At 35.5% G+C, this 72,089-nt stretch overlaps 1 protein-coding gene across 4 annotated transcripts; it reads right to left on the minus strand.

Moving 5' to 3' along the window:
- Positions 1-4,465: 4,465 nt before the first annotated feature.
- LOC145690415 (uncharacterized) lies at positions 4,466-36,330 on the minus strand. 4 transcript variants are annotated; one of them, XM_081765263.1, is made up of 3 exons: positions 35,617-36,297; positions 28,292-28,859; positions 4,473-10,333 (listed from the first exon to the last, which is right to left on the minus strand). In XM_081765263.1, the coding sequence occupies exons 2-3, from the start codon at positions 28,708-28,710 to the stop codon at positions 8,815-8,817; spliced, it is 1,938 nt and encodes a 645-aa protein (XP_081621389.1). In that variant the 5' UTR covers positions 28,711-28,859; positions 35,617-36,297; the 3' UTR covers positions 4,473-8,814. The 4 variants fall into 4 exon arrangements, with proteins under 4 accessions (XP_081621392.1, XP_081621389.1, XP_081621390.1 ...); XM_081765264.1 differs by having other exon boundaries at positions 35,350-36,297; XM_081765267.1 differs by lacking the exon at positions 4,473-10,333 and adding an exon at positions 23,445-23,912 and having other exon boundaries at positions 35,617-36,277.
- Positions 36,331-72,089: the final 35,759 nt, after the last annotated feature.

Consider the following 72,089-nt stretch of genomic DNA (forward strand, 5'->3'; position numbering starts at 1 on the left):
ACCGTGTTGCATCTAGCAATGTTCCTAATTTCGTCCCGTGTGATGTTCCTTATTCCGTCCCGTTGACGAAATATAGCACTCATTTTCTGCTTGCTTTTGTCGTTTCAGATGTCGCCAAGAAAACAATGGGACAAGGATTCAATGAAGAGGGCAATTAATGCAGTGCGCAAGAGGGACATGGGTTATAAAGCTACTTGTAAAGCCGTGCTATGTAAAGCTGCTTGTAAAGTTTTCCCGTGCTATGTTAAAAGACTATTGCAAGAAAAGAGGACATTTAGGTACAGACGAGCTAGTGGATACCAAAATAGGGCTTAAACCAGTAATAAGGGCAAGAATAAAAGAGGATTTAGTCTCATATTGTCGCACAATGGAGGAAAGTTTTTACTGTCTAACTATGAAGGATCTACACCGAATGGCATATCAGCTTGCCTTACGAAATAACGTTACAAATCCGTTTTGAAAAGTTGAAGGTGCTGCAGGCCGCAAATGGATGCGTGGTTGTTCTTCAAGCGACATCCCCAGTTATCAATAAGAAAACCACAGTCCCTTTCTCTTGCTAAAATTGCAGGATTATCCCCTCAAAATGTTGAACATTTCCTAATTTTAAGACAAGAACTAGACAAAATAAATCATAACCCTATGCGATTGTACAATGTCGATGAGACAGGAATATCGGTTGTACAGCATAAGTCGTTGAAAATCGTTGCCCTAAAAGGCAAAAAAGCGGTGCAGAGAATGTCCCCTGCAGAGAGAGGAGCTTTGGTTACCCTCGTCATGTGCATGTCTGCTGATGGCCACTATGTGCCACCCATGATGATATTTCCAAGCGAATTAATGAAGGCTTAACTACTCGACGGTGCCCCTGGAACCATAGGTGCTGTTCACGAATCAGGTTGGGTAACTGCTGCCTTGTTCGAAAAATGGTTTCAGCACTTCATATCTATTGTAAAACCTACTAAACAAAATACCGTGTGCTTATCTTAGATGGGCACTATTCCCATACGCGCAATCTCAATGTGATTGACACGGGAAGAGACAATGGAGTGTTCGTCGTATGTCTACCACCCCTTTTACTTCAAAATTGCAACCACTAGATGTAGCCTTCATGTTCCCCTTCAAGACGTTCTAGGCACAAGCAGTAGAGAAGTGGCTAAGCAGACATTCTGGACACGTAGTTACAAATCTGCAGCAGGCAAGATTATTTAACGAAACCTTACGTGCAGCTACTGTGCAAACTGCAGTGAATGGTTTTCGCAGAACAGGCATCATGCCACTCAACTCCGAGGCAGACTTCGTTGAACACAGACTGAATCAGAGTAACAACGAAAATCAACCCTTAGCACCACAGGATGAGATCGCACCTAGCACGTCAGGAATTAGTCAGTGACATCAAATCAGAGAAGTTCCTGCAGTGAAGGCATCAGCGTCAGCTCGCAGGTGCTCTGCTGTTTTGGTGACCAGCTCTCCACATAAAGCAAAAGTTAAAGACTCCATTGTCAGAAAGAATAATAAACTTAAGTCTTCACAAAAGAAAATCGCTAAAGAACCCCCCATCCACAAAACAAAGCTGAAAGACAAATATGTTGACGCGTAAAGGTAAAATGATGACAGTGATGATAATGTCGACTTGTCTACAGACAACGAAGAAACTGATGATGATGATGCAGTGTGCCCTACTTGTGGTAAGTTGTACTCGCAAGACAAACGTGGCAAGAAATGGATTCCTTGTTCAATATGTTTCCACTGGTTCCATGAACTTTGCTGCACCTCACCTACTCCCAACTCATTTGTGATTTTTGCTATGATGGGTGTAGTGCTTTCATTGCTAAAGCTGAGTTTTTTCTATTTTCTATTTTTTTTTTGCTAAATTCAGTTGAAGTTGGGTTAAGTTGAGCTTTCATTGCTAAATTTGAGTTTTTTTCTATGTTTTATTTTACCTGTGTTCATCATTACATTGTATGTATTGTACACCAATCATTTCATGTTGATACAGTAACATAGATTTCTGTAACTACAGTGTTGTTTCTCTTTTCATTTACTAACACCCAGCGGACGAAATTAGGAACCACTTTAGATGTAACTGCTATTCTGTTTGTTGTTAGAATTTATGTTTCCTCTCTTTAACCTTTTGCTCTACATAGATATAATTGTTATCAATATGTACTAGCATAACGACAGATTGTGTGTAATTTTTTTTGCTACCCATGCTACTTCACAAAACTTCTTTAGAAGACAAAATGCAACTGGGGGACGAAATTTGGGCCAATTACCTTATAAGTATTCAAAAATATCCTCTTTAGTCCTACTCCAAGAGTATTGTATTATATGTATTGTATTTCAGGTACTTTTTCTTTTTAAAGTTTTGTCTTAATTCTGTTCATTTATCAGGTAAGAGTACAGCCAAAAACTTAGATACGAAATTTTGAGCAAGAAAAAAAAAAAAAAAAAAAGATGCGACTATAAATGACTATACAGCTACTATCACTGTAAATTTCTGTTTCCTTCGGAGTTGCTATAATCGGTTTCGGCTGTAAATTATTATTTTAACGCAGACACACATACTGTTAACAGTAAACAAAAACATTTTTCGCTAGGATGTTATACATGTTTCTAGCAGTGAAACGCTTAAACGTAAGAGTGGCATTGTATCACTTGTAAGAAGTCTGCACATCGGTGCTTTCAGTAATTTGTTCGCACATGCGTTATGTTGACGAAATTATATTTTAAACGCACCTTAGCAATGATTGTAATTACAAACAAAATAAAGAGGGGAAAAACCATAGTGACTATAATAGAAAGAAGAAATTTACATAAACTTACTCTCTTGTACAAAATATTTACTACGTCAGAACCAACATATCTAAAACATAGATTAATATATTTATCAGAATTTTGCGACAAAAGTACTAGATCAACTTATGATTTTTGCTCTTCATACTTAGGCATGCTTGGAGTTCTTATTCAAGATTTTTGTTGGTAAGCAGTACATGAGCCTAGAAAATTTTACCTCATGTATAATGTTTCAATAGTTTGTACATTAAAATGAGAAGCTGCTAATTGGTTTCCCTTAAACAAGAATAAATATATCAGTACCCATGAGGCATTTTCACTTGACGTAATTATTGATACACATGAATAAATACACAATTACTAACTCTATTGATGTAATTATTTTATATGATTATTCATTCATTGAGGAATAAATCATTAAATGTCGGTAAATTCTACATGAAAACGGTTCGATCTCCCGACCATAGGAGCAGAAGTACCGTGATTTACCACTGATCTAACAAGAATATCCCTGCCAACATCCTTCCCAAGAAATATAACGGAATTTTGAACACAATGAAATTTATAACCTTTGCAATGCTTTCCCTTTATCCTGCTTTGTCCTTTCCATTCTACTATGCATGGAAGAACGTTCGCTGTTTTCTTTTGTTGAAAATGTCCTAGGTGGAAAAACTAGCATGTGTTGACATACACACTCAGTTTTAAATACTGTATCATTACGCATTTTATTGAATGATACTTTCCACACTTAATAAATTTAAACATGGCTTATTAAACTTGAAAGAAGAAGAGCATATCTGCACATTTTCTCCCGAATGTGATGGATCGCACGGAGGCCCCAACCGGTTATCTTTTGTTTAGTGTTTCCGAATACAGCCGAAATTGGACTTGGAAAGTTTTCGTGTCAAAACAACCATAATCAATGTGGTCATCCATTTTGGAATAAGGTGTATGAGAATACTATTTCTTAAATCAAATTTGGTGAATAAATATTAAAAACGGATTATTTTACACAATATAATTCTTCTGAAGGAATCACATTTAGATATATTTCAGGGGGAAATCTGTAAAATAAAAATATGCGGTTTGAAAGTAGTTCGTTAAGTTATATATGACTTTGATTTGCACTTTTGAAGGTTTAAATGATTCTCTAAGACATTATATGTCGTTCTTCGATTAGTATATCCTCGAATATTTGCGCCGAAATTGACATTGTGTTTGTACATTGATTTGACATTGGAACCATTAATTATGTATAAACAGACACCAATGTGTTCTATAGTACAGTAGTATAGTGTAAAACATAATAAAGTAGCGATGTTAAAGTTTAGGTTAGGCTAAGGAGCTTTAAATTGTGTTAGTAGAGTTCTATAGTTTAGAAAGTTTTGTGCTAATACGATAGGATATGTTTTGGGTAGGTCATGTTAGGTTATTACTGAAGGTATATGAGATCGAATTAGAAGGATGGATTGTAATAGTGGAGTACGTCATTTCGGGTTGGTTGAATAGGCTAGATTAAGCTACACAAGTACGTAGGTTGGGTCAGTATGTATTATGCCAGCTACAAGTGAAACATCGCCTAAGAAGAGGACCAGTTGCCAACACACAAGCGCAAAAGAAACAAGTATATGGATTCTGATTTTTTTAAATAAACTTCGATTCTACATAAGTATGTTAAAAATGAAATATACAGTATATAGTCTTATCGGGAGTAGCAATAATATCTACTAACCTTAACACATATTCACTCATTATTGTAATAATCAATAAGAATGCACGTATATGACTTATTTCATTTTAAAAAAATCTTTTCTGTGTCTTTCTTTATTTATTGGAAAATTTACATTCGGTCACAAGTTACAAAGAAATATTATCATATAAAGTTCACAAATTCCTCATCCCCGAGTAAATAGGCAGAAGTACAACTAGATTATTACAGGTTTGAATTCTTATCAGACAAAATGTCAACACATACATAACATATTTTTACTCCATTTACAAACTGTACGTTTGATCTATTTATCTCTCAGTTCAGGTAAATGATATCATTTAGTCGGTATCATTCTTCTTTCTAGGTTGAATTTTAAGATTTTTCAGAATGATGTCATTCGGTCTCCACATTGCCTTGAAATACATATTTAATAAAGACTAGAAAAAACAAGATTTCGTTACCAAATGGATTTTCCAAAAATCACTTTGCACTAATCTGTTATCAGTAACAGACACACACACACACACACATACAAAAAAAATACAAACATTACCAGCTACAACGTCAGATATTAATATTTCGCTCATTCTTCTATTCAAAAATTACAATCCAGATCGAACACGGACTTGGGCAGTATTTCTTTAACGAAGCACGTTTTAAACTACACAGAATTATGCATTTGTTTATGCTTCTTAATATTGTCATTCTTCAATAACTTCTATTCGAGTCATCTACATAACAGATCAAGACAAAAAAAAAAAGAAAGAAAAAAAAGATCATCTTCGATGAACTATTAGCAGCATTGATATCTTTATAGCAATAATCAAAATCCACCTCGGGCAGTAAAGAGAAGGAATATCCGATCAGTCACTATTTTGTCGCAGACGACTTGAATACAAACTTTCAATTTCCTGTGTAATTTAAAATTGTACATAAAATAAGTAACTGTACACACAATATCATCCCAAAGTTATTGACAAAATATAACCTCAGCGGTAAGTAGATCTATTAATTTTAATATTTACAGATTATAGTTACTGAACTACTCAACGAATACAAAAACATATGCTCTTAATGTATATGTAGCTTCGCTTTATATATACATATTTATATGACTACTGAATTGGAATATTGATACACAGAGTAACTAGTTAAGTGATATAATTTAAATTGACAATGATATTACTGTATACGTATACAGCAAGTTCAGTCGAATCTCATGCCACTTACCTAGGAATTGGTTTGTTTTAAAACAATTCTATCTGCAATTCACCCGCAACTACTATTTCCTCGCATCTAAGCTTCCATTCTCTGAGAATGCGTTGGATCATGTGTATGGTATACCACTTTCCTTTGCACATTTTCAGATGCCGATGACATTGCGTACTGGACGATAAGACAGTTTCGCTTGAACAGTCCCTAAACACAATGTCCATTGAGCTTCTATTTGAACATTTGAGCAATGTCAGAAGGTAATTGCCGTAATTTCAGTTTTATGTTCCGTACGGCAGTAGAATTTCAGAGATACTTTTGCCTTGTATCGATGCAGTAAAATTGGCTCAAAATACTCGAATCTCGTCTAGCATATAAACTTTTTACTAACCACTTATCACCGTCTTTTATCTTACATGGCATATTGTGAAAACTAAAAGAAAAAAGACAAGTCTTTTTCAACCTAATGTGTAGGTAACTACTACTCCTTTCATTTCATTTCATTGCCTATTTAATTCTCAGTGAAGGCACATAACTTCAGTGTTAGGATAGCAATACTAACATTTGTATTATTATTTGAAGAGATAACGTATTAAAGAATAACAGAAAGCAAGAATAAAGAGCGAAGTGTTTTGTCACTCGTAGTCATGTGGTGAGAGTATGCATGTTGTATCTATCTCACATAAAGCTGTAAATCCACGTCCCATAGAGCATCGATGCTTCGAAGAACTTTAAAATCCAATTCAGAAACCAGAAGACAATGAAATTATTTAACAAACTTATAAAGTATGCTGGAGACTTTACAGATTCAGGGGATATTACTAACAGCTTTTAAGTATTATGATAATTAGAGAAACATAGGATAAAATATATTTACTTAAAAGCAATGCATTTGATTCCCTATATTACATTATTCAATACAATATCTCATGATGAGCTTTATTGTGGAAAGCGGTAAAGTACTTTATTTAGATTTGTTTTCAAAAACTTTCTCAGTCTAATACATGCAGCAATTTTTTCCTCAGGTTTGTAATACAAGTTTTCCAAGATTTCCTGATTCACATTAGCCAACCGGAGGAATGATACATACCAGAGAAACAATATATATCATAGAACTTTAAATCCTATTTGGAAAAATACGCGGTAATATGAAAAGAAATATATTCTTTAGTGTAACTGTTAACAATTTCCTCCAGAATCATAATACAGACCCGGAAAATATTTAAATGTACTCAAAAAAAAAAAAAAAAAAAAAAAAAAAAAAAAAAAAAATTGGTGGGATGAACAGTTTCTCCCAAAATTTTGACTGGTTAAGTTAAATTAAAAAAATGAAAGGAAATAGAAGTAATTCAACACATACTATGAGGGATCCGTATTTTAAAATCATGCTCTTGTGAACAACATCATTTTTACATATCAGTAAAAGCATTTTATATTCCAAGGAAAGCGTCAATTATATCTCGATATCATAACGAGAATATACTGTTTTCAACACTTTATAAAAATTTTATATGTTGTCAACAATCAAACTATGAATTTTCTCCGTAAGAATTATCTTGAATTGAAAGCAATCCTTCAGACTAGTAGTGATTCAATTTTAAATGCTTAAAGATTGCCCAGTTTCATTTCTAAAGTTTTCTTTCTCCTCCAGTCACCCTCTTGCAAAACACTAACGCAAGATTCTTCCCACCGTGTGTCTTTAACTTTCTATCATACATTTTCCAGTTTCAGAGATATAACTAAATACTTTTCTTCACACATTCTGAACATAAAAGATAGATCATGTGATAATTTACCATTGGCTTTTAAGTGGCGGTGCTTTTAGAAAAAGGATACATAGACTGAGTACACACAATATCATTTCCGCGTTGCTCTTCTTGGAATAATTAATATGCTGCTAATACAATACCATTTCTAGGTACATCACTTTTTGTGTGCGATGGGCTTATAATCTTTGAACAATAAGGACGATGCGGTTTTATATTTACATCGTAAGACAATGTAAGTATGTAATTAAATGCTAGTTTACATGATAGCTAATAAAAATAGGGTGGTTCAAGTTTTTTTTTCTCGATTTCCACTGTAGAAGATATCAGTGCACATCCAGTGCAGATATATAACTTACGTTGTAAATGTATTTTTATTCTAAAGACAAACTATAACAGCACATTGGTTGCAAGCCTATAAGTACAATATCACACGAGTGGTGTAACCTGAGCCATATTAAAAGACGCATAGGCACAGAAGCATACATAATATATAAAAGCTCAAAAAATGCCGAAAGAAAATATTAGCGTTACTAATAGTTAATCTACGCCCGAAATTTTCAGAGTGTGTGGAGAATTGGTTATATACCCAATAGGTTTGAGAAAATCTTTTGAATCATTTAAAACTCTGCGAGGTTATATGGCGTCCAAACGGCCCAGTATAGAAAGTATTTTCAGAAATTTCAAATTCTTCCTTTATTATGCAATAAAATGTCCTCTAAATAACATTAAAGATATGGTTTGTAAGGAGTAGATTATGAAGTCAACATGTGTATTACATTTGAATTGGATCAGATCTTTTCTTGCACTCCTGGCTTCTATGGTGTTCTCTCTTTCAATACATTAAATTTTGCTTTGTAATATTTGGACTTCGACAAAATTCTCTGTCACACTTTCAGCACTGAGGTTTATAACAATGTATTCATCATGTCCATTGCGAAAAGTGTTTCTGTAATAATTGATCTACATGTTTGGCATATATAATAATCATAGCATGCGTTATGGAACTGCAGGTAATAAAGTGTCTTGCAAAATGACATTTAAACAAAAAAAATCCATTTCACACCCTTGGCACCTGTGAAATTTATCACGTTAATATATAAGCACATATTTTTTTTATGTGAATTTAGAATAAATAAGGTTGCACATTATTGGCATACGTGTGTTTTAGTACCGCTATGTGTCAAAATCTGTGCTGCATATTAATCTTTTGAGGGAACCTACCCTCACACGCTTTTTACGTGCAAGGTAGCGTATTGCTATGTACTAATATACGTTACCAAATTAGACTTTTAATTTTTTTTTATACTTCCAACCAAATTTCTCGTTAAATTGTTAGCGAGTGTGAAGCTTTACCTTTGTGTGTGTTAACATGTGATTTGCCAAATTAATCTTTTGACGAAATTCCTTTTTACACTCTTGGCACGTGTAAGGTTTTACACCTTTATGTATTAACAGATGTGTAAGCAAAGCAGACTTTTGAGTAAAAGACTTGCAACAGTGTTCGCACACGTATGACTTTTCCCTCGTGTGTGTCAACATGTGTTTCGACAAGCTACACTTATAACTAAACAATTTTCCACACTTTTCACATATGTTAGTTATTTCCCTTGTGTGTGTTTGCTCATTTACTGTTAAATTTGATTTTACAATAAACCCCGTGTTATACGCCTGACCCGTTGCAGGAAATTCATCTGTATGAGTTAACATGTGTCTTCTAAAATAAGAATCTGTAGTAAACCCCTTACCACACTTTTGACACGCATGAGGTATTTTACCTGTATGAATTAACATGTGTCTCTTAAAATATGATTTTGAAATAAACCCCTTTCCACACTCTTCGCACACATGAGGTTTCTTGCCTATATGAATGAACGTGTGGTTTTTCAAATGTGATTTTTCAAAAAATTCCTTTCCACACTCTTCGCACGTATAAGCCTTCTCACCTATATGTAGTAAGTTGTGTGTTGCCAAGGTAGACTTCCGACTAAATTGTTTGCCACACTCTTCGCATATGAAAGGTCTATCCCCTGTATGCTCAACCAAGTGTCTTCTTAACTGTGATTTCTCAATAAATCCCTTTCCACACTCCTCGCACGTGTAAGGCCTTTCACCTGTATGTAGTAAGTTGTGTGTTGCCAAGGTTGACTTCCGCCTAAATTCCTTTCCACACTCCCTACACGTATACAATTTTCTATCTGTGTGCACTGACATATGTCTCACTAAATATGACCTCTGTATAAACCGTTTCCCACATTCCTGGCATGTGTGTGGGTTTTCACCTGTATGTACCAACATATGCCTTGCCAAAAGTGACCTGAGACAGAATCCACTTCCACAGACTTCACATATGTAAGGTTTTTCATCGTTATGTATTAACAAGTGTGATACCAAGTGTGACCTCTGACGAAATCCCTTTCCGCATTTTTGGCACGTGTGAGGTTTCTCTCCTGTATGTATTAGCGTGTGCTTCGCCAAATCAGACTTCTCGAAAAATGCTTTTCCACACTCATTGCATTTGTGAGACTTAGTACCTGTATGTATCAAGATGTGTCTTGCCAAATGCCTCTTTAGTTTAAATTCCTTTCCACACTCCTGACAGGTGTGAGGTTTTCCATTTGTATGTATTAACACGTGTTTTCCCAAATGTGAGCTACGACTAAACTCCTTTCCACACACTTTGCATCTGTGGGAATTCTGACTTAAAGGTGTTTGCATATTTCTTCCCAAATATGATCGAGTAAATTGTTTGCAAAACACCTCGAAAGCATGAGTTCTCTCATCTGAGGGAGAAATTATTTCGTTTCGATTAATAGACGTGTCTCCTTTTCTGGAAACCGTATATTTATGGAAGCTGTAAAGAAAACAAATAAACAAGAAAATAGAACTGGAAGTAAACCGTATGAAACACCAAAAGAATCTTACACTTGTGCGCAAAATAAAGCAAGAAAATTACGGTACTTTTCTTTTTTTAGTGTATATTTAATGTTCTGAGTTCCCCGTCCCCGTAATTTATATTACCTGATAAACGAAATCGAGATCTGACGAGAATTCTCCGTATCATTCCTTTTTATCAAAAAAGAAAATGTACTATTTATAAATCTCAAATCATATCTACATACACTTACACAATATTAGAATTAAGTATATATCAAGGTTCATACGTAACCCGAACATATCATTCTTTATTAAATTGAAGATACAATGTCACTGAAAAAGTCCATGTGTAACATCGGTAATTTTGCTGTTAGAACATTCAGTACTCGCGAGAAATTTTTGAAATTCGAACTACCAGAAACTGTTTATACAATGACAAATGAAGACTAACAATATCTAAAATCTTCCTCAATATATATCATTTCAAGCATTACACTCAATAGCCACTACTGTTCTTAATATCCTCGCAGTGCTTTGGGATATTAAATTTTGATCCACCTAAAGGTTTTTACGTCTACTGTAATATACCTATCGTTCTTCCTAATTTTATTTAAGTAACGAGAGAAGTGAAGAGAAAACCAATGAGACACGAATAGGATAAACATGTGACAATCTGATATAAGATCACAATATATTAAAATTAACTTTATGTTTGGTGGATACTCTTTCAAAACGGAAGAGAACCTGGACAGAGACAAGAAAAGGTTGCCTAGTTTAAGACGAGACAGCTTAGATATCGTGAAAATAATTTTAAGGCAGAAAAATGAAACTCTTTTCAGAAGGAATTGAAGTCTGCTTTTCTTTAAATAAAATTCTTCTTTTATTTTAAAATTGTCCTGACATTCTGTAATTTTGATACAGTAACCCGAGGAATCTGAAATTTCGGTTACCGATTTTTGTTTTGTATACCCATCTTAAAGTTTCTTTCTATACATTTCGACATGCATTCACCAATGTAAATTTTGACATTGCAAGGAACAAATTGGTTCTTCTAATTCTTTATTACTTGAACGCTGAAAAATCTTTGGTCATATAGCGCAAACAATTGAAAATAAATCAATAAAATAAAATAAGAAATAACCAACATGCTCTCCAGAGGTTTTATGATGTAAAACTTCCCCGCTGATAGCTGAGTATCGTTTTGGGTATTTTTCCTTCCTCAGAGAATGTCGTTTGGAAACCAGAAAGCAGCTCCGCATCCGTCTGTCATTCTTGCGTTCCGTTCAATAAACTATTATTCATATGTGTTTCACCAGAGTTTCCTATTTTGTAAAATTCTAAAGCTTAATACCAATGATGTCGCGTTGTAGGAGAAATTTGCATTGGATGTATAAATTTGCGACTGAATGCTGTTGCTACAATCATGGCAATAACTGAAGTATTTCAGTAGGCCTATCATGCAACAACATTTGCAATGATTTGAGAGGAAATTGTCTGTTGACCAGGTTGACATGATATTTTGTCAAAGTAACAATTCTCATGCAAGACCACACATAGGAAACGAAGATTCCTTAAACTCCTGTGTCGCTTTCAACTAAGCTGTATTAAAGACCATTGTCACATATTCAAGCTGTCGTATTATATATTTTGTTATTAACAGGTAGGAAAGGTGTCTGGAGAATTTTCAACCAAAACTTTTTGAGTAAGTTACTTAGCGTGAGCTGAAGTAAAAGGAAATTTAATTCGCTTTATGTATCGTTATTCTTTACAGTAGGAAGAGATCTAAGAGAGTTGCAGAAATAAGTTCTGTAAGATAGGTGGTTCAGGTCACTTCCGATAGTAATACGCAAGGAGATCGTAAAATTCTTGCTAAAATCCCATATAGTAAGTTTCGTGCGTGAAGAAACGGTAAGAGAATATTACACATTTGAATCGTATGAATGTGAGTGAGAAAAACCCAAGGTGGCTTGGTTCTATAAGGATGAAATCCAGTAAAAATTTTTTATTTCTGAGGCAATGAACCATTGAGTTCGGTTCATCACAGGGTGAAAAAATTTCGTGTATTACCGGATGTGTGCTAATGTTTAATGGTAAAATTTATATTCTACTTTCTTTAGTGTTTAACATTTGATCGCAAAATTTCATTGTGTAAATTACTAACAAATCTTCAAATGGAGCTCAGAACTCTTGCAAATACGTTTCTCTTTCGGTCTTATGTGTTTGTGACCAGCGAAACACTGGAAGGATCATGATGGTGCGATCTCTGCAATAGAACGACCAGTTCAAAATTTCAACTTTTGAATTCGAAAAGTTTTCCGGTAAATACAAGCCGGGGTAACCGTATGCGTATTGTCCTCCTGTTCAGAATCTGTGAGGTTCTCGATCTCATTTCGTAGTTGGAATGAAATGTTGACCAGTTTCAGGACATATATATATATATATATGAAAAAATATATATAAAAATGGGAGAAAAAAGTTTTTTTCGTAAATTTTACTCTCCAAATGTGTCTTTAAATAGTTATATCATGCATGGAGGCCATTAAAGTAGGGTAATATATTTAGTAAAAGCTACTCAGGAAGAAAGTGTTATTCGTTGACGTATTCTCCCCAAAAAGTAGAATACTCCGCGTCACGTAAGGAAGAGGAAAATTGCCTTATTTGGAAGTAGAATGAACATTTTTTTTTATTTACCTCAAAACGTTTCTAAAGCCCTATGCCACGAGTCATGAAGATTTAGACATTTCGCATGTTAAAAATCAAACCGGTGTACATTTTGTGTTTTAGATGTATGAGTTTACATCTGAATAAGATTTCATAAGACTTGAGTATTACATCCATATATACATATACATGCATACAATCATTTCAGAACATAAGTACTTATTATCCCTAAGATATTATATTTAAAACGAAATATATGTAAGTGAACTATACGTTAGTGATTCTAGATAAGGAAGATTAGATTGGTTATAATAAGTCAAATTTAGGGATTGCGTAAGGAGTGATATTGATTTGCTTCTGTTGGTTTCCTATCAGAACTAGCGTGTAGATGCTTCTAAGTTTTAATCCAAAATATTTATCTATAAGTATAAAGGGAGCATAACGATTCAATTTCTAAAACAGCTTCTTTTTATGTATTAATATCCATTTGTGAAAAATTTTGTGTTATTATATTATTATTAGTACTATAATCCTTGCGCCATTTTAAGATTCGTTTCCCAAATTGTTGACTAACTTGTTAATCTAAACTGGCAAGTTCTGCAAATAAGTTATCATATGGCATTTACTAATTGTTACTTCTTGTATGCTGCTTACAGTTGAGAAAGTTGCTCGTCATGAACAGATGCCGAGCAGGTGTTAAAAGGGTACACTGCAACTGCAGCTGATAGCAGTACTGGTATCCCGGCATGTTTACCTAAGGGATCGACTTTGCAATATTGTACTACATGTCAGACTAATAATTTACGGTCTCCTGGTTGTCCTCATGTGTCTACCGAAGCGAAAGGTGCGAGATCTAATACACGATTCTCAGTAAGACCAACTAAGAACGTCTAGACAGCTAAGGAAAACTTAACGCTTTCGTAGAACGCAGGCAATAATCCGAAGGATTCGTCATGCTGGGTTATGTGGCAATGTTGCTGCCGTTAAGGAAATCCTCTGACACAAAAACAAATTTATTTGGTTTTCCATACTTTTGATAGTCCCGTTATAATTTTCTTTACCGACATTAGCCAAACAAGCAAGACTTATACTATCCTCAGGAAAATAATTGAAGTCAGTTCATTTATATAACTATACGACCTATTGGTGCCCATTCGATAAGATTCGTACGAAAAAAAAATGTGTGAAGGGAATGCTATAAGTTGTAAACTAATTTTTTGTTCCGTGTTTTGTTAAGGCCGACAATTGCTATTTACAGATATAAGTGGTAGCAAGTTACGGTGTTCGTAGCTGTATACAATAACTGGTATATGAATTTCCTAAAGATTTACATATATTAATTTTGCTTTCAATTCGTTGTAGCAACTCTATTAATAAGTTATTGAAGTTAGTATATTATCCTAAGTCCCTATGCCAATAATATTCTAATAATTTTATATTACATTATTCAGTCCTAATATTTTTTTGGATATAATTGTTTTTTGATAAACTTGTTATTTTATCAAATAAGGCATAAAAAGTTGAAAAGAAAACTAATAAATAGTGCTAAAAGCAAGCCAACAAGGGACCTTTCACCAGTAAATCCATCAGTGTGAGCACAAAGGTTCGAGAACACCGAAATGAGAAAAAGAGAAAAGGAAGAAACATCACCCCAAGATAGATCCTCGAAAAAGACAACAATTCATGAAGAAAATTCAGAAATTTTTAAGACTATGGAACAATATTGCAAAGAAATGGCCTTTCTTGAAGAATTACTTTGCTGGAAAAAGATAGGAAGAGTACATCTGAATAAACTTTTAAAAAGAATTGTATTATGGATTAAAGATAACTCAATTCTTACAGGAAATGTTAAGCAGCTTGAAAAGATCGTACAGAGATTCCAAACAAAAACCAAGACATTCTGCAAGAGAAACTGCAGTTCAAGATGAATGTGAAGGAAGGAAAAAGAGGCCCGAAGAAACATGATCAAAGAATAATAGAAGGGCAGACAGAAGACGTCAAGGGACTGGAAAAAGAAATAGAAAACTCGAATGAGGGAAAACGAGATCTCAGTCAGTCTAGAGATAATCAAATTAAGCATATGGAAGAAGAAATAATTAAACTGATAGAAAACAAAAATGAGCTAGAAAAGGAGGTACATGAAAGGGCAAAGGCACAAAGGAAACTAGAATATGAATATAGTCAATTGGAAAAAACGTAAAGATAAAAGAGGAACTAATTCAAAACCAACACTGTTAGGAAGAAGAAAATTGCGAAAGAAAGTGAATGTGTATTGTTGAGAGAGAAAATTAGAGAACTCCAAACCCACAGAGACCCAAAAGGAGAATATGATACAAGAGATTCATAGACGAGTGACAAAGAACGAGAAAATCACAACGGAAAAAATGGATACAGAAGATAAGACGGCATCATGGACGGATGTTGTAAGAAGAATAAAACCGATTGAAAAAGAAGGTAAGTTCCAGGAAGTGACAGAAAAAACAAACCTGTCATATTCATTAAACCAAACCCAAGCGAAACATCGAAGCAAACTGTAGAAAGGCTCACACAAATGATCGTCCCGCAGAAGGACAGATTAAAGATTGGATTGAGAACCAAAAGGGATATGGTATGAAAGAGGATATGAAGAAGAGCTTCAGAAAGAGCTATGAAAGACGATATCTCGAAGATAATGGCAAAAGAAAAGATAAAAAGAACTGCGAAGAAACACGAAAACGAAATCCATTAATGATAATCTATGTTGTTCCATCAGACTTTAAGAACGAGGAGTTATTGCAAGCTTATATAGAACTAAATTCTTGAAGAAGTGGAAATCGACGAGGCAAAAAAGAGTAAGTTAAGATTTAGAGCATGCAAAGGCAACAAAGAAAATATCACTTGGTAATTGAAGTGGAACCTAGAATAAGGAAAATATTAGTAGAAAAAGAAAAAAATTATATTGACTACGAGGCGCACCGAACTAAGGACTTTTTGGGCGTTCCGAAATGTTATATATATCAAGAGTTTGGTCATGTAAATAAACATTGCGAGAACAAGGAAAAAGTAAGATGTAGATAATGTGGTTCGTTACGATACGAAAGTGAAGAATGCGAGGACAAATGAAAACAATATGCTTGCCATGCAAACTAAGGCATAAAATGTGCCAGGGCCAACAAACAGAAGAATGTTTTGCTTTTATATAGGAATGCATGCAAACGGATAATTTGTAATATCAATTACGGAGAGAATTTAATGAAAATTAAGATTAAAAAGAAGAGCCCACGGAAAAAACGAAGGGACCAAGAAAGATTGAAAATTTTCTTCAAAGAAAAAGAAAAGAATTGATCATTAAAAGACATGGGGATACAAACAGAATGTAGATAACATAATATTAGAGGATGGTATTGAAGAGAAAACAACTACAAACTGAAATAAATACAGAAAGGATAAACTTACAAACTAGCTTAAGAGGAAAAGGAGAATTGGAAACACTACTGAGAAAGACAAAAAATAATAGTAAAAAACTATTTAAAGAGGAAACTTGTAAGTATATGGAAAAGATCCCTATTCTATATGAATTTTTCGTCAATGGTGAGGAAAGATATCTTTTTCCAACACAAGAAGAAACTCAGTTAAAGTCTAAGAAACTTAGTTAAGATGAAACTCCGTAAATCAAAACATAAATTGATATATCTTTAAAATTAGTAAAAAACATAGTTACTTCTAATGGACAAAAGAAAATAAGATTAAATTTTTCTAAAAAAAAAAATACTTAATATGAGTCCATCTCTTATAGTTATCAAAATTTGAAAATGAAAATGAGTCCGTTTGTCACTTTTGGGTAACATAAAATTTAAAAGAAAGAAAGAAAGCAAAATGAAGATGAGTCTATTTCTCATCATTTCATAAAAAAAAAAATTAAATTAGAGTTCAATTCTCTTCGTTTATTACTATCACTTGAAAATGGTTGCGTTTCACTGCACCATGTTAGGTGTCTATACGCAGAATTGTTAATTTTCAGCTGCAAAATTCAAAACTAGTTTTTATTTTGTATTCGATCAAGTGTCACTTACCTGCCGAGAAAGTTTGGGAAAATTCTTTACTATATATCTGGGACTTAGCGATATGTCGATTGTGCCTTGGTATTTTTGGTATTGTGATGCATAACTACGTAACTGCGTGATTAGTTGAATGTATGTGAATTAAATATTTTGTTACATATGGTAGAAATTGTTTATGAGAAGCATTGTTGAAGTATTAAACGTCGTTAGAGATAATATAATAAGAAGTATGTGTGAATATGAAAGATGTAAACTAATGCTTTGAAGGTTTACCTCCAACTCCGTGTTCGTCATATATTTCATAGAATATAAATATTGCACGTAGTTTGAGCAATCACTTTAATTATAATTGCACTATGTAACATCGCTTGTAAATCCTGCAAAATACAGCAAACTTTATGTATAAACCCCTCTGTAAAACTAATGGCATGAAAGGGCAAGTTATTGGACCTTCACTGCTCTTACTGACAACCTGTACTATAAAACATCATTAGTTTGAATTTCCAAAGCGGAACCATACTTGCACTTCACAAATCGAAAATATCGTCATTCTACCTAGGATACGAAAACATGACAAAATAACGTTTATTCAGTATTAAAGTTTAATTGCAAAAATGAACATAATCACATTCATAGTCAAAATCGGGATTTGTGTTGAACAGTCAAAATCAAGATATAATGTGAAATAGTGGTATCCGTGGAAGTTTAACCCGTTCAAATGAAAACAAACTGCTTGAAACATTGGAGGGAGCTTATATCAGTTATATTAGAATTCAACTTAGATTAAAAGAAAAAAGAAGAAAAAAGTCACTTTGATAAAATTTTTAAACCATTCCAATCATTATGTCACTATCGCATCTTCTGAATATAACTTTCATAGCACTGTTGACTGAGGTACACATTAAGGACCAGGGAGATTTGGTAATTCACACTGATGACGTTTTATAGTACAGGTTGTCAGTAAGACTAGTAAAGGCCCAATACCTTGCCCTTTCATGTCATTAGTTTTACAGAGGGGTTTATACATAAAGTTTACAGTATTTTGCAGGATTTACAAGCGATGCTACACAGTGCAATTATAATTAAAGTGATTGCTCGTACTACATGCAATATTTATATTCTATGAAATATATGACGAACACGGAGTTGGAGGTAAACCTTCAAAGAATTAGTTTACATCTTTTATATTCAGACATACTTCTTATCACATTATCTCTAACGACGTTTAATTCTTCAACAATGCTTCTCATAAACAACTTCTACCCTGTGTAACAAAATATTTAATTCACATGCATTCAACTAATCACGCAGATACGTAGTTATTTATCACAATACCAAAATTATCAAGGCATAATCGACATATCGCTAAATCCCAGATATATAATAAACAATTTTCCCAAAATTTCTCGGCTGGTGACACTTGGTGGAATACAAAATAAAAACTAGTTTTGAATTTACAAAGAATCCTAATTTAACCCTACACACTAATAAGAACCTAAAGTTAATCTCATGTTCCTAATCTCATGTAACTCTGTAGAAATAGTATTGAAAATTTGAACTATAAAGCATACGAGAAGTCAATTAGTCGTCATTAGAATAATGTCAGAATAAAGTAACCGCTGTGCGATCGCTAGCGCATCCAATCGCCAAAACTACCGATGTAGAATTTTGTTACTACTTAGCAAGAGCGAATAGTCTTACTAATCCCAGTCATCAAACTCTCAATAGAATGCTCCAATCTAACTACGTATATCGAACGGTATAAAAAAATAAAAATAAATTAAAGAAGGAAATTGGGAGGTGGAAAGTTTAAAAGAAAAAACAAATCTTGGACAAGAAAGAGGGTAGAAAGAAGATAATAGTGGCGCCCAAGAATATAGATATACTAACTATACTAAAGAAGTGGTCGAATTTATTCACATGTCAAACCGTCACTTCTGTCAAATATTCTTTCGTACGCCGAAACAGATGGCCTATTAAAATATATAGCCTAAGATAAATATCTTCAAGCCTAGAAGCCACCCCAGTCAGCTGAGACCTTGGAGAGCCCGGAACTACCGGAAGGATGGTGTGGTCTCTAATTTAGAATTTCCAAATAAAAAGAAAATTATCCGATTCCTCAGAAACTGAGAAGACTCTAGAGGAAAGTGTAAAAAATTGGAATAAGAGTTAGTAAAATTTTAAAATTCCTTAACTAATGTTAGCCAAATTAAAAAAAAAAAATAATAATTTAGTACCAGCGAGTATTAATTAGACCAAAGACCCACAGGTCGCATAAAAATCGCAGGGACGCGAATCCCTGGGCACCGATTAATTTCCACTGCTACTATAATTATAAACAAAACAGGGAACGGGCACTTTAGTGCCTGTTACGATACCAGTCACCTGGGGAAAGGACTTCGGTGCCTAGTACGATACCAGTTATATAGAAAGAGAAACAAAATCCTTGCAAATTAATCACTCTTGTACCGTTCATTCCGTCTGAGTACTATATTGCTTAATTTTTAACAAATAATGAAAAGGTCAAGAAGAAAAAGATTTCGTCAGGAGCCACTAGTACGATTTACATTTTCACATTAGTCACATCGCAAGTATAAACTTCCTGATTTCACCTACAATCAGATTTATGTAATATTTTCCTTCACTTAACCGATCCTCGCCGAAGAAGTCATCTCATAACCACTTGGCCTTACATTCATTTCTACCCACTTACTATTAGTTTCTTTCTTTTTTTCTTTATGTTTAAGTATCATGTATAAATGTGAATGGCGTACCTCCTCCAATTTATCTGAAAGAGTAGACATAACAACTTTACTTAACCCAACAGACCGTATTGTGGAAGTTCACAGAGTAAAAACTATTTTCTGAGTGTTTTCTGCATTGAGGAATATTTTGTTAGGAGAACGTAGCATGATTTATTTGGTGCGGCTAAAGTCTTATGTCGTAAATATACTTCAGGGTTGTCTCTATACATATGACAAATTACATATATAAATATTATTTACATATTTATTTATTTCTACGATACTACGTCCTCATTTATAGCACACCCAATTTTTAAAACTATATCTATCATACTACAAAACACACAGTACGCAAACGACGTTCTCTTCTTTAAATGACTTAATAATCCCGTTACTCAACATTATTTCTGAAAATACAGTCAGCAGATAGTTAGTCCTAAGCAAACTTTCACTAACCTTAATATTTTGTAACGAATCTGAATAATGTTTTCAGAAAATCATTTTTACCAAAGTTTTACATTTATACAGATATTTTGAAATAATTTAACTTAAATTAGTTTTCGACGCGTGAGTGAAACAACGAAACTATAGTACAGCAATTTTACTGATTTGATATTAATTTACCTAATTTTGTCTAACGGTGCACAAATTCAGCTACGGAATCCTTTATATCCTAAATTACCGACCTGTTATATCACTGTCACACGGAAACTCTTATTTTTTTTAATAATACGTCTAAAGATAGTCGTTTGGAGCTTCGGTTAACCTTACTTGAAACAAGAACAGTTGACTAACGCAATCCAAAGATTGTTTACATTTATGTAGCGCTGTGATTTGGAAATATACTTTGCACTGAGGAAGAAGAGAGACAGAGAGAGGGAGAGAGAGAGAGAGAGAGTCTAGTATAAACATTTGAACATAGTTCCATATTTCAACAAAACGATGAAAATCTAAAAATAAGTTATCGTTAAGAAAATAAAATACATAAACGAAATACACGGAAATATTAAATCGTCCAGCACACACATAGAAACCATCAGCTAAACCTAACCAAAGCAAACAAAACAGTAATACACATCAAATAATACTTACACATACACATAAATATACATAAATGAAAACTATTAATTGCTAACTTTGTTTAATATTCAAATGAAACTGGCTCTAAATGTACTTACGGATTTTTTTAAATAAATAAAAAAATAAATATAGGAAGGAGGAATTCGATTGGGCCAATGTGGCCCTAAGTTTCTGACTAACTCGTCTCTAATTTCTAGTGTTGGTTAGGCCTACAATTATTTTTTCTTTTCGGTAATTCCTTCCTAATGGGAAGGAATTCCTACTAACTGACCCTACGTGGGGAAATAATAACTCCAGATGAATAGAAAGCCCGGAAAATTTAAGCTATAATCTTGTTAATTCTTCTTTCATAGATTACAACACTTTAACTCATGGTCTTCAAACACAAATAATGAGAGGAAACTGACAAGAATCTTTAGAATGATTTTGCATAAACTTAAATAAGGGACAGGCTATTCCGGTTGAGAAATTTTTAAAAAATCGAAATTTTGGGGAGAAAAAAAAAACTGAAATTTCGACTCACTAAAATTTCCTATAGCGTTCCGGATAGAAAACCACTCATACTCACTCTTCGTTGACTTGATGTTACCAGGTCCCGGTCGTATCTTGACGAATATCTTACAATGGTTACTAATCCAACTGCTTCGTAAAGTATCCCATGGAAATTTCCGCAGGATGTTATACAGGAACGTGTTATGATATTAAACTGCTTACCAAAGTCTCACGGTTTCTGAAAGCGGTTCACCTAATTTTCCTTAATCGGGTTATCTGACGTTGCGTTCAGTGGCAAAGTTAATATCTTCCTTCCTTAGACTCGAACTATCTTATAAGTATCGCAAAATGGAATATTCAGTTCAGCTCTGCTGTGCAGCTAATATCTTATTTCAGAATCACTGGGTAATAATTAGTATACTTAATATCAATGACAAAGTCGAACAAAGCAATGATGACAAGAGAGTACCGTGGCTTCTCCGAAAGCCAAACGCGAACACCACCATTGCTTCTTCAAGAGCCGGAAAAGAACTAACTCGCTTGGCGATGGACCTAACAACGATGAAAATCCTGTAATCAATTATGATCAAAAGTGAAGTCACATGACTTTCTTCTGTGTAAAGCACCATGACGCTTTTAACATCTGGCAATTTTTCGGAACATTGGAATCTCAGAAGTGTGAGGGGAGCTCTAAATTATTTTACTAAAAGTCTGATTGAAGGAGAGTTTGAAAACACTTGTAAAGGTGTTTTGACAGATGGTTTGCGAAAGGAAAAGGAAAAATGTGTATCCCAGATATTTACCAGACGTTATGCCCAAATATGAAAACAGACGCCGAAATATTTTATTAAATTTTAAGAACAAAGAGAAATATTTCTGAAATTATAAGTTTTCTCTTTTCACCTAAATATTATTAAATTATATAAAATAAAAATTAATTCGGGACGTAAAATAAATAGATTTAATAAATAAAGAGGACATTTTTAAATTTTCAGAGCAATTTTCATATAGGGTGTTAAATTTCTACTGCTAATCCTAAAACTTTAAAACCAAATTTTCGTGTACACAACTGTAATAGACATATTAGAAGTAGTTCATCTGTTTTTTGTTCTCTAATTATTTACATGTATTTCCAGGATCGTATATCCATCAGATGGTCAAACGTGTTTTACTCGCATTTGTTTTGCCGACATACAAATATTTCGATAGCACTTTTGACCTCATCGAAAATAGATGAAGAATTCTTTAAAGATCCAAACGCTATTGAAACGTTATCGGCAGTTAGTAGAAGTTTAAGATGATGTATTTTTTCCTTTCGTGTGAGGGATACTGTGTAATTACTCCAGGTGAATTCACTACAGGTGAAACAGGAACAGGAAATAAATTTACATAACGCTTTTTAGCCTGTATTAAACATAGATTCACATTTTAGTTTTATTGCTGACAGTATGCAAATTACTGCTGAAATAATATACACTTCAGCACTGGTATGGTTGGTATATTTCTGACGTAAATTCTGGTCAAAATAGGGCGTAGACGATGTGTGTCTTACTCAAACACGCTTTCCATTATTTTGCCATATTTGTTACTGTAGAAATCGACAACAATTTCAGCATCCAATCCTTAAAATCCAGTCATACATCTTATGTTACAATCTTCAGCAGAATTGGGCATGAAAGGTCTCCACTTGTTTGTTTTAAATTTCCAGTATAATATGACAAGTTTCTTTCCTTACTTTTGTATGTTGGCTTAATTGCTAAATGAGTTAAGAATTTTTATGGTTATGACGAGAGAAACTTCGTCCTAGCTCCGCGTTTAAGAGTATCAACACAGAAATGTCAAACATTTGCGTGGTGGCATGTAAAGAAATTGATAGTAGTGTACAATAAGTACACGGTAACGATTCCAAACCATTATCAATAAGTATCAATGTAGATAATAATTATAATAATAATATTTTTAATAATAATAATAATGATATTTGGCTAAGAAGAAATGTTTGGCATATGGCTAAAAGAAATGAAATGAATGAGAACAGAGCCAGATTAATGGAGAAAAATGCATATAGTGCTATTAACCTTTTTTTATTGTAAGATGCAATATTGAAGAATTTAAACATTTGAAAACCCATAAATCTTCAGTAATAAATATATTACAAGAATTGAGATTCACAGAAATAAACATTACATATCTTGAGTACACAACAATTTATATTATTTCTGTGTAATGTGAGTATTGTGCGTAAAATTGCACAAAAGGTAAATCTTTCAACTATACAAAACTTTTGCTGTAAATAAAACAACAACTAGATAGTATAACACGTTCTAAATTTGGCAAAACATTGGCAGCATTGTTCGTAGGAAGAACAATTGGAATGGGATCATTTTACGATAGAATTATTCTTCATACCGCCATAGAAGGATAGATGGAAGGAAAGTCAGGAGTGAGGAAGCTCAAGATCGACAAACGTGGAAAAACCCATTCTATTTCCGAACCAAAATGAAAAAAAAGAAAAAAAACACCTCATTCGACCCAGGACCTGCAAAAAGGGAGAATACTTATTATTATAGTATTATAATACTTAATAATAGTAACAATAGTAATATCAATAATAACAAACCATTCCTCGGTTAAAGTTTAATACATATTCTCAGCAGTAATTACTCATCAGGGCTGGGACATTTGAAGTTAGTATTGCGTTAAATTTAGATATCTTAGCGTTGAATTAACAACTAAAACTCACCAGAGTGACGTCTACAAATTACATATAACACCGTTTGGGATTAACTTAATACATCCTGATGAAAAAAGTTCGAGATTTTTAACCTTAAGTATCAATTGAAAATTTGCAATAGCTATAACTCATCACGTCTGGATCGTCTAAGGTTAACCCTTTATTGAGCTGTGTTGCTCTGAAGCAACATCGCATTCTCTTGCCTTATCCGCAAGAATTATAAATTCAGTGATCATTTAATTGGCATTATTGCTCTTATATAACATTCATTTACATGATTTGCGGAACGCTTTTTTAGATACTTCTAATCTTCGTCAACAGGGGACAGTCAAATTTAGTACTCTGGCAACTTTATCTCCTACGTTCCGCGGGAGTTTTTCTATTTGTTTTTATTTGTGGTTTCTTGCTCTGTAGCAAAATATTTCAACGAAACTGTTGGAAATTACTGAGAGTATTCTTAGGATATTATACCATAATAGGGCAATGTTGATCAGTAGCTACACATAAGACATATTTTATAGCAATGTTGCTTTGAAATAAACACCCTGTATTTTGTAACCAAAGTACAAAAATACTTTAAAAATTGCGAAATTATGATCAGGAATACAGGGTTTAACCATAAAAGCATAAATAAGGTTTAAACTAAATATTTTATGGTAATGCTATAAATCTTTTCCCACTAAAGAGTGAATATGGTGTTACTATTCAACACTAATAATTTAATGACAATTAGATATAAAGGAAATATTAAAAAGTGTAAAACATATTATATATTAAAAACTGAGGAACAACAAATCCGTAACTTTCGTTGCAATATATATAACCCATCACACCACTAACGTGTAAGGTTATATTTTGTTACTGTCGAAAACTTTAATAACTTAATGCAAACCAGATATAAAGAAAATAACAAAAAATGTTTAAAATATTTCGTAACGAAGTTCTGTTCTAACACAGAAATTTAGTCAAATAAATTAATTCTTTGTTTTTACACTTACTCTTTAGTCTTTTATGTCAATGTATTTTTTTGAAAATATGCAAGTTTACATGCAATAAAGACCTCTGGATTATTTCAGTGATGGGTGTATCCGAGAATTTGAGTCAATAAAAAAATACACTCATATTACACTTTTCACCACATTTCAGTAAACCCAGTATTTAATTCAACCCTCTATGAATTACTATGACCTATCAGTTTTTGCAACCAATATGAACCACTGCAACCTTCTTTGGCCGACGTTCAAGCAACACTTGCTGAAAACCAACATATATATGTTAATATTTCTTACGTGTATTTAGTTAAATGTAATATATAATTTAATTAAATTTTGTGTGATTAAAGAAAGAAAACACGAAGATTAATTTCATTTAGTTTTCATTATGAGTGTGTATCCCTATTCTTAATCCCACAACTGAGAGTAACCATAGATCAGACTATTGTGATATACCCGAAGTAAAATACTCATTATACCAACCCTATACATAAGAGAGACGAAACTGCCTGAAGCGAAGTTCTAGTGAAGCTAAAGTGAGGAAATCATTTCCTACACAAGATAAACATTGCAGTTATAAGTCTTAGATAACATCATCCTTGTTGGTTCTCTTCTTAATATCTCACCTACTATCAAATGTCCTTTGTTATATTTCCTACTCCAGGCATGGATCTCAGTTACCCTAGTTAGTTGCAAGCTTTGCCGCGAACAATGCCTGCACATAATCCCTGTATTACGATTTTGGGCTACACACGACTGACATTCTTCCCGTAGAAAATAGGATCCACACAAGCATTATTTATTTAATAATGCACTCTACTTCAAGTTAGTAAAGGTTTAAATGTCTGTCAAGTCACAGATTTCCAACAGATGTTCTTTAAAATACCACTCGATTCCTCACTTTACTGAAGATGATATACATGAGCTATTCAATTGATTACTGGCCTTTACTCAAAGAATTTATTCCTTCATTATTTAGTAAATAGACCACAGAACATATTAATCTAGTACTGTTTGCTACCATTGCATGAAACAACTATAAAGGACCGTTTGCAGTGTTCCTCATTAGACGATGATGTAACGAATAGTCATCAAATGAGGGAGGAAAAACGCTAAAACTATAATTTGACGGTATTTCGTTAAAGACCAAGCATTCCTGTCCTGACATAAGTAAAACGAAAAACTGAAGAAATCTACGTTTGTTTGGAGAAATCGACGCAGCAGAATATTTAAATAACTCAATGACAAATTTAGTTTTAATGCTACCGGATCCTATCGCTTCGAATCGAATTTTAATCCTCTCAGATTCTCTTATCTTGAGCAGATTGCTTGTCAACACTTATTTGCGACATGGGTATCTTTATGTTTAATGTCCCACGTCGATGCACACAGGCTAAGAGAGTGGATGAGCATTAGATGCATGGCAGTGGTGGAAATAGGAAAGTAGGACGCACAGGAGATGTCTGGGAAATCAAAACAAACTGTTTCTACACCACAAAACCCATTTTCCGGCATTTGGAATCAAACAAGTGCCTCCGTGCCGGAGGTGATTACTCTAAAAGTGAGAGACTGTGCGCCCCGAACATGCTCAGTGCTCAAAGAATAGAAGAAAAGAAAGCGTTATTTAAGAGGAAAAATATTTTGCCGGCAAATGTCATACAAAAGTAGCAACAGATATCCTTTTATCTATTAGCTTTGCCCGCGGTACAAGGCCATATTGTCACTTAATGTGATGCAATGTACATCCAACTTTTACGATTTTTCGTTTTGGCTTAAACCTGATGAGAAAACGATACCCCATTTCCTAGCAAACCATTGAACATCCTAAAAAATCAATTCCTGAGGAAAAATTAATAACAGTTTTGGCTCCTACGTTGATTGTTGGTAATTTTAGGTGATACCTTTTATGGCAGCGAAGTGAAATGGAATCTTTTAGGTTTACGTCCCATGGTTATCCCAACGAGGCTTAGGAAGACAGTGACGATGAGAAATGAATGAAATTAAGAAAGTGGGACGAAAGGGAAAAACCGAGAAAACCCACGCACACAGTTTAAGCACCACAAAGTTCACTTGGCATCAGCGGGTTTGAACCAGCGACACCACACACCAGAGGTGAACATTTTATCACTGGGCAACCGAGACCTCTGTTTATGGCAGCGATTAGTATTATAGCGATTGGCGTTGTGATAAGAGCAGCTGTATCAGCGTATCTTGACGAACAACACACTTTTAGACGGTCAGAAATAATAGTGCTGTGAGTAGATGTTCTTTTTTCTTTCCTGTAAAATTAATAAACTTGACATACGAGGAATCACAAGCAAGGATACGATGAGATATGCCATCATAAGGTGTAAACTTCTGACACGAGAATCTTTATCAATGAATTCAATTAAATCAATTTATTAAAAATAAACTGTATACAAAAGTCCAATTTCTGGTTAGACTACTAGGACTTAGTTCATGTTACGACATAACCAAAATTACTACAATTACGATATGTGTAGGGGTTCCGTAACGTTAACGCCTTAAATAAATGGATAATTTCTTCATATGATCTTCACTTGGCATACTTATTTACTAGGGTGTTTTGTATATAAAACGTTATTGTTTCAGAAGCGATAAATAAATAAATAATTAATTAAAAAGAATTGAGCTTTTGTATTATGAAAATATTTTGATTGATAGTGGAAATTATAGGTAAGCCAGTGATGTACTCTTCTCAATAATAGAAAATATATTACCAAATTTTCTTCTCACTCAATAAAACCACTACTTATTCCAATTCTCTAGTGTTTCAGAACACTCCTATTAAACATCCTTGATCCATCACAGCAGTTTATATCTAGTTTAAAGTACTACTAGTGATCGTTTTACTTACGAGCAGTTTTTTAAAGAAGAATTGCTCTTGAAATTGCTCAGAAGCGTGTCAGTTTTCAGTCCTTGCGCACAGGCTTAATGTAAGGAGCGAGTTTGTGATAATGTACCGTTAAATTTGGAAAATTATTTCACTGGGAACTGTTTGACATCTTACATACCTAAGAATTAGGTTAAGTTCTTATAGGTGTCCAAATATTTGCAATTCGATTAACTCAGTTTCAAGTAAAGGAAAAAACATATAGCTAACTAATTATTGTGTCGAAAAGGATTATCTATAAACACGAACTCTGATGAAATAAACGAATTTAAACATACCTGAGGGTCTGAGTATTGTCAACTCCTTGTCGATTATGATCCCCTTCAACGTCCTCGTCGTGAGCGGCAGGGATATGATTGCCTGACTCTTTCGTGTTGTATATACAATCGGAGGATCTTTGATTGATGTTACTGGGGAAAGGTTTGGGAATCCCAAGTTCTTCAGCAGTTGATATAAGCTCAACCAAACATATTGCTTTCGAGTTTAGTTCCCAGTCCGATATCGTTTTATCTACATTACTTTCTGAAGCTATTTTCTCTTCTTCCATTGCAGTTTTATGTTTCTCAGATTCCAAAAGTATTGTAAGAGGAATTTCATGATCACTGGTGTCACTACTACATAGATTATAATTACATTCCTCAAATGACTCGTTTTCTGTCTTCATTTCAATTTTAATACTAACGTTTTCTCTTTCCATTTTAACTTCAATAGGAACGTTTTCTTGCTTTGTTACAATTTTATTAGAAGCAAAATTTAAATAATATAACGGCTTCCGGTATCAAGAAAACTGTTCAAGTTGGAGATTTCAAACCTTCAGCACGTAATGTCAAAAGAAACCAAACAAATCTGAAAGCAGTAAGAAAAACATTATTCGTACTAACAAAAATTTATGAACAAGCCAGGAAAAGATAACGGTAAGCATCATTCCAGTTAATTTGGGTTGGTGGGTGAAATGAGTTGGGATCAGATAAAGATGTAAAAGGTTTTGAAAGCAGTATTTTAAAGCATCCGAAACTTCGCTACAACATATAACCATTATCGAGATAATTAAATAGCGAAACTATATAAGCTTACCAAAAACGGAAATATTGATCAATATCCGATTTTTTCTTTACTTTATCACTTGCTATAGGAAAAGATACCATATATTCTTTTACATTTACGTATGTTTTACAGGGTTTATTATGAAAGTAACGAGCATGATGCTACCCTGACTCAACAATCCACCGCAGCACGCGCTGCCGGCGCGGAAAAACTAGTATGTGGTCTGTCCTTCCAAACGCGACCGGAGTCAGTCTGCTGCGAGCAGTGACAGCGTGTGGATGTCGATCCGCGTGAAGCACGTTTTTACAAGTTGTAACACGGCGCGATGGTGGGTTCGATAGTGTAACAACGCTACGCCATAAAATTTTGCGTCAAGTTGGGTAAGACTGCTACGGAAACTTACCAGATGCTGAAAGAGGTCTACAAGCAGGAATGTTTGTCAAGATCCCAGGTCAGAAAATGGCACAAGTCGTTCAAGCAGGGTCGGGAGGAGGTCGCCGACGAGCCCCATTCTGGACGCCCAACAACGGCCAGGACCGACGAAACGTTAACCGTGTGCGTGAAGTGTTGTGCTCAGACTGGTGTGTGAGCATTGAACAAATCGCGGACCCCCTAAACATGTCAACATTTACAGTACATGGGATAGTGACCGAGGACCTGCAAATGCGAAAGATCTGTGCGAAGCTTCTGCCAAGGTGTTGACGAACGAACCAAAAGAAGTTCCAGTTTTGCGCTGCAAGGAGTTGTTGGCATTGTGTGAAATGATCCGGAAAAAATGAAAATGAAATTTTTGAGCTTTACGTCCCATGGTTATGCCGGTTAGGCTAAAGGAGACGGTGAAGATGAGAGATGAATGAAATGGTGGAATGAAGAAAGTGGGAGGAAACGGGAGAACCCCGAGAAAACCCACGCACACGGTGTTCGTCCACCACAAAGTTCACTTGGCGGGAGCAGGGTTTGAACCCGAGACCCCTAGCACCAGAGGTGAACGCTCTACCACTGAGCCACCGCGGCCCCAATAAATGATCCGGAATTTTAGACTCGGTCGTAACTGGAGACGAATTCTGAATGTTCGAATAAGATCAAGATCAAAAAGGCCGAGTGCGGAGTGGCAGACCTCATCCTCTCCCCGCCTCAAAAAGGCGGGCATGAGCGAATCCCGAATCAAAACCAAGCTCTTTGTCTTCTTCAACGTTCGAGGAATCATACATTTCGAGTTTGTGCCACCAGGACAACCTGTCAACGCAGAATTTTATCTAGAAGTGCCCAAGAAACTGAAACGCAGGGTCACCAGCGTTCGAAGTTACATCAAAGACTCAATGAAACTCCACCATGACGAAGCACCAAGTAACACCGCCTTCACCGTCGTCGACTTCCTGGCCTGAAGCAGAACTCCAGTGGACCCCTACCCCCCCCCGGCACTATAGTTCTGAACTGGCTCCTAGTGACTTTTATTTGTTTCCCCTTTCGAAGAGACACCTCAAAGAAAACATTGGGACACCGTGCTGAATATTCAAGCCCATGTTACAAGGTTTTTAAAAGCCATTCCAGCCGAGGACTTCAAAGATGCTTTCCAGGCGTGGGAAACACGTCTCCAGAAGTGTATCGATGCAGAAGGAGCGTATTTTGAGGAATTTTAAATATTTGTAACAATCGGAACAATAAAAGTTTTTCTAAAGCAATGCTCATTACTTTCATAATGAACCCTGTATATATTTTTCCCTACACATAAGTACGTTTTTAACGAAGAACGAGTACTGCTTTTCATTCTGTCTTCTTTTTAAATAAACTTACTAATTCTCAACCTATTATCAGTGTTACATGAGGACAGAAAACCAAAACTTCCTCTTCAACATTAACCTATTGTAAAATAAAATATGAAGAGCAACATTATACAAGTTTTCATCTTAAAAATGAATAACATTTTCAAGATGTACTATAATATTTTAAAAACAGATTTAACTGTCCTCTCCATTATTTTATCTTTACTCAAATACATGCAGAGCGAGCTATTTCCAGGGAAATTTATTACATCGTTGTTGTGTTTTAGTTTTCAGGTCTTGCATTATTTGGGTATATTCGGTTCTCCAGTGGTTAATTGACACTTGATTTTTTTAAAAACAACTCATGATATTTGTTGGTTGTATTGATGTATAGCGTCCATCTTCGTACAAATGTTATGTGGAAGGTAGAAGAACTCGTTAAATTTGGATCTTAACAAGATGAGCCCTTACCAAAAATGGACGGATTTGCGCTCAGATGGTGCTCAGGTTAAACAAAGAGCAACTAGAGAGCTTTACATAGTGATGTAGTGGGTCATATAATCTTCTTCTAGTCCAGGGGGCGAGATGGCTCAGTAGCACAGCATTCAATCAATCCTTGGTTCAATCTCAACTTGGGCGAAGTAAGTTTGCTGTGGATAATGATCTTGTGCGTGTGTCTTTTTGCGGTTCTCCCGTTTCTTTCTACTTTCTTCATTCCACGAATGCATTCATCTCTCATCATTACCGTCTCTTTAAGCCTAGCCGCAGTAAACTTTGGTCTTAAAACTCTAAGATTTCATTGCATTTTCGTTCATAGTCAACTGTACACCTACCTTAAACAAACGAAACAACAAACGTATTACGAACGTAGGTATCCGGTATATTTTACCAAAGGATTTTTCGGAAAGGAATCAACAAGGGTTACGAGTACTTTCTCAGTATTTCTTCCAATTTTAGGCAGAAATTTTATGAATTTATCATTGTTACACTTAATTACTCGAATGACGTAATACACTGTAAGAGGTCATCACGTATATTTAGAGAGTTATCGAACATATGAAGACTGTGATCACGTATAAAGTCGTCTTTAAAACAAATATATATTTTAGGCTGTTTCATACTGTGCGTCGCTAGTAATCTTGGAATATACCCTAGACTACATAGACCGTAATTTAGTAGATCATGCGAATGCTCCTTAATGTTCTGTAAGTGTTCGTATGTAATAGGGATGTGAAACAACTCACACGGCAAAAGTGGCAAGAGAATGTGTATGATGATATATTACCCCTAAATTTGGAATGAAATTTAGCAAAGTACGGGTAATATTTTTGATACAGCGTAATCCATACATTTTAATCGTTTTGATAATTTTAGCATACTGTACAATGAAACTACCAGTAGAAAACTATTCATTTTTAATTTATGAAATGAGGGAATACATGCGAAAATCTTCCGAAAATATGAAATTGCTAAACTCACATCAGGAAAAGAAATTTTAGAGGAAACTACTCCAGAAAAGTCTCACTTTCTAAAGTTTCGTTAATTTTTTTTCTTTTTTTTTAATTTTTACATTTATAACAACAGTCCACATCAAGAAACAATGTAATGTAGCGAAGTGAGAATAACGATTATTTTTGTAATTATGTAAAACATAATGCATGTATTTTCTTCTCGTTATCTTGTGTATCCTTTATGAAATCTATGCAATACATATATACTTTCGAAAGTTATATTCTTCCAGTGTAAATTATGATACACCAAAATATAGCGGAAACTTCACATTTGTCAGCGATGTATGTTAAATAATTCTAGCATTTCAATACTCTGAGATCTAATTGTTTTAATACAAAAAAGTTATCTGTTTAGCGAAGGGGTTCAACAGTTTAGAATCTAACCTAACCTAATATTAATAGACTCAGCAAATCTGTAACATTCTTTCGATTCTAAGCAAGTCTGGCCTGCATCAAGTAGACATAAGCATAGTGAATTAAAATTAGCCATTCATGGAAATACTTCTCTCTCATGTTCCCTTCCTTATCGCTAATGAGCAAATGCAGAGTGGCTAATGTCGTTTCTTCTACGGACGCATACCCACGCTACGAAACGGTTAGAGCAGTTTCAAACTGTCTGGCTCAGTTATACAGCATTTGCGTTGTTTAGTAACAACTTAGCACAAGTTCGTTTGCCTGTTGTGTATTGTATTTTATTATTACTTTTATGGGTAAGCTGCTGTATCGCCGAAAGAATTTTACACAATTTACCACATGAATTGGAGAGTTTATTTTCGGTTAAGAGGAAGAGTTACTAGAAGTCAGGTGAAGTGAATAATTGAAGTTAAAAATGTACTGCTGTTGTTAGTTATTGTTGATGTTGTAAGCGGCACTATATATGGAGGTGGAAGCCATTATTTTGCGGGGACGTACACATGTTATGATTTATGGGTAAGGGAGTGTGGAAATACGTTAATGACCAGATTGTCACATATCGTGCTTGCAATTTATCGAATTGTACAAAAATAAGGAAAGGCAGTTGTTGAAATGCTGTGAAAGACATGATCTAGCAAACAGCCGAACAGTTAATCATAAAGCCCGTCTCACACAGATCTGAACTAAGGTCTCAACCCAGGCGACAACTTTACACTGTTGCTTAACTCAAATTTCCATACAATTCCTTTTACCCTGATGTGATGTAGGGGTCTCAGGCGATCCTTAAAACTAAGTAGGTTTTACCAGCAGAGCCTTTCGTGGTCGCTGTATTAAAACGAACGAAAAACGTGTTACGAAAATCGTAAATATTATTGGTTTTCTATTTCAGGATATGAGTTCATCTGAAGAGGATGAAATAGCCATAGCAGCGATATCTGCTATGCTGCTGACACAAAATCCGCCCTCCCCTCCAACTCAAAAAAACGAGAGTAAAGAGATAATGAACTACTTAGAAATCCTCGTTCCTACAAAAAACTACACAAGGGATTATTCAGTTTCATACCCTATTGAAATTAGTAACTCCGAAAATTCCGCAGCAAGATACGAACATGAGGGAGTCTGTAACAGCTCAAAAATGGTCTGTAGATCCACCAGATTGTCAAACTCAAAATTAAATGGCTTGTCCAAATATGTAAATGAGGGCAGTTATCAGGCGCGGAAAGCTAAAATAAAGAAGAAAGGGCAATTTTCTAGTATTGGTACTGAGTGCATCCTCTCAGCTCAGTACCCACAAAATGCGACATAACCTATAAAGTAAACTTATACCCACAGGGAACCCATCTCATCCACTACACCTGGAATTTTTGAATTGTGCCAGCATGGTAGAACTGTTCCTTAAAATTTCACAAAAGCCACATAACACTGATGACAATTAACTCTCATTGTTTCTGTTTTTGCGCATCACATCTGAATTTTATGTTTAGAAGTGTAAGATTACTAGTCTAAAAATATTACAAGTGCTTTACGACGGATAAAATAAATGAGTTTATATGACAGATGCCTTAATAGAAACTATTTTCCACGGGCGATGAATTTCTGCACAGTTTACATAAGTTGTATTTTGTTTACAAGTGGAACGCTACTAGTATGAAACCGTGACAAATGCTATTGAAACTCGTATCACTGTCAAGACCCACTCGTTTTCATTACCCTCACTTATGTGGATACCCACTTTAGCTCACGCGCCTGTTCCCTTCAGACGCATCACCTCTTTAACTGTCGGGCCCTACAGCTTCGCTCTGCTATGACTCGGTTAGATAGCATTCGTGCTTCTAGGGGCGACCTAGCGCAGGTTGTTTTGTGTTTTTTGGGCTGTAGTTTTTATGCATGCATACGGACACTTGTGTTTATACGCAACTCGTAAAAGAATTATAATTTTTCAATTATTTCTTATGGTACCACTTGAATTTTAACTATGCCATGTGGATATTTTTATGTCGCCCAGCATAAATCATTTAGAAAACAATAAAAATTAGAGAAAAAAGATCTAATTTTTGTACAATTATCTCGAATGGCGCACCAAAAGTAAACCAGCATGCTTTTTTTGGGTTAAATTCCAAAGTTGGGCGTCCGTTTCCAGCAAAATTTTCATAATTTACAGGAAAGATATGGATAATTTGATCGTTTGTGTGCTTGACAATACATAAGAGACTCGAAAAATCTGTTTATTTGTTATATATAAAAGGTTATAAACATGGGACTATACGGCGAGCGGAGGGAACTACTTGGCGCAAGGTAACAAACAGTTGCATTGTGCGAAAAAAACGAGCATTTATGTTATCAACATGGCGAATGTACAAGGACAATGAACTAACAGTTTTAACATTTGTGAAGCAATAGGTTGATAACAAGCAAAATCTTTTAAAAGTTTGTAAAGAGCACGGATTAATGAACCTAACAACAAATTGCAGAAGGTGTGCAAAGGAGATAACAGCGAAAAAACGTGGTGAAAGCAGACGCCCAACTTCGGAATAAATGCCCTTTTTTTGGTATACAAATTGCACAATAATCAGATATTTTTATTCTTTTAAAAGATGTAATTACATTTGTTCACAGCTGTAGAATTCGGGCGGATACCTTGTTGCTGCCCTGAATAGATAGACATCATTTCCACCTCTAAGTGGGCACATAGGACAGATTGGTTTCTGTTTTCACACAGTCGTTTTTATACCATACTTCCGAAAACGTATTTATATCATTTGGGGGAGTCCTCATAAAATAAATCGGCACCATTAAATGCAAATCTTAGCCTAAGAAACAATTTCTAGGACACTAGTAGCGAACTTCATGCAATAATAATTTTGTACTTGCATATAATAGAATAGCAGGTGATCATTCCCAAAGCACGTCAGTTTGCACGTGTTTGAACAATGTATACCCAAATGTTGGTAATCCGTCAGGGTAATATCACTGTAGAAAGTCTTTGAAAATCACTTAAAAAAAGAAATGTCAAAACAATAATTTGATAGAACTTTTCTTAATCTATATGTTCACTTAAACTAACTAAACTAATTCTACCGCCTATGGAAGCCGGAGGTTCAATTCCGAGTGATGCTAGATTGAGGGAAATTTCCCGTGGCGTAGGGAGATTTAGAAAAGAAATTTTTATGGAGAGGGAAAGGGAGTTTTTACGGATATGAGCTAAAATGTAGGGAAATTTAGCTTTTCAACAAATGTTATGATACTAAGCACTGCGCCGGTATGGTGAAAGACGGTAGCATTATTTCCAGAGCAGAATCCCACACACTTTATTGTCGCACAAGGCTTTGGCGGCCTGGCTTGAGGATGTCATTATACAAGAAACATTGTAGTAATAACAGAGCAAAAGTACAAAAGTATGCTGTAGAGATATAAGCACAGTATACGAATCCATAGATACGCAATAATGCTCTCTTTAAAATACTGAACTAAAATTAGTGAAAATTTATCTTAGAAGGGAATTTTTGAGCATTCATGAGGGAAAGTTTAGGCTATCTTGAGGACCTACGGATCCGAAAAAACGGATCTTAGATACGGATCCGAAAAACGGATCTTGGATCCGGATCCAAAAACGGATCTTGGATCCGGATCCGAAATTTCGGATCTTGGATCTGGACCTGAAAAACCGGATCTTGGATCCGGATTCGATACTCCGTGTCAGAAAATTCGGATGTTCCGAATCAGCAAAATTTTCGAAATTATTGACAAAGTGATTTTCATTCCTATGCTTAAAATAAGATTATAAGACACTTTTGGTATCTGATCGTTTGACAGCCTTGCGTTCTCTTCATTTTGTTGATATTTGGTTTTCGTGCCTTAATATGTCACAATTATTCGAAATTTGAATGAGTAAAACTGTCGACTTAGGTGAGAGCAATCTCATTGTCAGATTCGATTCTAGTGGAAATACTTGAATGAAAAGGTAGTGAATCTTTTTTAAAGAGGTCGTCCTGATGGAAATTTGTCCTTTGTTTTCTGTAACACTAGTCAAATGCTGAGATGAAACCTTAGTCTCAAGCCCAAGCTTCTTCATTAGACTTAGGCTGCTTACTTTTCTAATTCTTTCTGAGTTATTGTGGTCACTGAATGAGGCCATTCCCTAGTAGTGATGGGCTAGGCCATTGCTAATAGAACAGCCCATAAAATATAGATCAAATCAAGTTAAGGAGCAACTTCCTTTTCTTGGTCTTGATGAGCTTTTCTTATTTCTTTAAAAATACGTTTCTCTGTGACCGTACCACTCCAGTTAGAATTAAGAATTGCAGTAGAGATGAAGTTCTAAATGGCAATTAATGTATCAAAATCAATGTATTAATGTACTGCATGTGTATACAATATACCATATGGAGCCTCCAGCAGTAACACGTATCTTTGTAATTAGTAATCCACTACTATTAACTCTGCATAGGTTGTATAAGGAGCTATATCATTTATGTAAACACATAGGCGGATGCAGGGGGAGGGCGAAAAGTCGTTCGCCCCTACTCAGCGCCACCATTAACAGTGTACTTTAGTAGTAATTTGTGGCAGTTTCAGATCATCTAAGTAATTTTTCACTGCTAGCATCCCCAACCGCCCCCAAAGTATCCATCCCCCCCTCCAGGAGTCCCTTCTGGATTCGAACCTGCACAAACATAATATACAACTCATTCAAGAGTACATTTTGGTAGCTTTTTAAAAGTTTTATCTTAAAGGATTGTCATTTCTCATGGCTACTTATGCAATTTTGTCCAAAGGCATTTATGCAATTTCCAGTCATTACACAAATACATTTATATACTTAATAGACCTGGGCTAGTTGGGGGCTTCGCCACTAGACCCCCGTTACTAGGGCCTCACACCACAAAAGCCTCTAATCATAATCAATTTAAAAAGAAATGTCAGAGGATTTGCCCTTAGACCCTCTGATATCTCATTTGATCGACCTATGACCTCGTACCTCGTAAACCTACAACCATACCGAATCTCAGTTCAAATATCAAATTGTATGTAATAACATTCCGTATTCCCGAGACATACCGAATTTCAGTGCACGTACATGTGGGCTTTCCCCCCAGCCCACACATTTGCTCGGTCTACGGCCTCGCACATCATATGCCTGCAACATAACGAATTTTTAAGGGACCGCGGTGGCTCAGTGGTCAGTTCACCGGTAGACGTGAAGGAGTGCGGTCGTTTGCTCCTGCTCGTTGTGACTACCGAGTAGCCAGTTAAGTGCGGCTACCTAAGTGGTATTTCAAGTGACTGTTATTAGTGCTATCTTGCTATAGTGAACAGCTTTGATACTTGTAGAGTTTCTTGTTATTGTTTGCAAAGTATTTGTTTTTGTTTGATTTGGTGCGCATCATGTTTCGTGGTTTACGTCAGAACACAGTGAAACTTGCGATCGATAAAAGTACACGACATATCCGCCCAACTGCTTTGGATATTCATGTTTGGCTGGATGAACAGGTACATGTGAATTTGGATCAGATTGATGGTATTCAATAAAACAGTGAGGAATATTGCGTGTTCTTGAAATTTAGTTCTCCAGAAAAAATTGAACAATTTCTCCTCAATACACCTAATGATCTCTCTTTTTGCATCAAGATGGCTCCCTGAGCCTTGTTTCAGTGCAAAATGCTTCAGATACTCTTACACGTGTGCGTATCACGGATCTCCCCATTGAACTAGATGTTAGTTTTCTCAATTCTGCCCTCAGTAATTACAGAAGTGTGAAAAAGATAGAAAATGAGCAGTGGTCCCAGAAGTACCGCCTTCCTGTGTTTAATGGCGTACGTATAGCGTATATGGATCTCAAGAAGCATATTCCTTCGAAATTACTCATCCAAGGTTATCGAACAAGTGTTATATACTCTGGGCAACCCCCAACTTGCTTCGCGTGCCACCAGGTCGATCACACGTTTAATTCTTGTCCCCGACGCCTACAGCGCGCCAAACATTTGAGTACAGCTCCTCTGACGCTCAATATGTCCCAGTTATCTGGGAAATCTCTTCCTCAAACTCCTCGTTACTCAACCGATCAGAGCTTTCAACCTGGTAACAGTACATTAACAACAACCTTATCTGACTCATTACCCAGTGCCCACAGTGCCCCATCGCTACAGGACCTCAATGAGTTTCCAGTGCTGGCTGTGCCTATTTACATGGATCGACCCACGGATACCGGGATACAGGATTCGATACCTAGTGCGTCCCCCGAAGATATAGGAGATCCGCCCATGGTGCCTGATGTCAATGACCAGTGTTTGTTAATAAGTGTGTCGGCAATAGAGGAGGCTTCCAACACCAGTGCTTCGCAGATACCGCCTACTAAAGTACTTCACGACCTTCCGCCTCTTTTATCTGAATCAGTAGATGCGGAAAGCAGCAAAACTGTGAGAACGGTTTATATAAGTGAAAAAGCAGGTAAGATTGCCTTGTCAGCACTCAAGAAAATCAAAACAAACACAGGGAAAGGAAAGGCTGTCGTGACACGTGACTCACCTGAGCCTGTTGTTGGTGCTTCGATTACATCATCGCAACATAGTTTCTCGACTGTCCTTAAGGATTCACTACAAACAGACAGTGTAAAGAATCAACCTGAATAGTGTTGTTCTTTTTTTCTGTTTGTCAGGTCTCATCATGCAGTTTGTTTATTTTGCAGCTCCAATAACTCTATTTACTTTCTATCCGCTGTGTATGTCTTACCATATTGTCACTGTTCGTAAAGTGGGTACTTTAAATTTAAATGGTATAACTAGTCCTACGAAACAACGCTTGTTACAAAACTTTATACGATTACATGATTTTGATATACTCCATTTGCAAGAACTCAAAATAGCCGATTTAAGTTTCATAGATCGGTATAATTGTTTTGTTAATCTTGGATATAGTGGTAGAGGTACTGCAATATTAGTGAAAAAAGGAATCCATGTGCAACACCTTACTCGTTTACCGTCTGGCAATGGGCTCAGCCTTCTATGCGATAACATTCTATATATAAATGTGTATTGCCTGTCAGGTTTTCTACACAAAACTGACCGTGAAAATTTTTTAATGCTGATATCGTGCCTCTGTTTTCCATTCCACATACGAGTATTATCCTTGCTGGAGATTTCAATTCCATTTTGTTTTGTGACGATTCTACTGGCTATTTTAATAAATGCTTAGCGTTAGAAAGGCTGGTCCACGGATTCCGATTAGTTGATACCTGGCGGTCCAAACGAACTGATATCATTTATACGCATGTCACTCCATCAATGAAGTCACGCATAGACAGGATCTATACCTCCTTCGATCTCGTACCTCGTGTGTGTGACATTAGTGTTCTTATGGCTCCGTTTAGTGATCAAAGTGCTGTGTGTATGTTGCTCAAATTTCCTCTCCCTCTCCTTGGTTTGAACCCAACGTTCGGCCCCTCTAACTGGAAACTTAATCCACAGCTTCGGAAATCTGATGATATTAAAGAACTGTTTCGAGAGAAATGGGCTTACTGGTGTCGACAACAGAGATATTTCGGCAGTTTAAATTTGTGGTGGGTTCAATATGCTAAGCATAAAATTAAATCATTTTTCCAATGGATGCATTCTGAATACCGTCAGAACAGGAAAAATACTGTTGACTACCTTTACAAAGTGTTACATGAGTTGTGGCAACAGCCTCCCTCTGCGCGCACGTATATGCATATAAATAAAATAAGAGCAAAAATAATTCGACTAGAAAACGACTATTTAAAGACTATCACTAAATCGTTCGATTCCAAATTATTGTTGTCCAATGAACAAGTTACATTTTTCCACATCATGCGGCAACATAATAGAAGGAGAACTAATTTTATGGAACATCTTATATTAGAAAATGGCCAAGTAGTCACTGCATTACCCGATATTATGTCCAGTTTAACACAGCATTATGAACAACTGTTTGAATCGCATCCAGTTGCTACTCACATATGGCCCCCTTTCTTTTCCAATATATCTTGTAAATTAACAGCGGCTGACAATGCGCCATTGTTAGCCCCGATTACTAAACAAGAGATTTATAATGTGTTAAATACTACAAAGCATTGTAGCAGACCTAGAAAGAATGGACTCATTTTTCTCTTCTATAAACAGTATTGGGATGTGGTAGGAGATACTTTCACTGCTGTACTTAATGATATGTTTCAATCTGGCAATGTTATGCAAAATGATGATATCATTATTTTAGTTTCAAAAAGAGGAGCCCAAGCTCATATTTCTAATTTTAGACCCATTACGCTGTTAAATACTGATTTAAAATTATTGTCTAAGCTACATAAAGTACGCATGGAAAAAGTTCTCGAGAAACTTTTAAGTGGTAAGCAGGCAGCGCTATCAAAAGAACATAATATTTATCCCCTGTGTAGCCTACGAGACATCATGGGATATTTTCAAGTGCAACAGCTCCCTGCCTATGTCACTTCTATAGATTTCAAACATGCTTTTAATTTTGTCGAGGATAACTATCTTTACGCTGTATTACAAGCATTTGGTTTTGATTCATGCTTTATTGATAATATTAAAAATTTATATCTCAATGCAAAATTCCAGCTTCACATCAATGGTTACTTTAGCTCACCCATATCTATCAAGCGAGGTATTCGCCAAGGACGTCCATTATCAATGTTGTTATTTGGCTTAGTTCTTGAAACTTTATTGCAAAATTTGTCCTGTTTTCCAGTCTCACATTTACATGATTTTCAAAATATTGTTTGTTTTGCTTTCGCTGATGATGTCTCAATCAGTTGTACCAATGTTGATCAGGTCAACTATGTGCACAAGTGCTTAACCCTTTGGGGATCCTATGGTACAATTTGTACCATATGCACTTTTTATAATACATTGCGTTATTTCTCTTCTATTTGAGCTTTTTCGTCCGAGTTTTTTTGTTTTCCAAGTCCAGAGACCTTGTAGAAGACATTACGTATGGATTCAGACCGTCCTGCGTCCAGACATAGGAGGTGATGACGTCATAAATCAAAAATTTATTTTCTCATTTTCTAAGCCTATGTTCAATATTTTTTGGCGGGCTTATTTTTCTACGTTGAAGATTGAAATTTTGCACAAGCATTCAGTCTACCGAGTAGTATTTACCAGATTTTTTGTTCTGATGTCAGTGCTAAAACATGGAGGGAACCAGAGGGGAAAAGAGGTAAAAATAGGGATTTTTTACCCCCAAAATCCCGTTTCTCGTCATTTTCCCGCCTCACATACACGATAGGGCCACGTGAGTCATACCGTCTAAAAGGCCGTTCTATTCTGAAGAGAATGACGGTCGAATTATTATTCTAGGGTAATTAAGGACGTCTCAGTGAATTTTTATCCAAATATACTTCTGTATAGGGTAAAAGTGGGGCATGGTAGGGGAATTTTTTCTGATGGGCCTATTTTTTCACGTAGAAGATTGAAATTTTGCACAAACATTCAGTCCACCGAGTAGTATTTACCAGAATTTTTTTTCGATTTCTGCGTAAAAACAGGGGGAGTCCAGAGGGGCAAAAGTTGAAAAAAGGTTAATTTTGTCCCCAAAAATCCATTTTTTCATGAATTTCCAACCTTAGATTCATGATGGAGACATGAATGGCACCGCCTGAAAGACAGTTCTATTCTGAACAGAATGATTGGCAGATTATAGTCCTAGGGTAATTAGGGATGTCTCAGGAATTTTTTTCCCTGAGATCATAGTGTTCTTTGGAACTTTGGGGCACTGTGGGAATTTTTGATAAAAATTCTCCCGCCCTTACTATTCAAGATAGAAACTTGAAATTTGGCACACACATTCAGTATACCAAGTACTATTTCTCACATATTTTTAGATGGCTAGGATCACATAGGGGGGCCAAGGGGGGGCCACAGTTCGAGAAAAAATTTTCCCTCCGAAATTTTCACTTTGACATTTTGTTTTCCGCTTCTGGTATACGGTATGAGCACGCAAGTGGTACCATTTGAAAGCCAGCTCTATTCTGAAAAGAATGAGGTATGATCCATGATCCTAGGATAAATAGTGACGATGCAGTAGCTGCTTGACTAAAAGTCTAAAAAATAGCCCAAAAACCAGGATCCCAAAAGGGTTAAATAGATATTGTAATGCTAGTGGAGCAAGTATTAATGTCAATAAAACGAAGAGTTTAACCTATAATAGTTGGGCGACGGTCAATAAAGGGTTAACTATCTGTCTCTCAGAAATTGTGACGAAACTAAAAATTTTAGGTGTTAATTTTACGAGTAATCTTGATCCAGACTCTGAGACAGTCTGGACGACAAGATTAAATAAAATCAGGACAGTTGTTCTCCAAAATCGTCATCGACAGCTGAATTTAATCCAGAGAGTATGGTGTGTAAATACTTATATATGTTCTCAATTATGGTATACAGCACAGGTATGGCCACTTCCGGACATCTGTGCCAAAAAAGTGCATTCGATCATTGGCTGGTTTATTTAGTGCGACTTTTTCTTCCGAGTTTCACAGGTAGTAATGGTGTTACCAGTAGACAATGGTGACCTTGCATTAATCAATGTACGACTCAAGTGTAAAATATTATTTTTATTACGTAGCTATAAATTGTATCATTTGGACCATAGTCATACACAACAATGGCTACAATGTTGGACGCCCACCTTACCTGCTCCAAATCCACCCAATGTTCCTTTCCTTCAACACGCACCCTTATATGTATATAAATTCGTCCTAGCCTGGAGTTATCTATATCAACATAATGAGATAAGAGAAATCTGTTCTCGTGGTCTTTATCTGTATTTTTAAAAAATGACCTTTACTACAACTACGATACGAGTAGAGCAGAACAATAATAGTTGTAACTGGAATCGCATATGGTTTAATATTCATAGAAAGTTTCTTCCGACTTGTGTACGTAGTTTATGGTATAGTGTTGTGCATGATATTCATGCTACTAATCAACGTTTGTTCGATATCCATCGCCCACCACATAATGCGTGTTCCCAGTGTGGACACCCCGACACCATTCTCCACAGAGACACCTCCTGCCAGCTAGTAATGTCTGTGTGGTTAAAACTATGTGCTCTCCTTGCTATCGTATGTCGGACATCTTCACACCATTCTACACCTGATATTATTACCTTACCCGATTATCATTGGTACCCTCCAACCCGCAATAATGCTGTTACTTGGCTAATAGGACACACTTTATACTATATAGATTCCAGTCGCAGTCACATAAGTGTAACGGATTATCATTCTTAATTCTTAAAACGCACCCGGTGGAAAACTTTTGGTATGGTACTTTTCCACAAGAATTTCGCAAACTTTCCCACTGCCTCATTTTAACATGATATGACCAGTGTAATATCTGTAAGATCATATTTGTAGTACCTCTAAATTTCTATATAATACTGTCTCTATTTTAATAGTTCTTGTCTACTTTGATAAGCTCAAAAAATGTAATATGGTGCTGTGTTTTGTATTGTTCTTAAAGCACTGTGTATGTGCCAAATTTCTACTTGTATTTACCGTCTATGTCTTATGTCTAAACGACCAATTTCTTTCAGGTATGTAAGTGACCTTGGGAAATAAAGATGTTTTAGAAAAAAGTGGTAGAGCGTTCACCTCCGGTGCTTGGGGTCCTTGGTTCGATCCCAGCTCGCGGCGTGTGGACTTTGTGGTGGACAAACACAGTGCTCGTGGGTTTTCTCGGGGTTTTCCCGTTTCCACCCACTTTCTTCATTTCATTTATTTCTCATAATCACCGTCTCCTTTAGCCTAACCGGCATAAACGTGGGACGTAAAACTCAAGGATTTCATTTCATAACGAATTTTTGTTCAAATAACAAGTTTCATTTCTCTAACATTCCAGGATTCCGAGATATAAAAGTATTTTCTTCCCACCCCTGTTCTTCCCCTCTAAGACATACATCAAAAAACGCTTAAGTACATACCTAATTATTTCAAATGTAAAGTCCAAATACCAAATTCTATGCTCCTAACCTTCAGAGGTTCCCAGATATCAACATGTTATTATAATGATTACAATCCCCACCCTCTTTCCTTTCTATCTCTTTTCTTTTCCTTTTTACTAAAACGTCAAAAAACACTGAAACACATGTCAAATTATTTTGAATGAGAAATGCAAATACCAAATTTCAACTCTCTAATCTTAAAGGATTGAACATCTTAATACAACAATTGTAATCCCAACTTAATTTTCTTCTCCCCCTTTTTCTTCCCTTCTGGGCCACATATAAAGAAAAAACGTTGAAATGCGTATCTAATTATTTTAAGTGAGAAGTCCAAATACCAAATTCCATGTTTCTAACCCTTTAAGTTTCCGAGATATAGGCATATTACTATACTAATTGCAATAATTGCAATTACCACCCGCTCTTTTACTTTCTATATTTTCCCTGCCCCTTCTAATTTAAATATCAAAAAGCACTTAATCAAGTATCAAATTATTTTCAATGAGAAACGCAAATACTAAATTTGAAGTATCTAACGTCAAGAATCATCAATATTTTCCACCCCATTTCCCCCTTCCTCGTCGAATTTCCCAAAGTCCTTCCTTAGTGGTGTCCTACTTCACAAAGCCTATAAACTGTCCAAATTTCAATTTTGTAGCTTAAGCGATTTGGCCTGTACGGCGATCTGTCACTCAGTCACTCAGGACTTTGCCCTTTTTATATAGAGAGATTTAAGATTTTATGGGAAAGCCATGCATTTTGTCCTAAGACCGCCAGTGTCTTAGAAATGTAATAGTTTTGCTATAAACTTTAAGCAATCAACAGACTGATCTGCGTCCATATTTATTATGTAAAATACCGCTTATGATATTTATTTTGCTCGTAATAAAAAAAATAGAAATGATGACGAAAATTCAAAGACATCCAAGATTTTAGCCTAATGCTGCAGGAGTTCAGATCATTGAATTAATCATAAGAGCCGACTGTATAAGATAGACTACATTAAATTCCAATGTGGCACAAAGAAAATATGCAACATTACTATGCAGTTTTTCAACGTTATAACTCATTCTGAAAATATTACCATAGGTCTCACAAACAATCGAATTTTAAACCTAACCCGATCCTAACTCGAACAAAAGGCAGATCTATACAACTACTGACTTGAGATGAAAGTGACATACTTGTAATACGTTAAAGATATACTAAAGACTAAATGATGGGGTGTGGGCAACGGGCGGCGGTAATTTTGTCACCGGAAAGTTCATCACGGTAATTTCGTCACCGGTAATTTGTCACCAAAATATTACCATATAGGTAATTCCGTCACCGAAACTTTTGTCATGATAATTTCATCACCAGTGTCTTTTAGAACATAATACAAGTACAATGAATGAATCGAAAAAGTTTTTGAAACTGCTTTCTTTAATCTTTATTATTATTATTATTATTATTATTATTATTCTACGAGGAACAACGAAGACCCAATGTAAATGTTGGTGTTCCTCTTATAGCTAAATACTAAAATTTTGAAGTTTATTGACCTATAATTTTTGATACGGCTATATAATTGAATGAGTACAGGATTTATTACTTTTTCGTAAGACACAGGTGTATTTGTATACCAATCTTAAATTTTGGGAGGGGTATATTTCTTATTGTCATATCAATAATTGGTAATTGTTCTTAGAATTGGGCGGTATCTCTTTCTTTGGGTAAATCATTGTGAAATATTAGTATGACCACGTGATCTGTTATTGACCTATGATGGGATTAGGTGTTCAGGACATTGGTACATTTAAACTTTGTAGGATAATTTCAGAATTGTCAAATGAAATTATGTCATTGGTTTTGATTATTCCAGCCTATGGACGAAATATAAACGTAAGCAACACGATGTACCATGTGATTGACCTTGATGAGGTAGTGTACAGGGATTCATTTCCTTTTCAAAATTCGTGGAAGTTATCAAATAACACGTTTCTAGAGAACAGTTGGTTCTGCTACGGTAAAGAATTGACCGAATTGAAACCTAACTACAACATGTAATTATATGATTAATTCCAAGACTTAGGTATATCGAGAGAAGTATTCTTTAAATTTGGGAATTGTGATAAACAGAATTTTAACATAAGGCGCGAAATTTGAAACAATACATTAAACTTTAGTTAAGCTTACAGTCTAATATCACTGGTGGTGGTTGATTTGACCTTGAGCTTTAGAAATCTGATAGCTACCTTATTGAATCTTACGACTTATAGACGAAAGACAATACATGCTACAACACTGGCAAAGTTATTGTTGATGCAATTTGATTGGTTGATCACTATCTTTCGTACAATCTGATTGGCTGATCACTATCTTTCGTGCAATCTGATTGGTTGACGATTTTCAAATCATTGCTGCATTCAGTTTTGTTTTGTTTAACATTTAAAAATTTTGGGTTCGGTTCAACATTGTGCACTCATTGATAAATATGATCAAAACCGTTTATTTGTTAATCGAATAGTAAAAAACCGGATAAAGTTTGACGTTTGACCGTGAAACGGGAAATTATTTGTTGAAATTTTTCGCTTAAATATTTTTTGTTTGAAATTTTTTGTTTGAAACTTTGGTTTGAAACTTTTAGTTTCAAAATTTTTGTTTCAAAATTTTTGTTTAGAAAACTTTTTGTTTGAAATTTTTGTTTCAAAATTTTGTTTGAAATTTTTTTTGTAATTTTTTTTTAATTTTGAAATTTTTTCGTTTGAAATTTTTTTGTTTAAAATTTTTTCCTTTCAAAAATGAAATTTTTTTGTTTGTAATTTTAGTTTAAAAATGTTCGATTTTTTTTCTGTTTAAAAATTTTTGTTGGAAAACTTCTTTGTTTGAAATTTTTTTTCAAAATTTTGGCTTGATATTTTTTAAGTTTGTGCACTCATTAAAAAAACCGGAACTGATTAGAACATAAACACCTTGCAACACTGTTTATCATGGTGCAATAGTACACGTCAGAACATGGGGTTGTACTTGAAATGAAAAAACACAATTCATTGAAATGGATCATTTTAATACACTCCACATACATCCATACCAGATATAGGAATTGGATATTGTCAATACAATGTATTTTGAACTTCTTGCACTAGTTTGTCTTTAGCGTATAATTTTAATTCCAGTTGAAGTCTATTAAGGTCTATTACAATATCAATTGGTGGAAACTCTATGTCCATTTGATCACAAATAAACTGTTTATCAATACAGGTATGCACCCACGACCGATGTTGACAAGCATCACAACATCTAGATACATGTTGTACAATATGCATGACACATTTGTCAAAATAGTACTTTTTCAGGAATATACTTGTTTTGCTGCACACTTCCACTGCATGTTTAACACACTGGAATACGTTGATGCATTTGTTCCATTCCGTTTGCGTTATATACACCATGTTGCGACGGACATGCAATGTACTCATTTTACGTAACACCACCATCTTCTCTTCAAGGACTGTACGTAGCACTACTTCACGATTTGAGCCTAATGGTTTGACTATGGTCACATTTAGCTCATCATGAAAATAATCATTCATTTGGTCGATTCGTGAACATAATATTTGCCATTCTTCACAGGTTAGTTGTACACCAAATTGTTCTGCTTTACCCAATCGAATCACAGGTTCAAATGTTCTAGCACTGATACCAATCATCACATGTTTTGTTTGAAATATATTTATTGGATAATAGCTTGCGAAGAGGAATTCTTTATCGTTAGAAGTACACATCTTTCCTGCTGAAACGCACTTGCTCAAGTGATTTCATGGGCTGATATTGTATTTGCTCATTTCATGTTTATTGCTGACGTCATTGGAAAGGAATGTGCTGACGTTTGAATTCATGGTTTCATCACAGTTGCTGACATCATGCTGACTAACCAAATTCATAGATCGCATTCTGCATACAGCTACGTATGACGTCAAAGAATGTGCTAAAGTTTGAATTAATGATTTCATCACATTAATTAATGATTGCTGACGAAACCGAATTCACTGATCCGGCTGTGTACTAAATTCAAATTGATGACTTCGACCCAAAAACCCTTTGTAACATAAAGATACAGATCCAGTATGTAAGAAACACAGCAGTTCTTCTTGTTTTGATGCTTTCATGGGTAAATATCTTGCTGGTAAAATTATATTCTTATTATTTTCAAGCTTCACTACGTTTCTTAATCCAAACATTGTAGAGATTATTTGGCTAGCTAAGATTCTATAAGATACATTCTGTTGTAAATCAGTAATCTTGGTAAATGATTTCAACACATCACGTCTGTTTAGAAACTGTAGGCAAGTAGCCATGATGACGTCGTCATGAATACTAACCGAATGATAATTATATATGATGCAAAACTTATGACGTTGCATTATCATGTTCTGACGTGTACTATTGCACCATGATAAACAATGATGCCAGATTATTTTGTTCTAAACTCTTCCGGTTCTTTACTAACGAGTGCGCAAACTTAAAAAAAATGTAAAAAAAATTAAAACAAAAATTTCAAAAAAAAATTCAAACCAAATTTTCTTCTAAACAGTTCCGGTTTTTTACTAATCAGTGCACAAACTTAAAAAAATGTCAAACCAAAATTTTGAAACAAAAATTTCAAACAAACAAATTTTCAAACAAAAATTTTTAAACAGAAAAAAATTCAAAGATTTTTTAAACTAAAATTTCAAACAAAACATTTTTAGGTTTGAAACGAAAAAAATTTAAACAAAAAATTTCAAAATTTTGAAAAAAAATTAAACAAACCCTTTTCAAACAAAAAAATTGAAACAAAAATTTCAAACAAAAACTTTTTCAAACAAAAATTTCGAAACAAAAAATTTCAAACAAAATTTCAAACCAAAATTTCAAAAAACAAAAATTTTCAAACAAAAAAATTTTAAACGAAAAATGTCAACAAATAATTTCCCGTTTCACGGTTAACCATAAAACTTTATCCGGTATTTACTATTCGATTAACAAATAAACGGTTTCGATCATATTTATCAATGAGTGCACATTGCTGAACGAAACCAAGATTTTTAAATGTTAAACAAAACAAAACTGAATAAAGCAATGATTTGAAAATCATCAACCAATCAGATTGCACGAAAGATAGTGATCATCCAATCAGATTGCACGAAAGATAGTGATGAACCAATCAAATTGCATCAACAATAACTTTGCCAGTGTTGTAGCATGTATTGTCTTTCGTCTATAAGTCGTAAGATTCAATAAGGTAGCTATCAGATTTTTAAAGCTCAAGGTCAAATCAACCACCACCAGTAATATTAGACTATAAGCTTAACTAAAGTTTAATGTATTGTTTCAAATTTCGCGCCTTATGTTATAATTCTGTTTATCACAATTCCCAAATTTAAAGAATACTTCTCTCGATATACCTAAGTCTTAGAATTAATCATATAATTACATGTTGTAGTTAGGTCTCAATTCGGTCAATTGTTTATCTTAGCAGAATCAACTGTTGTCTAGAAACGTGTTATTTGATAACTTCCACGAATTTTGAAAAGGAAATGAATCCCTTTACACTACCTCATCAAGGTCAATCACATGGTACATAGTGTTGCTTACGTTTATATTTCGTCCATAGGCTGGAATAATCAAAACCAATGACATAATATCATTTGACAATTCTCAAATTATCCTACAAAGTTTAAATGTACCAATGTCCTGAACACCTAATCCCATCATAGGTCAACAACAGATCACATGGTCATACTAATATTTGACAATGATTTACCCATAAGAAAGAGATACCACCCAATTCTAAGAACAATTGCCAATTATTGATATGACAATAAGAAACGTACCCCTCCCAAAATTTAAGATTGGTACACAAATACGCCTGTGTCTTACGAAAAAGTAATAAATTCTGTACTCGTTCAATTATATAGCCGTATGAAAAAATATAGGTCAATAAACTTCAAAATTTGAGTATTTGGCTATAAGAGGAACACCAACATATACAATGGGTCCTAGAGAAACGTTTACAGAATTTTGTTATTTGATAATTCCCAAATTTAAAAGGGCACATAAACATATAAAGATAATAAACCTCTGTACCCATATAACATGCTAAATCCTTATCAAAGGGGTCAATAACCTCCAAATTAGATTTTTGGTAGTTCTTTATCCATTAAAGGGAATGATGTGGACCAACCAAATTTATAGTGGTACATATTGAAGACCTGTACGAAGCTACCAAATGCTTATATTAAAAAATTTCTAAAACTGAGTGGATAAGCCAAGATTCTCCTCCCAAATTGTAAAGTGTGCATCAATATACCCATGTCTTATGATAGGACATGAACCAATATACATGACCATATAATCATATAAGATAATAGGATCTCATCAAAGGGGATAACTTAGGTCAAACCAAACATGTGGTACAACTTATAGCTTATGTTTATATTTTGGCAATTTTTTTACTCATGAAAGTGAACGATGTGGACCATCCAAATTTCTCATGATACATATTAAGGTCCTGTACTTTAATACCGAATGCTTAACTCGAACTTTTTTCCAAAATTTAAAGGGTGGGCCAAGGTACCTCTCCCAAAAATTTAAAGAAGTGCACCAATATACCCATGTCTTATGATAGGGAGTGAACACCTATACATGACCATATAACCATATAAGATAATAGAACCTCACCTAAGGGGATAAAATGGACCAAAACCAAACACGTATTTACCCGTAAGTTTGGCAATTTTTTAACCCATGAAAGGGAACGAGGTGGACCATCCAAATTTATCATGACACATATTGAGGTTCTGTACTATATACCGAATGCTTAAATAAAAAAAAATCCAAAATTTAAGGGGCGGGCCCAGGTACCCAGGGTGCACTAATGTACCTATGTCTTATGATAGGGAATGAACACCCTTACATTACCTTATAACCATATAAGGTAATAAGACTTCATCCAAGAGGATAAATTAGGTCGAAAACCAAACACGTGGTACAATATATTGCTTACGTTTATATTTCGGCAATTTTGTACCCATAAAAGGGATCGAGGTGGACCACCCAAATTTATAGTGATCCATATTAGGGTCCTATACTGTAATACCAAATGTTTAAATTGAGCAATTTCCAAAATTAAAGGTGTGAGCCAAGGTACCCCTCCAGGTTGCACAAATGTACCTATGTCTTATGATAGGGAATTGATCCCCTGTACATGACCATATAACTATATAAGGTAATAGGACCTCATCCAAGGAGATAAATTAGGTCAAAAACCAAACACGTCGTACAACGTATTGCTTACGTTTATATTTTGGCAATTTTGTACCCCTAAAAGGGAACAAGGTGGACCACCCAAATTTATCATGATACATGTTAGGGTCCAGTACTATAATTCCAAATATTTAAATTGGGCAATTTCCAAAATTTAGGTGGTGGGCCAAGATACCCCTCCCAAACTTTTAAAGGGCTGCATCAATATACCCGTATGTTATGAAAGCTAATGGACTCCTGTATACGCCCATATAACTATATAAGGTAATAAGACCTCATCAAAGGGGATAAATTACGTCAAAAACCTCCGAAATTTCAATTTTTGGCAATTTTTTACCCATGAAAGGAACAACATAGACCCCCAATACTGATAGAGGTACATACTATGGTCCTAGGGTACCGTACCCAATTTTTAGATTTGGCAATTTCCAAAATATAAGGGGGGTGGTGTTATGTACGCCTGCCAAAATTTAGGGGGTGGGACAAGGTACCCATGCCAAAATTGAGAGGGGGTGGTTCTATGTATCCCTAGGTCATTGACTCCGGGCCAGGAACCATGGGTCCTGAGGCAGGGACCCAGGGGCCAAAAGTTTCCTCAGTTCAGGCCATTACTACTACCGGGCGTCCAGAGGCCCTCAATGACCGAGACGGTGGCTGCAGGGTCTAGTGGTCAACAGAGGCAAAAAACCAATTGTTCAACAAAACACGGCAATTCAACACTGGTCGTGCTAGAAAGGTCTCACAGTGTACAATCCGTCGGAAAATGCGTGCCCTCGGGTATGGGAGCCGTCGCCTTACACGGGTACCACTGCTGACCCTTCGTCATCGGACACTCCGGGTTATATTTGCCACCAATCACCGCGGATGCACACTGCAACAATGGCCTAATGTCTTATGATCTGACGAGTCACGTTATCAAGTGTACAATGCCGATGGGAGGCACTGTGTGTGGCGCAGATGGAATGAAGCGGTGAATCCCGCATGTCATGAGGGCGTGGTCCAGGCCGTGGGGTATCAGTCATGATGTGGGTTATATTATCCTGGCATAGAATGTGCCCACTTGTTGTTGTGGAAGACTAATTGACTGATCCACGGTACCATCAGCTGCTCGGATATGACTGATTGTTTCACTCAAACATGCGGCCATCTTAACTGATTTTATTTCAGTGACATGAGGTAAATGCCGGGATGTCACCTCCAACATAGGCTCTGACCGAAACCTTCCCGAATCCTTCCTCCTCTTCTGTAGCAACCTGAGGCTTCGATGCCTAAAACCACAAATAAAACTAAAATCCTACGTACACTGATTGCGAAAAACTCATGGAATACTCACCTAATATCTGGCCCGGGCCCCTCTGGCCCTGTGGAGCGCAGGGATACGGCGTGGAACTAAGTATGCAAGTCCCTGGTACACTTCCGGAAGCAGTTGACAGCACGCAGTGTGCACAGCTGCAGCCAATTGTGGCCTGTTCGTGAGTTGAGCATCCAGTGCACGGAGCCTGAGTTCAAGGGCATCCCAATATGCTAAATGGGGTTCATATCAGGACTTCTGGGTGGGCAGTTCAATCGTTGGATGTCACCTGCATGCTCTTCGAAAAAGTTACGAACGATATTTGCGCGATGTTGCCCCGCATTGTCCTGTTGAAACATCGCAATGTCTTCAGGGTGTTGAAAAATCACAAACCGGTGGAGATGGTTTCCGAGCAGCTGATGATACCGCGGATCAGTCAATGTGTCTTCCAGAACAGCCAGTGGGCCCATTCTATGCCAGGAAAATATAACCCACAACATGACTGATACCCCACGGCCTAGATCAAGAACTCTTCCCACGACAGTGGCATGCAGGACCCATCGCTTCATTCGGTCTGTGCCACACACAGTGCTTCCCATCGGCATTGTACAGTTGATAACGTGACCATATGACATTAAGCCATTGTTGCAGTGTCCATCCGCGGTGATTGGTGGCAAATGCAAGCCGAAATGTCCGATGACGCAGAGTCAGCAGTGGCACCCGTGTAGGGCAACGGCTCCCATACCCGAGGGCACGCATTTTCCGACGGATTGTACACTGTGAGACCTTTCTAGCACGACCAGTGTTGAATTGGGCCGTGATTTGTTGCACAATTGTCCTCCTGTCTCTGTTGACCACTCGTCAAAGCTGCTGCCGGTCTCGGTCATTGAGGGCCTCTGGACGCCCGGTATGGTGTCTGTTGTGGACTGTGACACCTTCATTCCCTCATTATCGGTACACCCTCCACACGATTGAACGTGGGAAGCCGAATTCCTGCACCACCTCTGAAATCGCATGTCCCATGCGTTGGTCAGCCACCACCATATCACGTTCAAATGCCGTCAACTCACGACGACGTTGCATTTTAGTGGATCACTCACACAGCCAGTTCCCACAACGCCTTGCAGACAACTGAATCCGTCGCGGAGCCCTGCAAATGGCGTTGAGCGCACGTGGTGTCCATCGGCGAATCAGTAACTTGCTACCCTTTGAAGGCAGTAAGATATGGGTTGGGCGGATAAAAAAAGTAAACATATGTTTATTTAATATATTACTTGAACGGTTTGGATGAAGGTAAATTTTATCAGGAAAAGAGAAATTCTGAAGCTTTTGGAGATAAAATGGATAAAATGGTTCTTAAGAAATTGCCATCACTGGAATCAATATTTTCTAGTTTCAACTAGTGCTGCTCGATCGCTCTCTAAGCGGGTTTATTCAACCTATAATTTTAAAAATTATAATTCTCGAAAAGGTACAAAAAGTATAAGGACAAATATTCAATAAACAGCGTAATAAGAAACAAGACGATTACGGGGCCCTCTTGAGCTCGCCCCCTCTCCCTCCGCACCGCGGGGTCTGCTGGTCCTTTAAATCCAAAATAAGACATTGTTCCCGTTTCACACGAAATTAAAGGCTTAGAAGATCTTGTTCCGAAGCTGAACGCAGATTAACTATTGGGGTAACAACTTTGACCATTACTATTTTGACCATGACCATTTGAGTAACCATACAAAACATTCCTTGGGTTGTACAAAACTGTAAAAGGAACCTCATACTGATAAATGATATATTTTTTACAGTTATCGGTTGATGGCGCAATCCAGGTGATACAGATGATAAGTGATACAATGCTACATTAGATTATAAATATATGTATTTACCTTATTTCCTCACATACGAAACTTCCTTTTGCGTGTGCAAATCCATAGAAAACTCATACTAAAAGATAAAATATCTTCTTTGGTTAGCAGGTTAATCCTGCACTGCAGGTTAACTGTTGGATTTAAAAAATAACCCTTTTTAGTTGGAATTAGAGACGACAAAAAACTTTCCTTTTTGGTACAAAAATTTTGCAAATTCAGACTGCAAGATGATTCTTTTTATCGTAATTGGTTAATGGCACACTACAGGTTAAGGGATGGATTAACAAGATTGACCCTAATCTTCTCGGAACAGGTGATGGCCAAAAATTTCTTGTGTTGTACAAAACTCAGAGCAAAACATGGAATAGTTTTTACGGATAGCGGTGTAGGACGCACTCCAGATTAACGTTTGGGCTAACGAATTTGTTTATTCTCTCGGAATGGGTTGGGATACAAAACTTTATTCTTGCTGTACAAAACTGTACAAAACTAATAATAAAACATGGAATAGTTTTTACGGATATCGGTGTAGGGCGCACTCCAGGTTAACGATTTTGGTAACAATTTGACCGTTATTTTCTGGAAATGGGTGATGATACAAAACTTTATTTTGGGTGTACAAAACTGTACAAAACTCAAATAAAACAATGGTATAATTTTTTTCGGTATCGGTTGAGGGCGCACTCCAGCGTTAACTTGGAGTGCGCCTTTATTTTCGCCAATTTAAAAAATTGGGTGACAATACAAAAGTTTATTTTTGTTGTAGAAAACTGTACAAAATGTGTACAAAATTTTGGAGTTAATCTTTTTTAAACCTGCGATGGGCGCACTTCATGTTAACGGAGCTCTGTAAAGGTGGGGAAAGAGGCTGTCTAATTGGACGTCTGCTTTTCACCTGTAGTGCAATGAAATTCTTCCACGAGAAAATCTGTTATCAACACCGTCAGTAGCTACGTCCTCGACAGTTAACCAATTTAAAACCGTATTATCATATTTCTACCAAAGTACCAAAGTAGTTATCATATTTCTATCGTAAACAAGAATATGTAGTCAATTTCTTAAATACTTCGCTCCGCAGGAACCCGTTCAGAGGGTCTAACAAGCAAAAACAACATGTTTGACATCTCACAAATAACAAAGGAGAAAAAAGAAAAGCAAAAGCAGCACAGCAGTCCCTTATCGCAGTCAGAGCTGACAACATAGTTTCGGACGTCACTAACGCTAATAGACCTACTAGCGGTGTACAAGAGTTATACAGTTACAATATACGTTGCGCCACAGTAGCGCTACAGGCGGAATGTGCACGAAATACAAATGAATATGTTTCTTACAAGTATCAGTCACTGTTGCTCCCTCTTTACATTCTACACATCTTTTTTCTCCCGCTTTTTGACCTTGACAAGAAAAGCAGAAGTAACAGGCTTTCCGAGTTCACAACCATAAACTGTTTCTGTACAGAGTACGTATTCAGTTCTTCGAATGATTCTGCGCACGAAGAACAAGGGTGATGATCGGGCAACCGTATACGGCAAGCAGGAACACTCGGTTGCAATTTTAAATGTAAAATACAAATATAGAGCCTTGACAATGTCGTGAGGATATACATATATATATATATATATATATATATATATATATATATATATATATATATATATATATATATATATATATATATATATATATATATATATATATATATATATATATATAATTCTAACCTATCTGGAGACTGAGAATATTTCTTTAAATTACCCTTTATCAATATTTTTCTTTTCAAATTCAATTATGAAATACATTATAAGAACTATAATCGTAAAATGCCTTCCCTGACAACAGAATATTAAGCACTTCCACCATTCTATTACTATATTCTCTTGCGCAAGGTACCAGCTTTCGACTCTCGTTAGAAGCTCATGTGGTTTGGACCCCAAGTTGAGTGTGTGTCCAGGTCACGTCTCAAATAGGCCTGCTGCTGAAATTCAAGCTAAACTCTAATTAGCGAACTATTATCTACTGAGTCGTAACACAAAGCCATTCCCCAATGTTTTCTTAACAAATAGTATAATTCATTTGTCTCTTAAATCTGGAACTCCAGACATATTTTTATATCTTTGTGTACCAGTCGGGTCCAATGGACCCACAGTAATATATTGAAACCCTCTAGCCATATAATTAAATTTTGGGGAGAAAATGAACAAGGAAATACTAAACAATGTCATTTTTGCAATGTGTTTATGACAAAATATGAAAATACACTTCGTAGTTATCGTAGTTATACCGTACACTAGAAGTATTACTATTTCTTTATATGAGCTCAAACAGAAGTTCAAATTTTTAGGCATAATGAAATAGTCGACCTTTTGCATGCACGTAATAACAACATCAAATTACAAGTAGCAAGTATTTGCTTCCAAAAAACTGAAAATTACGATTCCTTTGCCTTTTCTTTTGCATTTGTTAAGGTTAGTGTACGAAACATTTTTCACAAACAACTCTGTTGTGCTCAGATCACACATCTTGTATTTGGTACAGAAGGTTTTTGCCTTGCGATTCCGTTTTGATGGGCAGATCCCGCATCGCGCTTTCTTTTCTGTGTGGCTCCTCGTCTGTGAAAAGTCTTCTCCAATATGGGCCGATTGTTTGCCGAGGGAAGTCAGGAATTTACGGTGTTTCAGTCTCTGCCTCTTGTCTTTCTTCTGTACTGACAAGAATATAATATAAGCGTTGAGTGCGCTTATATCAATTATGTTGAAGAATACTACCAGAGGCCATCTCCTTGTAATTCGATTTGTGCTGTAACACCGGGTCACTGGTCCATAGTGTCCATGCCAGACTTTGTTTTGTTATAGTAAACGATTACTTCTGGCTTTTTTTTCTGCTGTAGAAGTGCCAACCTCAAGCTGGTTATGCATCTTACTCAGAAAAGCAACAGTTTTGTACTCCTTTGAGCAATACGAAACTATCATAGCATCCTGTAGGAATCCAAACAAACTGCTTCCTACAGCCCTACTTTAATCCGTTTTGGTAAATGAAGTTGGGAGTTCTGGCTTACTCTTTCGTATAGTTTCGACGTAGGTGAGTTTTCATTACTTCAATTTACGTCCAAGAGAAAGACTTGTAAAGAAGTTATCCCTACTATTATTCCTACCACTTTCAGCAATTTCTTCTGTCAGCTGAACAACGACTCTTTCCCCATGATTGACTTCTCTTCCCTGTTCTGGACTTTTTCCGCTATATATTTGCATCTTCCACACACAGCTTGTGGTGCTATCACAAATAACCCATATCTTTATTCAATATTTATCCGGTTTACTTGGCATGTATTGCCGAAAGGGACAACGCCCACTAAAAGTCACAATTTGTTCGTCACCGTCATGTTATCTCCGGGAATAGAAGCGTCCTGTATAATTTTAACCCAGTCTTCAAACACTGCACGAATTGGAGATAGTTTATCATTAGGTCTACTCTGCCGCTTGAGCTCTGCATCATCAAAACGTAGAGCGGAATTGATTTGTTGAAAACGATTTCTGCTCATAATGGAACTGAAGATAGGTCGACCGTTTTCCTCACTCCAGAGCAGCCTAGTTTCTTCATTCTTTGATTTGTATACCCCAATAAGTATTAGCACGCCGATATATTTCTGAAGTTCCTTAACACTAACAGGTTTCCGCTCACGAGGAAATTTTATCCTACCTTTGTTGTAAGTCTACTTGCAAATTGTTTCCATAATGTTCCTACGAAAAAATAGACAAAAAGCAGATTTGTAATCATCAACTTCCATTTTAGCATAGCGTGTACGACCACGGTCCTTTCTAGTTACATTGGCAGCACCAGCACTCCCGCTACTGATAGCGAATGTTACTAAATTCCAATGTTTGCTTTATCTTGCACGTCGCTGTCACTAACATCAGAAAACTCACTCTCAGTTGCAGATAACTCTAATAATTCACAGTCCACTTCACCATAATCTGTCGAATTACCAGAAAAATCCTTCTCTTCTGCCAACAGGCATTGGCGTATGTCGTTATCGGAAAGTCCGCCACTTGCTATTATCGTGACACACTAAATCTAATGACTAAAATGAAACATGCACTGGCTGGTTTAGAATATATTATAGGTAGAAATTTACAATGTGCCCCTTGAGAAGTGGTGTCAGGGAGAAACACCATAAACCAGTAGACATTACGTAAAACGAAATAATTAGTTAGGAAAACTTACTAAAACTGCATTAAACTCCTTTATAAGTAAAACATTTTTAAACGTAATACTGATAACAAAGAATAAAGAACACACTGACGTTAATTCTACCATCTGTGATGCACAATGTAAATCAAAACCAAAGTTGAACCAGTATTCCTATTTAAAGTATACAGTGGGTCCACTGGACCCACCTGGTACACAATGCTATATTTTTTTTATATTTACCACCTGACTTAAAGGAACAAAGTATTTCTGATATAACATGGGAAAGGAGCACCATAAAGAAAAAGTCACGGAATTTTAGCGACCACTCAAGAAAACTTACTATGCAATTAATAAATGAAAAGTCATATCGGTCCAATGGACCCGTTTGGGACTCCCAGGGTTAATTTTTGTGGAAATGAATGAAGAAGTGTTTAGTGCTTATTATAATCATTATGTACAGTACAGATCTCAGCAGGAGGAATATGCTTACTCGAATTAAAATTCGAGTATTGTTTCGTATTATATTTTAGTTTCATTTATATAAAATAGTACTGAAAAGAACCCTAAATCTCAATTATTTTATTAATCAATCAATCTAAAACAATATCACATATACCACAATGGGTCGGGGTAAGGCAATTCAGTCTATCGTTCTCGATTGATTTTAAATCAAAATAGTAATGAAGATTGCAAAGTCTCAAAAAGTATACGCTATATTCCACGAAAATCTTATATCGAAACTAGAGGGTGAGAATTCACTTTCTAGATATTGATCGATTTTTAAACCAAGTTGTGAGAATTGGAAAACTTTAAATAAAGTATACGCTCTATTCCAATACAATATTTTTACTAAATACGTAATGAATTATAATTTTATATCTAGTGGTCATCCATATCCCATTAAATAATTAACTAGCTCTATGGGCTTTGCAATACGGAGGTTCAATGTCACAAAATCATTCAGTTCAACGTCCAACCATTATGCCCGTGAGGCTAAGGGATGACGATTAAGGAAAGTGAACGATAAGGGAAGAATTGGTGGAATGAGATGTGGGAGGAAACGGGAGCATCTGGAAAATCTCTAGGACACGATGTTGTCCACCAGAAGCTTACTTCTTGGTATCGAACTAAGAACATCCCACACCAGAGGTAAATGCTCTATCACTGAGCCACAGTGGCCCCCAAAGGTTCAATGTTTGGTTCACAAGTGTTCTCCATTGACATCTGCCCATTGTTAACTGGATCCAGTGTCCGCTTTCATTTGTATTTTTGCCAGATCGATCTTAAAATTGTCCTCCCATCTCCGTTAAAATCTTTCTAAAGGACGTTTTATGACTGGATTTCCAGGTAAAATTTTGAAAAATTCCTACTTTCTTTTATACTTGCTACAAGACCTGCCCAACTGAGATTCCTAGATTTGATTATTAAAAAAAAGGCTTGGTAAAAGTTTAAATTGTGCAGTTTCTTATTGTGAAGTTTCCATCATTCCCCATTCCCGTTCCTCTTGGATCTGAATATTATTCTCAAATACTTTGTCTGCGTTCTTCCCCCAGAGTAAGCCGCCATGTTTCGCAACCGTACCGAATTTCTCAAAAGTAAATCCCCACGTTAAGCGGGTTTGCATATCCAGGCTCCTAACTATGAAAACATTTACGATCACTCCAACCCCAATCACTTCACAGATTTAACCTGTTGTATATAAGTTATTAGGACGTAAAATTGAATATAATTTATACGAGAAAGACTTTTATGCATTGCAAGACCTGTAACTGCCAAATATTAACCACAAACTTATAGTCGTATCGACATAAACAAAAAGAAGTGTGGAGCAGGAAACTACTTTACCCAAAAGTCAAAAGAAACGCACTGAAGACATACGAACTGGTCGAGCGGTTTGGGTCACTAGTCTATCAATTAGAAGTTTGTGTGTTCAAACCCTGAAGGGAGTATTCGTTTTTTTTAAAAGTGTGTTCCTATTTTCATCAAAGGACTGAGAACATTTCTTTAAATAAATCTTTGGCAACTACTTTTCTCTCAAATTCCATAAGCAGGGAACATTATATAAATTGCAAATCTAAAATCCACAGCTGAGAACAAAATATTATGTTCAATATTTCATTATTATCCTTTGATTTGTAATGAACACACAGAACTACAAGTGCATCATAGGAAATTTGAAACATTTGCGTGCATCAAATGGCGCGTTAATATGTATAAATTTCGTTTTTGTCACTGATGCGCAGCATTTTCAACCTGAGAGAACGATCGAAAATAAGAAATGGGTCATTTGAGACATATAAATGCATTGTAGTTTAAGATTACTCGATTGATGCAGATATTTGCATCGGTACTGATGCATTTCTTCTTGATGTGAGCGTCACCTGTCGTGTTTTGTTTGAAGCTAGTCTCCAGTACTTACTGCGCATGCTCGACTGGTTTTCGTGTTGTTGTGGAGCGAATTCTGACTTGTTATTGTGTGTGTTCTTTTGTCTAGTGCTGGACTCTGCTTAGAAAAACGGAGGTAAGTGTATATTAAAATACGATATTATTGTGTTAGGTAGTGCAAGTATGTAGTTATTAAAAAAAGTACCGTTAGCAAAACAAAAATAACAACAAGAATAGAGACAAAGCCATAAGGGATTCTCACAAGGAACTCGTTTCCTACAAAAATCTACGAAGGAGTGAAGAAATATTTAGGTTAACTACAGTACATACTGTATGTTGAAGTGACTCATGCTAGTGGCTGCTTGATTCTCATTAAATATATCCGATGCATGCGTGAACTCCGAACCGCTGTTATTATTATTATTATTATTATTATTATTATTATTATTATTATTATTATTATTATTATTATTATTATTAATAATAATAATAATAATAATAATACTTAATATTCTTATTAGGTGAAGGTTGATTATTTAGAAAAACTTCATTTAACTCGCATAAGTTGTTACTCCTGCACCAAGGGCGCCGATCCTGGGGGGGTTAGTGGTCTGGGACCCCCAAAGTTGAAATGGTCCTCTAACGAGGGGGGCCAAATTGCTAAGTTGAAGCAGGTTCTCCTATTTCTACAGTACATGGTCGTTCATTTTTCCTTTCTACTAATGCATATCTTTCATAGGGCCCTCCAAAGTTACACAGAAAACGGCGCCCTTGTCCTGCACATACCAATAGTTGAGTATCTACTAAAAGTCACACATGGTCACGTAATTGTGATGTTTTGGTTAGAGTATCGGGCCAAAAGCCCCGATTTCGTGATATTGAAGTAAATATTGGCAAAACACGGGTATGCCTACTATTGAGCAGGAAATAAATTGAAGGTTAAAAACAGTAGCACGGCATTAACCCTTACATATATCGTATATGTTTATACGTTAGGGTTGTATTTTCATTATTCGATTTAAAAAGTACTAATAAAGCTTTTTTTCTAGAGTGGAAGCGTTCTAGAACACAATACGTATGGTTTTACGCCTTTCTGGATCGAAACATAGGGTGTGATACGTCATAACTTAAAACTAAAGACTTTTTTGTTAGGCCTATTTTTACTATTTTTTGAGTTACTTACTTTTGCACCTATAACAAAAATTCCCTTTTTCTCGATTTTTCCGCTCAGATACTCGACGGAGACATGCGAATGGAAAACGTTTCAAAGGCTGTTCTATTCTGAAGAGAATGAGGTACGAACCATAATGCTAATGTAAATAAGGATGTCTCAGGAAAGTTTTACCTGAGATCTTGTTTTAAACGGGAATTTATGGTACTGTGGGCATATTATTTTTTGGCGTGCTTACTTTTGCACCTAGAAGATCGATATTTTGCACATACATTCAGTGTACTCCTTAGTATTCTAGAGATATATTTCAGATCTCTGCGGTGCCCGAAGTTGTGTTCAAACGGGTAAAAAGGTTTTAAAAAGGCATATTTTAATAAATCTCTTTATCGAGATTTTCCCGCCTCAGATACATGATGAAGACATGTGATTGGTAACGTTAGAAAGTACTTTCCATTCTGAAGAAAATGAGGTATGAACCATGATCCTAGAGTAAATAGGGATGTCTTAGAAAATTTCCCGTTTTTGCGGGAATTTGGGGTATTGTGGGGATATTCTTAGCGCATGTGTTAATATATATATATTTACCTTACTGTTCTAAATAGAAGCTTGAAATTTTGTACAGATATTCACTATGCCCTTAACATTTTTCAGTTGATTTTGAGATCTGTGTGTTAACACAGGGGGGAGGGGTCCAGAAATGCTAAAAAAGGGATATTTTAACAAAAATCCCAGTTTTTGCTATTTTTCCCGCCTCAGATACATGACGGAAACATATGAATGATACCGTTTGAAAGACTGTTCTATTCTGATGAGAATGAAGTGTAAAACATGACCCTAGGATGTCTCAGAAAATTTTTATATTACATCCGAATCTTTTTGAGTCATCTGGGCCACTGTGAGGATGTTTTTAGCTGATTGGTAATTTGTTTCTCCCATCCTTACTATTCAAGATAGAAGCTTGAAATTTTGTACACACGTTTCGTACACCATTTAGTATTTTTCAGTTCATTTTGAGATCTGTGCGTTAACACAGGGTGTTCCGGAGGGACCCAAAATAGAAAAAAAGGATTTTTTCTACCAAAAGCCTTATTTTTCCCCTAAAACTTTCCGTTTCAGGGACATGATAGGGAAATGTGAATGGTGCCGTTTTAACACAGCGTATGATAAGGAAAGGAAATTTCAAATGTAATTTCTGGTATCATTATCAGGTTAACTTTTCAGAGGTTAACAGGATTTTCCACTAGTGTTATGTTCTTCCAATGAATTCAATTTGATTATGAGATTTAAACTGACTGCTACTTCATTTTTAATTAAAATTCGTAGTTTCATGAATGGGAAATGAAAGAAACATAACTCAGCATGTCAGAAGGCTACTGATGATGTGTCAGTAGAGACAAGAGACACACGTACTAGAAAACATGCTACAGGCTAAACCAGTAACGTCTTAGTTACTGTTCCATTTTCAGTTTTTTTTTTTTTTTTAGAACATGCGTCGTGTACTTACGTAACATCCTATATTACTGAGAAAGTAAACCTGATAGCGAAATTCTGATTTCAGATTTGAATTTAACATGGTAAATTACTATAGACCTACAGACTTTTATCCCAGAAATATAACTTTTTTAGAATATTGTAATTATACATCACAAGAACAGTTTTCATATTTTTGTACCTAATTCGAAACGTCCACGTATTTGTCCGTTTGCAAAATATATCTTTAATAATTAAAAACAGGGAAATGTAAGTGAACAATTCTTTCAGATGATTTTAAAATGAAACTTTGGATGTCTTCCCGTTTGGCCTTTTCCCGTTTCGCCTTGTGCCTGTTTTCATTACTTCAGGCTATGATGCTAAGATAGTATATGCTAATTTGATTGTAAAGCGAAACAGAAATTCCCCTTTGCCCTTTCCATTTCGCCTTACACCAGCGAAGGGGATTTTCAAGTTATGATAGGGAAATTTAGAGTCATTTTGGAAAACATTTGTAATGCTAGTAGTATTTACGTTTGAACGAACAGAATAGCGTATAATCAAAACAAGTATTCAGAATTTTGTGTTATCTGCGTCACTGTTTAAAAAATTGCTCATGTAGCCTTGATTTGTACCTCACATATGAAGAAGAGAGCGGCGGAAGAACGAACATCAACAATTACTAAGACATATAGGTAAGTATAGGTAAGTATATATAATAGTTGTAATAAGGTATAAGTAATTTTGACACTGAAGCTTCTCTGCATGTTTCTAATATTTACTCGTGCAACTTTTCCAAAAGTTATTTTAGAACTTTAGATGTGGAACTTTTCTTAAATGGCATCCTAGCTAGCACACAAATACATAGTCCATTTTTTTATTTATAGTGTAACACAATTAAGCGGTCGTAGTTAAGCAATATTCCGTCTGTCTTTACTTTCTAGAGGGAAAGTACGACTTCTCTCTTTTTTTTTCTGTTGATGTTTAAAATGAATTTATTTTCTTCTCTCCAGGAAGAAGATTGCTAAGGGAAATTACTGTGGTGAAACTGCATCTGTTGTCCCTATTTTTGGTGCCGTTAAACACTCTATATAACGTACGAGCATGAACCGGGCACCACTATCGCAAAGATTGAATAAATTGAATGTGAAAGGATCGTGGAGCGAAACGCAGGACGGCAAAAACTTTTATTGGGGGATGAAGGCGATGACACCAGTAGAATTCTTGTAAGTTATATTTTAGTAATCAAGAAAATAGTTTATCATTTCTTACGTTCTTTTTTTTCTTTTTTTCTTTTTTTCTTTTTCTTTTTTTTAAATCGTGAAAATCTGTTATGACAATAGTAATAGGAGTAAGAATATTAATATTAAAGCATTTTCTTTAGAATGTCTGTGTTGTTTATTCTAGTCTTTCTATCTTCAACAGGTTTTCGGCACTATTGGAACTTTGAAAATTATGTGTCAGTGCGACAGGATTGTAATGGAGGGACACTTAAGATTGTACCTCTCCTTTTCTCCCAAATGTACATCCTGCACGGAAAATATTTCGGCCAGGTATTTGTTCTCCTCTTCTGCATATTGTCCAGTAAAAAGCAAGAGACACATGTAAAATTACTGGAGATAATCATGGAAGAAGCTGAGAAATTTGGACTGCGTTTCAAGTTGAAAGAAGTTTCTATTGATCTTAAGAAAGTAGCAATCAATGCTATAAATAAAGTATTTCCTTGGTTAAAATCACAGGATGTTCCTTCCACTTCTCTCAGTCTGTTTGGAGGAAGGTTCAGCAGTTAGAACTTTCTCACTTGTACAAAGAGAACACTGAAGTAAAAAGATGGATTCGACATGCAGCAGCACAGCCTCTGGTACCAACTTCCCATTTAGATGTAGTGTTTGTACGTTTGCAAGAAGATGCGCCTGACGTTCTATGAAGGAGGAGTTCCATAATTATCTTATAGACACTTGGCTGGATGATGGTGACACGTTATTTTCTCTGTAAGTATATTTTCTTTCCTACATAAATAGATGGCGTTTAGTGCAAAAAATTAATGATTGTTTTTTATTATTAAATCATTAATTAAGCTATCCCGAGCACTCTACAGTATAGCATTTTTTCCATTAAGACCTCATGTAAAGTGTAATATAGATTTTCTTGCGACGTGCATGTATTGAAGATTCTACATTCACTGATTTGTAAATTATCAAAAGAACACATTCTTTTGCTTTGCAAAAGAAATAAATTAGGTTCACCCAAAATTTTGTCATCGACTTTCCAACGTAGATTCTCCTGCAATCCTTTGAATTTTTAATGTGCTAATGATGTATTTTTACCTATTTGCAGTGACTTGTGGAATCACTTTGAAAACGATCAAGAACAAATTACTAACAATACAAGACAGTGGCACGTCAAATTACGAAGAAAGGCATCAAGGGATCACTTAGACATACATTCTTTCATTGAATTAATGAAAGACAGGCAACGTGAAAATGAAAGATTTGCGAGTACCACTTCAAGCGGTTATCAGAAAACACACTTAGAAAGCTAAGGTAGAGACGGTTTGACGACAGGATTCACCGCCTAAAAGATAGACTTAAGAACAGTGAAATTGATGTAATTTCATATACTTATGCTGTTTCATATTATATCCACATAGAAACTTGATATGCTATTTCGGGTGTGATAATAAAATTTATGTTCTAAGATATTTGAGTTTAATTTGTCTGAAATAGAAGAGACGTTGCAGTTGAGAATAAGATAAATCCCTCTTTGTTACAGAAACAGAGTGAAAATTCCCTTGTATGTTATAAGGTCAAGCAGGAAAAGGCCAAACGGGAATTCCCCTTCCGCCTTAAGATAACATCCTTATCGGTTGTATGGCAAAATGTTTTGAGGGCATAACGCGAAACGGGCATAAATTAGTATATTAAAATATATTATAAAAAGCGATAGAAAGATTCAGAGAATATAGACATACAAAGTTTGATTTATAATCTGAGTTGGTACTTTCCAACTTTTGTTTTGTTTTGTTTTGTTTTTTTTTTTTTTTTTTTTTTTTTTACTCTGTAAAGTTTTGTTTCCCTTCGCTAGATTTGCTATCGGTACGATTTTTCTAACATTGACCCATGTTCTTTTATTTCACCAAAGATAATTTGGGATTTTAGCTTTAGTGAAAATGGCAAAACTGCTCTTGTAGAGCAACCTGTAAAAAAAAAGCTATGTACCTAGGTATAATAAATTGAGTTCTTTTCCTTTTTTGACTTGTAAGATATACTATTTGAATGCCTTATTTTTGTAACTATTTTCTCATCATGGTTGTGACATAGTTTAGATGGATCTCATACATTGAGTGGCCTAAATTGTATATTGCACATCTGATATACAGGGTTGTCAAGGGTGTGAAAACGATAAAATAAATTTACAACACTACCAAAACTATGAAATCGAGGTTTATTAGTGTGATGCATGACAGAGTGAAAATATTCCACCTTACATGAGAGCCTCTGCGACCATTTTGGAAGGTATCATACTGGATTTTAATTAATTCAGTGAAATGGGAACTTTACGATCCGATACTATTGTTGAAATAAGGTGTGATTTCGTAACGATATTATGGTAGTTTCCTCTCTGCTTGCTTGCATCCTGAACAAAATTATGATCATAAATTTACAATGACAAGTTTTTGTATCTAGACCTTAAAAATCACACTTTATTTCAAAAATAGTAGTGTATCGTAAAGTCTATATTTCACTTAATTAACTCAAATCCAGTATGACTACTTCCAAAATGGCCATACAGGCTCTCATGTAATATGGAATATCTGTACTCTGTCCTGCATTACCCAAAAAGCCTCGATTACATATTTTTAGTAGTGTTCTAAATTTATTTAATCGTTTTCACACCCTTGGAAATCCTGTATATTTAGGGAATATGCAACCAGCGATACCAACCATTGTTTCAATTAATGCATGTAAATGCTTCAGTAGGAGACAAAAAAATGCATAACATTTTGTGATTTCAGCAAAACGTTTACCTGCATAATAAATTTTATGCACACAAGTGCATCAATTAACACAGTTTTCATTATGCATTTAGTTGCATCCTTAAAAATTATGCATCTAAACGTTTTGCTGGAGTCACAAAAGTTATGCATTTTTTTGTGTCAACTAACGCTTCTGTGGTTCTGTGTGTATAAGCATTGGCGATTTCAGAAGATTCTCCCCCGGTAATGGTCAGTATATGAATGAGAGAAAACTGATAAAACATTATTAGTCCACTTTGAGCATGATCGAAGATAACTTATGGCCACGAAAGGGAAAATTTATGTCGACATAGTCTCAAATTCTCCCACATGTCATGCCTTGAAATCATCACTGTTTGAAAGGTTTCCTTAACAAATAGAATATTACATTTAATTCTCGTTCTAGGTTTTGAAATGAAAAAATCATAATTTTAAAGTGAATTATAATACGATAAGCATAAACATTTATAGAACTAATGAAGTAAATATTCTTGTGTAAGTTATCGATTTCTAATCGGATTAAAACTAGAATATTCGTTTGCAACGCACTTTAAAGTAAATTCTCTCTATATATAGTTCTTACTGGAAAGTATGTTTAACTCCAATTACTAAATCAATATCTATAATAATATATTTTTATTGTAATACTTTTACTATTCAATGTTGTATACACTACATTTCCCAAAGCAAAACCTCGCAAATGTATAGTGGACTAGTGAATATTATCAAATAAATTATCATTTTGTTTACGTAAATACTGCATCGCCTCATTTTAAACTTCGTACTTTAAATAATAATAATAATAATAATAATAATAATAATAATATCATAGCCATACCTTTATCAGAATTTCAGGCTTAGTCAATAAATGAATTCAACGTGGTCTCTATTCGAAGTTCTATTTAATCGAATCCGATAGAAATACAAAGAGAAACTTCCAGAACAAGTAAAAGAAAAATGTTACCTTGGTGGGACTGGAATTAACCTTTAAGCCTTTCCGGATTCCGGCTTTTTGGGCTATTTCTTGGACTTTCAGTCAAGCAGCTACTGCATCGTCACTATTTATCCTAGAATCATGGTGCATACCTCATTCTCTTCAGAATAGACCTGGCTTTCAAGTTGTATCACTTGCATGCTCATACCGTATACAAGGAGCGGGAAAAATAATATCAAAGCGAAAATTTAGGAGGAAAAATTTTTTCTTGCACTTTGGCCCCCCAGGAACGGCCCTGTGTAAACGTAGCCATCTAAAGAAAAACCTGATAAATAGTACTTGGTATGCTGAATGAGTGTGCCAAATTTCAAGTTTCTATCGCGAATACTAAGGGCGAGAGAAATTTTATCAAGAATTCCCACAATGCCCCAAATTACCACAAAACACTATGATCTCAGGAAAAAAATCCTGAGACATCCCTAATTACCCTAGGGTCATGTTTCGCCCATCATTCTCTTGAGAATAGAACTGTCTTTCAGGCGGTACCATTCACATGTCTCCATCATGTATCAAAGGCGGGAAATTCCTGAAAAAATCGATTTTTTATCTAAATTTCCTTTTTACAACTTTTAGAACCTCTGAACCCCCCCCCCCTGTTTTAACGCAGAAATCTCAAAAAATCTGTTAAATACTACTCGGTGGACTGAATGTTTGTGCACAATTTCAATCTTCTAGGTGTAAAAATAAGCCCGCCATAAAATATATATATTGACAATGCATCATATTACCCTATACAGAAGTATATTTCGATAAAAATTCACTGAGACTTCCTTAATTACCCTAGAATAGTAATTCGACAGTCATTCTCTTCAGAATGGAACTGCCTTTCAGACGGTATGACACGTGTCTCCATCATGTATATGATTCGGGAAAATCCTAAAAAACGGGATTTTTTGGGTCTAAAAATCCTTTTTTTCAACTTTTTCCCCTCTGGACCCCCCTGTTTAATGCAGAGACCTGAAAAAACTCTGATAAATGCTACTAGGCGGTTTGAATGTTTATGCACAATTTCAATCTTCTAGGTGCAAAAGTAAGCCCGCCAAAAAAAAAATATACCGACCATGTCCCATTTTTCCCTATATAGAAGTATATTTTTAAAAAATTCCCTGAGACATCTCTAATTACCCTAGGATAATGATTCGACCGTCATTCTCTTTAGAATGGAACTGCCTTTCAGACGGTATGACTCAAGTGTCCCCATCATGTACGTGAGGCGGGAAAATCCTGAAAAACGGCATTTTTGGGTAAAAATATCCCTTTTTCATCCCCTTGCCCATCTGGTTCCCCCTCTGTTTTAACTCACAAATCTGAAAAAAATCTGGTAAATACTACTCGGTGGACTGATTGTTTGTGCAAAATTTCAATCTTCTACGTGCAAAAATAATCCCGCCAAAAATATTGAATCTAGGCTTAATAAATGAAAAATAAATTTTAGACTTATGACGTCATCACCTCTTATGTCTGGACGCAGAAAGGTCTGAAACCATACATAATGTCTTCTACAATGCCTCTGGACTTGAAAAACAAAATAACCCGGACGAAAAAGCTCAAATATAAGAGAAATAACGCAATGTACCATGAAAAACGCCTATGGTACAAATTGTACCATAAAATCCCCAAAGGGTTAAGAGTTCCTTTCAATTTACAGACAAATGCCTTACGCACTTTGTTTCTTTTCTTTAAGTTAACTGATTCACCGAACGTATCTGAGTAACTTGTCTCTATTTTCTACTCGGTTATATACGTTTTACAATCATTTCCGTTAATCTTGAACGACAGGAACACGAATACAAAAACATCTAAAAGAATTAAAATTCCAAACTCCCCCACCGGGAATCGAACCCGGGACCCCATACTCCTTAGGTACGTGCTAGCCACTAGACTAGCGGGGAAAGCAACTGAAATACATTTTGTAGTATCTGCAGTTTAGACCTATTTCGTCCTGCTGTAATAATGTTTACCGTACACGTTACTTTGAGGAATGATATATGTTATTCATATAGGTTCTATTACATATTCGTCCGTAAATATTATATAAATTATCAGAATTATTCATGATCTTCCATGGAAATTCACTGGTCCATGCGCAGTAGAAACAGAAGAATGCAGTTTACTGATATCAGTCAGAATGCAAATTTCTAACAGGCTATCAGAATCCCTTAATGGAAAGTACTGGTTCACAACCTGGGGACGCGCAGCTTCCTCCTGAGTAAGCATGAAGTGGGAGTAAGGGGGCAGAAGCTACTGGCAGAAATGAATTGTGAAATAAATTATTATTATTATTATTATTATTATTATTATTATTATTATTATTATTATTATTATTATTATTTTGTCATACCGCTAAATCAATTTCTTCACTGCTCTTTCGTCACAGCCCAAATCCCAAACGATCTGAATGAGAGTTTGTTCCACTTTTACTCGACTATAATTTCTCCTCGCAGACTAACAGATAGTTCTCTACAGCCTTTAGAGCTAGCCATTTTGACAACTTGTAGAAATTTGCATTGTGATTCGTATTAGGAATGACAGTAAAGTGAATCTCTCTGTTTCTACTGTGCATCATCAGCATAATTATATCAGAAGTATTCCGCCATTACCAGCGGGTCACTTACCGCAGCTGAGAAGCTGCCATGCTCCGCAATCTTCTGTTAACCTCTCCATCTTCACATACGATTTTTCTGTTTCGATATTGCCAATAG

This window comes from Thermobia domestica, chromosome 7 (assembly GCF_964235325.1).
Source record: "Thermobia domestica chromosome 7, izTheDome1.hap1.1, whole genome shotgun sequence".
NCBI classification, from domain to species: Eukaryota; Metazoa; Arthropoda; class Insecta; order Zygentoma; family Lepismatidae; genus Thermobia; species Thermobia domestica.

What these genes read in the sequence shown, in the direction of transcription:
- LOC145690415 (XM_081765263.1), bottom strand. Translation starts at nt 28,710, where the DNA reads ATGGAAAGAGAAAACGTTAGTATTAAAATTGAAATGAAGACAGAAAAC. An exon ending in GACAATACTCAGACCCTCAG is followed by an intron (nt 10,334 to 28,291) that starts GTATGTTTAAAT and finishes TTTTCTTTACAG; the next exon opens with CTTCCATAAATATACGGTTT.